The 72,089-nt window shown below is 36.9% G+C and overlaps 3 protein-coding genes and 1 long non-coding RNA gene across 4 annotated transcripts; all 4 read left to right on the top strand.

Moving 5' to 3' along the window:
• Positions 1-9,226: 9,226 nt before the first annotated feature.
• LOC145739382 (uncharacterized) lies at positions 9,227-14,623 on the top strand. The gene is made up of 3 exons (XM_081994820.1): positions 9,227-9,649; positions 9,716-9,864; positions 12,535-14,623. Exons 1-3 carry the CDS (start codon positions 9,227-9,229, stop codon positions 14,621-14,623), a joined length of 2,661 nt encoding a protein of 886 aa, XP_081850946.1.
• A 9,818-nt stretch (positions 14,624-24,441) lies between these two features.
• On the top strand, positions 24,442-25,482 carry LOC145739381 (uncharacterized). Its single transcript, XM_081994819.1, has one exon. The coding sequence runs from the start codon at positions 24,442-24,444 to the stop codon at positions 25,480-25,482; it is 1,041 nt and encodes a 346-aa protein (XP_081850945.1).
• An 11,733-nt stretch (positions 25,483-37,215) lies between these two features.
• LOC145739386 (uncharacterized) lies at positions 37,216-37,692 on the top strand. Its single transcript, XR_014181015.1, has 2 exons — positions 37,216-37,348; positions 37,409-37,692. It is a non-coding gene; the product is annotated as an uncharacterized LOC145739386 (long non-coding RNA).
• Positions 37,693-49,667: 11,975 nt separating this feature from the next.
• On the top strand, positions 49,668-68,444 carry LOC145739379 (ATP-dependent translocase ABCB1-like). Its single transcript, XM_081994817.1, has 13 exons — positions 49,668-49,794; positions 49,918-49,957; positions 61,944-62,240; positions 64,435-64,535; positions 64,589-64,760; positions 64,829-64,838; positions 65,438-65,578; positions 65,634-65,806; positions 66,256-66,477; positions 66,526-66,651; positions 66,715-66,865; positions 67,911-68,134; positions 68,193-68,444. Exons 1-13 carry the CDS (start codon positions 49,757-49,759, stop codon positions 68,391-68,393), a joined length of 1,896 nt encoding a protein of 631 aa, XP_081850943.1. The 5' UTR covers positions 49,668-49,756; the 3' UTR covers positions 68,394-68,444.
• Positions 68,445-72,089: the final 3,645 nt, after the last annotated feature.

The raw sequence follows: 72,089 nt of genomic DNA, 5'->3' as shown, positions 1-72,089 counted from the left end.
TCTTGCTGTCGAATCTCTTCTTGTTTTCCAAGCATTGCCATAATAGCTGCAAGTTGGGCCTCCATGTTTGCACTTTGACGTCTTGTTATTGGCATAAAATAAATTTAACACACCACTGTTCCGAAAATCTCTAGTCCGGTTCTGAACACAAGTCTTTAACCCGAAGTTTAGTTCCAATTCACGTCGCACTAAAGTCTGATCGCACTTCTGACACCAATTGTTACGATTTTCCCGTGGGTTCACACAAAGTCAATTTAACTCAACAATTAATAAATTTATTTACACTTCAAAACACTCCGTACAATAATTAACACAGCTACTAAAAACACTACTACAATTCCACAATTACTTCGCTATTTAAACTTTCCCGCGTTCCCAAATTCACTACTTCACTACTACTCTGTCATCGACGCCGCTTCTTTTATATTCGCAAACCACGTTCTAGAATGACCGCGAAACGCTTCGCGATTTGCTTCGAATATTCCAGGTGTGGCGCTTCCTAAGTGTGGCCTACTTTAATACGCGCCCGGCCAGATATTGCGGCGCTTCGATTCCATCCCGAATCGAGTATAGTAGGCCCAAACCGTAACAATATCAATACTAGCTTGGCTGTCTTCCACGCTGTTGGAAATTCCTGATTTTCCAGATGCTGATTCAATGCATCTAGAATTTTTTGCGGGTATTTTTCAATAGCAATCAGTAGTGCTTCGGCGGGCAGTCTATCTGGGCCCGGTGCTTTATTCCTTTTCAGCTTGCTGGCCGCGGAGTGTAATTCCTGCATTGAGATCTCGTTATACCGCACGGGGAAAGTTTTGCTTGGCGTGTTTGTTTGTCTGTTAGGAAACAAATGGTTGACAATCTGCTCTTTCTTGCTTCTTGCAAGCTCGAACGGGTTCGTTTTTTTAAGGTTTCTATGAACTATGCTATATCCTTCGCCCCATATATCGTCGTTCAGTTCATTGCAGAGATCCATCCATCTCTCTCGCTTTGCCTTAGTGATTTCGGCCTTGAACTCCTTCCTTTTGACTCGGTAAGCTTCCCACTTTTCTTCTTGTTCTGTGATGGTCTGGTTTTTCCCTTGTCTGCTCCGTGTGTATAGTCTTCTGAGTTTTATACATTCGTTCCTGGTCTCTTCGATTTTGCCGTTCCACCAGTATGGTAATTTGTGGAATTCCGTTTCGCTTAAGGCAGTAGCACTTTGGTAAGCTTTAGTAAGCGTTTTGGATATGTCGATGGTTCTTCCTGCGCCAATAGAGTTTATGGTCCTTGTCAGTTCCGCTTCAAACTTTCCTTTATCCAACGTGGAGGCTTTCCTCATTTCTATCGCTTTGATATTTTGTAAGTGCAGGACGAAGTAGATGTGCCGGTGTGGTAACAGGCTCTCTCCGTCAAGGACGGTCCATGAGCCAACTTTTTTCGCCAGTTTGTGCCTTGTAAAAGTAATGTCAATGTGGGACTCTGTCCCCCTTCGAACGAAAGTAGGCTTTCGGTTATTTAGCGTAACTAGTCCCTGAGCTGCTGCCATTTCCGAGAGTATGTCACCCCTCCGATCGTTTGTTGGTGATCCCCATTCCGCCGATTTTGAGTTGAAATCTCCAGCGATCAAGTAGTTCAGTTTAAGAAGTGGATTGCTACATCAGAGGATTCGTCTGCTATTAGTCTTGCTTCCTGGACTAGTTTCTTATTCGGTTCGCTTATGATCATAATATCTACGTCCATGTTTTTTGCTACTGCGTAAGCTGCGTCATGCGCTCTTCTAGACCGGTCTGCGTTTATTTGGAGGAATTTTAGTTGCTTTGTGGTGTTTGTTGTCGGTAGTTTGTTTTTGTATTTCGTCATGTTAGTGTTGTTGAGCATTGTAGGACTTTGGTTCGTTTGTCAATACTGCTCTTGGTTGTGTCCTTATTTCCCTTCTAATTCGTGCCAGGTTGCTCCTAAAAATTGGGCAGCTACCTGAGCCCGCTACATGTTCCTCTGTGTTACAGAGAGGGCATTTGTCATTGTTCTGGCATTCTTTTCTGTTGTGCCCTGTTTCCCCGCATTTGAAACATTGTTTGGATCTGTCAGTTTCGTGGCAGTTTCCATCATTGTGTCCGTATCCCCAGCAGCGTCTGCATCTGCGGACGACAACTCTGGGTTCCATGTAGCATCGTACGAAGCCCACCGTCAAGTATCTATTCTCCAGCAACAGTGCTTCGCTCATTTTGAAGTACTTATGCCTTATGTCTTTAATGTAGTACTCTATGGCTTTAGTCACGTCGTCCTTGTCTTCTACCGCGTCTAATCCCCTGATGAAAATGGTTTCCATGTCTCTGTCTTCCAGACTTGTGATCTTCTTGTTCATTACTTTATCACTTCTAAGGAGTTCTTGTACGTTTCTTCTTACTTCTTCATTTTTTTCCATGGTAATAAGGAGTTTGCCCTGTTTTGTACTTCTCATTCCCAGTATGCCATGATTCACGTTCCCGTCTGTTAGTGACCTTTTCACATTTTTTAGCGTGCTGTTATATTCTTTGAGGCTGTTTTCAACCACTAGAGCGTAAGTCTGTCTTTCTTTTTCCTTTCTTCCTTCCAGTTTCTCGGTTGTGTATATTACAACCTTTTGGGTGCCGCCACAGAATACTGCCTCAACTAGTTTACGAAATTTGTCAATATTCATATGTCCAGCCTTGTTTATAGCTATTCTTGGGGAGTTCTTGGATTCTTCTTTCAGCCTCCTTAAGCATTGGAAGATGTCCTGTTCTGAGTCGTCATGCGTTATTTTTATTATTTTTTTGTTTGTTGGGCTTGAGCAAGTGCTGCCCCTAATTTGTTGTGTCTGTTCGAGTACTACGAAACTGTCGGTGATTTCTGCTAGTTCAGGGTAGCGATCTGTTAACTGCCTACTCAGTCCGCTAGCTTTTTGAGTCGAATCAGAATGGCTCTGGTCTCCGCAGCTTTGTCCTCTAGTAGGTTGCCGTTCTCGACTTCTGTCCTTATGTATAACCTGTTACTCCATTTAAGTCTCAGTACTGCCTCTAGTTGTTCGTACGTCGTTGCTTCATTTAGATCGAGAAGCAGGTTTTCGTCATTTGTTTGGGTTCCAGTAGACTTCATGTTCTTTTTTTCTTTTTGTTCTGTCGTTGATTGGTTTTCTTCGTCTTGTATGGTTGTTACTTTGTGTCGTGCTATCCAGTCCTTGATCGTTGTGGTGTTTAAGCTTTTCACTTGCCGGTCTAGTCTTGTTACGATATCTTTAATTTCCCTCTTGGTGTTGTTTTCTATATATTTATTTAGGTCTTTTGTTAGCGTTGTGATAAATTTTATTGCCGTCTCTATGTTCTTTGCTTCAGGACATTCTTTTCTTTTGTTTGTTTTCTTGGGGGTAACGTCCCTTTTCCTTTTATTGTCTTCGGCGTCTGTCATTTTAGGGTTAGTTTGTGTACTGCCGGTAAAGATTTTCCTTTGCTTGCAGACTTCCATTAAGAACGTTTCACCATCGCTTTCGGTCAGGTCGACGGCTTCGGTGCAGTCTTCCATTTCCGTGCGCTTGTCTTGTGACTGAGTTCTATTGAGGTTCTGCTTAGGTTTGGTTGATGGTTGTGGTGGTGTTCTTTTCACCAAACTATCCCTTCTTTTCATTTGCATTGCTTCCAACGCTAGTGAATCGGAAGCTTCTGCGTTGTCTTCATCTCCAGTAGCAATCGGCAACCCGGCCTGGAGGTCTACCGGGGTTGCTGGGCAGTCGCTGGCTAACGGTCGGGACGAGCCTGCTCGCTCACTCGTAGCACCGACCGGTACTGGGGTATCCCTCCCCTGCACCGTAAACCTATACTAGTTTTCCTTGCTCATTTGCCATGTCGTATTGCCTTCCGCTTTAGTCACCTCGGCCTCTTCTCCACCGGGGTTGATTACCCGATCTCGAAGACACCAGAGGGTCCAGGGGCCACCACGAGGAGGTAAGCGGATAGGGCTTTGACCCCCAACCTAACCTAACCTAACCTTTTTTTTTTATAGCGAAGGAAAACCTGCAACCAGGCACCGGGAGAATCGCTGTTTGTGATTCTCATCTACACGGTAGTGTGGGGGTGGCGATGGAAGTGCCGACCCCCTAAAAACCTTCGCTGGTGGGGGCGGAGCCCTCTACCACCCTTCCCTGGAAACCGCCTTCCGGCATTACTTCAGGGGCAGTTGTTGCTTCTAGCAATGGTTACTTATCTTTATCCTTTAAATTCCCTCCCTCTGTCTTTCATGTTTTTTTCTTCATCACCGACGTCTTGATCTTTATGCACCATTTCTTCGTGTTACCAAGTATAACGCTATTTCGCCTTCGCCATAGTGGCAGGATTTTTTTTTTTTTTTTCCGCTTTATTTTGTTCTTCTTTTTTCTTCCTTGCACTTTTCTCTCATTATTTCCTCTAGCATTTCCATTACGGCATCTTGCGTGGTTTCATTTTTAACCATTAATGAGGAGATATTGTCATTACAGATATGTGTACCACACTTTATCTCGGCTGCCCGCCGTATATTGGCAAATTTAATGCACTGGAAAATAGTGTGGTGCGGTGTATCAGTTTCTGCGCAGTACCAGCACACCTCTGTCTCCAACTTTCCAATCCTGAACAAATACGTGCTGAAAACTCCGTGTCCCGTCATTGCTTGCGTAGTATGGTAGTTTACCCCCTTGTCAGATTTCCTATGTCTCCATTGCTCCAGATCCTTAATAAACACTTTAGTCCATCCTTCATATGTATTCCATATAGCTTGCCATGATTGAAATAGCTCATGATTTGCTCGGTGCTTCACATCTGCGCTTTGAGCAAACGTCGAAACGCGATTCTTGATAGTCAGTGCCACGGGTGGAACGTCAGCAAGTACTAAAATTGCCGTTGTAGGAGCCGTTCGGTACGCGGCCGTGATGAGGAGTGCCATTTTCCTGGTCACTTTTTCTAGAAGATGTTCGTATTTCTTATATTGGATTGCCTCATTCCATACGGGCGCCGCATACAACAATGTCGATAGTGCGACATTTGCCAGGAGCCGTCTCTTAGCTGAACGTGGCCCTCCTACCCTAGGCATTATTCTGGACATTGCACTTAACACCTTCAGTGCCCTTTCTGTGCAACGCTTGATGTGGGTCGTCATGCTCAGTCCTTTGTTCAACGTCACCCCCAGGTATTTTACTTCGGTTTTGCTTGGCATAATAGCATCCTCAATGTGAACGTTAATCTCATTGATGGTTCTCTTGCTTAGCATTAACATGACTTCCGTTTTTTTGATCGCTACTTTTAGTCCAATTTCCTTAAGCTTAGTTAAAACTCGATAGATTGCATATGAGCATTTGTCTTCCAGTCTATTGCGGTCTTTCTCCTTCACCATAATGGCTAGATCGTCAGCATAGGCAACTAATTTAACTCCTGTTTCAATATCCAGGTTCAGAACTGCATTGTAAAAGACATTCCACAGCACCGGGCCGAGCACCGAGCCCTGGGGAACCCCACAGGTTACGGCTCTTATTTCATTGTGCTCCGTTATTATACCAGGTGTCCAAGAGCACCCTGGACATAGGAGATTAACATGGGAAAACGGTTTTGATTTTTTTGCGCCTGTACGGTTGATTTGATTGAAAAATCGTATTAATGAAAATTGTAGTACCTATCACGGACTAGTTTTCTGTATTTTTTTCAGATCTCTAACTTGAGCCCTTTCGTCGTAAAACACGAACAAAAATGCGAAAATTTAAACTTTTTACCTGCACTGTATAAGCGGTTGTCGAGCAACCGTACCAGCAACAATGATCTGTTTACCCGTTGCCCGACAACCGCCTATACAGTGCAGGCCAAAAGTTTAAATTGTCTCATTTTTGTTCGTGTTTTACGACGAAAGGGCTCAAGTTAGAGATCCGAAAAAATACAGAAATCTAGTCCGTGATAGGTACTACAACTTTCATTATTACGATTTTTCAATCAAATCAACCGTACAGGCGCAAAAAAATCAAAACCGTTTTCCCATGTTAATCTCCTATGTCCAGGGTGCTCTTGGACACCTGGTATATCTGCTGCTTAGGTAGCTTTTTACTACACTCAGCAGATATTCGCTAATACCGACCCTTTCTAAAGGCTCTATTATTTTTTGCCAAGGGGCCGAATTGAATGCGTTTTCCACATCCACCAGGATCATCACACAGCACTCACGGTTTTTGTACGCTTTCAATTTGATTGCATTGACAAACGATTTAACGCATTTGATTGCGTCTATCGTGGATTTTCCTGTCCGGAATCCAAATTGATAATCGCTTATACCGCGGCGTGTCTCCAGTTCGCTTACTATACGATTCTTAAGAAGTCTTTCGAAAAGTTTTCCAGCCTCGTCTATGAGGCAGATTGGGCGATATGTAACCGGCATACTAGGCGTTTTTTTTGGTTTTTCTATGAGCACTAATTTCGATTTTTTCCATATGTTCGGGAATATTCCATCTATAAGGCATTGGTTCATCGTCTTTAAAAGGGTTACCATGTTTCCTTTCATGGCGGCTCGAAACAGCTCGGTGGTAATGCCGTCTGGGCCGGGAGCCTTCTTGGTTTTGGATTGGCTAAGTGCCATCTTGAGCTCGTCCATTTCGAAGATTGGGACACTCTCTTTATCGACGATGCTTGTTTTCCATTCCAACACAGGACTCACTGGGAAAAGTTGTTTTATGACTTCGCTGACTGTTTCTTTGCTGACGTGGTTGTTATTTTGAATTTTCAGCCTTCGGAGAGCTATGTTGTATGCCTGTCCCCAGACGTTCTCATTTAAGTCGTCGCATAGTTTTTTCCACTTTTCTTCTTTGCTCTTTTTTATTTCTATTTTTAGTTCGCGCTTTGAGTTCATGTGTTGGGTATGTAAATGTTCCAGATCTTCTCCTGGTTGAGCTCGACTTCGTGCTCTTGTTAAGGTTCGTCTATTGTGGATACAAATCTTTCTTTTCCTTGATATCTCTTCATTCCACCAGTAGACCGGCCTTCTATTTTGTCCTGCAGGTGTTTGTTTTAGGTAAGTATCGCATTTGACTTTGATTTGCTTTAAAAGTTCTTCTGGGTCTACTATCTTCAGTTGGTCGTACATATCGTTGCAAGCTTCGCTAAATCTGTCAAGCTGCTGGGGACTATATCGCCATCTGGCATCTCTTCTTATTGCTTCAGGTTTAGTCCGAGTTTCGCTAATTTGGAAAGAGATAGTTTGATGATCACTGAGGTTTTCGAGGTCGCTCTCTACTCTCCAGTCTCTAATTTTGTGGGCCAAAGGTACGGGTGAACACGTATTCGATAAGTCGATAGTCGACTTTTGATCTCTTCTCACAAACGTTGGAACCTCTCCCTGATTTAGCACTACAAAGTTGTTGGAGCATAGCCATTCTTCAAGGATATTTCCCCGGCCATTTGTACTTCTAGATCCAATCATAGGAGTTTTAGCATTTAGATCTCCCCCAAATAGTGTTTCCTTCTGAGAGGATCCGGCAACTGCGTTTACGTTACTTAATAGTTCTTCAAAGCTGGCCGCATTGCCGTTCGGCGAAAAATAAAAAGAACACACACAAAAAGACGCAAGCTCCACAAACACGTATCCAGAGCCTCTCCGTGTAGAAATCACGGCATCGGCCCGGTTTATGTAAATAAAGCTATCACAGTTCGTATCACATATAAATCTATTGCACAATGATTTGTTCGGTTCTTGTCCTAAAATTATATTTACATCTTTCTCCTGTACGGTTTTAAAAAGCAGGTCATGCGCTGCGCGACATCGGTTCATGTTTACCTGAAAAAACTTGAGAGTCATTGGTGGTAAGCCGGCTCTTCATCGCTCTTATTTCCATAGCTGCCTTGTTGCTCTGTTTGTGTGTCATTTGCTTTCCTTGCAATTGTCAGAGCTCGCCTGAAGGCTTCACACTTAGATGATCCAATTTTATGTCCTCGCTCGTTACAAATCAGGCATCGCTCATCGTTTTTGCATTCCTTTGCTTTGTGTCCTTCCTCCCCACATTTGAGACAAAGGCCAGTTCTGTCTGGTCCTCGGCAGTGCTTTGCTTCGTGGTCGTATGCCCAGCATCTAAAGCATTTTGGTACGTTGATATGTGGGTCTACTTGGCAGATTACTAGTCCAACTCTTATGTTTCTTTTATTAATCAGCTCGTCTGCCAATTTTCTTTCCAGCGTTAGTGTTATTGCTTGATTGTTTTTTCCATATGGTCGTAATTCTCCCATTTTGCAATTTTCTTCCTTTATCGTTCCCACTGTTTCTTCTATTGCAGCTTTAACTTCTTCCTTTTCTGTAGTGCCCTCCATACCCTTTATGTGGATTGTTTTATTTTCTGCTTCTGACCGTCTTAGGTTCACTCTGATTGATTTCGAAGTTTTTTGAATAGCGTCCTGGAGTACCTTGATCTCGTCGTCGTCCTTTTCTGTTCTTATTATTAATTTTTCTTGTCTTGTAGTAGAGATTGATTGTATAAGTTTGCTTGCGTTGTTTGAGCGAATACTTGATTTAATATTTCTTAGTAGGTCGTTATTATTAATTCCCTCCTCTTCGACAATTAGTGCGTAAGTTTTTCTTTCCCGTCTGCCTGTAGTTACGTTTTTCTCGTTTTCTATTCCCAATTGTTTTTCGGTTGTATATGTACGATTTGTCGATGTAGTGGCGCATCCCTAGTTGTGACGGGCGACGTTCGACAATGACATTTGATTTTCGGCAGTTTTTTTTTGTTTTTGACGGATGATAGAATTAAGTTTTAGCGGTAGTAAAAATGATGGTTAGAAATTTTGTTGGATTTGCATGTAAATGTGCCCGAGTGCACCCTATTTTTTTTGATAACAATAAACAAGTCCACAGAAGCTAAGAAATCGTGCCTTCATTACTTTTCATGGTCCTTCGAGCAAAATCAACAAGCAAATCCTGGTATATGAATCAACAACAAGTTCTAACCTAAAAAAATAAGGTGGGAATAAGCACCGTTTCCTGATCGTGCAATCTCAATTTTCCAAAAGAAAGCCTTCAGTTCAGAAGCCCGAGACAGCAAGTGCTCCGTGAGTACGTGTATGCAGAGTCAAGCAGAATAAGGTGGGTCGTATCCTTTTACCTTGGTTGTTCAAAATAAGCTATTTTTAACCTTATTGAAGTTATTCCTTGTCCCCATGTTTAATGCCCATATTGATTAAGCAAAGATTTGGGTTTTTGATCGTTATTAAGCTTATTTAAAAAATAGTAAACAATGCCTAATGAAACGGAGGTATACCCAGACCCCACAGAGGTGGAGGAATTAAAAAAGTTAATATGTCGAAGAGGCCAGTTAAAGGCCACTCTAACGAGATTTTCCACTTATTTGAATGGGGAAGAAGTGGACCCGATAAGTTTAAAGTTAAGGCTATCCAAACTCGAGTCTACTTGGACTGAGTTTGAGGTTGTCCAATCCAAAATAGAGTTACTGAAACCAGAACAGGCCCTTGAGAGAGATTCTTTTGAGGATGATTATTTTTATGTAGTAACCAAAGCATCTAAGATAGTGTCTTCTTATGAGCAAAGCATGAACAGCCCTGGAGCTGGTGTAACAAATTCCAGTGTTAGTGCAAATGCAATTCCTAATTTACAAAATCTAGCAGTTAGCAATACGGTTACGAGTTCAGCCAGATTACAGGCAATATCATTACCAAAATTTAGTGGTACATATGAAGGTTGGTTAAATTTTTTTGAAATTTTCCAGGCTCTTGTACATAATAATACTGAAATAAGTACGATTCAAAAGTTTTATTATTTGCAATCTTGCCTTACTGGTGAAGCAGTGCAAGTGTTGCAGTCTTTGGAGATATGTGAGGCAAACTACCAACAAGCTTTAGATTTGTTAAAAGAAAGGTATCAGAACAAAAGATTACTTATCCATAATCATGTTAGGAATTTGTTTGACATTGAACCAATCATTAAAGAGTCAGCCCAAGGTTTTCGCAAACTGATTGACAATCTTATGCGGAATATCAGGGCTCTTGCAAGTTTAAACCAGCCAGTTGAACACTGGGATACTATCTTAGTGTATATGATCTCACAAAAGATAGACCTTAACACAAGAAGAGAATGGGAACTTTTTAATAAAAAAGATGCGCCCACATTCCAAGAATTTTTAGAATTTTTAAAAAACAAATGTCAGGTATTAGAAACAATAGGCAATAAAGAAAAGATTCAGAAAGAAAATGTTTCAAACCGATATTCTCAGTCCAAGCATTCTGTCAACTTTAGTTTATCCAAGCCTGATGAAGTGACTTTAGTCAACCAGGTTAATAACAAAGCAAACACTTTAAATTACAATAATTTAAAATGCTATTTTTGCAATCAAGTTGGACACTTTACCTATAAATGTTTTAAGTTAGTTTCTCTTTCTTGTAAAGATAGGTTGGTCGAGTTAAGGAAAATAGGTTTGTGCACAAATTGTTTAAAACCTGGACATACAGCTGAAACTTGCACTGGAAAAAGGTGCAGGATTTGCAATAAAAAGCATAACTCAATGCTTCATGATTTTACTTACAATATCAATGAAAATAAACCAAATTTAAACAATTCAACTAGTAGCTGTAATTTAGTTGTTCAAAATGACACACATCAGCAATGTGTGACCCCAATAAATAAGTCAAATAACTCTAATCCCTTGCACACTGACAACACGGTTGCAGGAGAGTCCTTCGCTACTTTTAATACTTGTACTTTGAGTAATCAAGAGCCAATTAATACTTCATATTCTAAAACTCAGGTTTTGCTACCCACAGCAGTCATCAATGTTTTGGGCAACAATAATAAATGGTTTAAATGTCGAGCACTGTTGGATTCCGCTAGTCAATCTAATTTTTGCTCATCCCGAATATTACAACAGCTTAATTTAACAACAAAGTCGGTAGAAATTCCTGTGGCAGGGCTAAACAATATCACATCCAGCATTTTATCAAAATTCAGCACAACTATAAAATCAGTGAGTGAGTCGTTTGCATCTAACATAAATATTTTAGTGGTGGAAAATATAACGAGTAGACTTCCACAAATGGCGTTTGATATTTCACAGCTAAAGTTGCCTAGCAACATCAGATTAGCTGATCCAACTTTTGGAGACTCAGCAGAAATAGATTTTTTGTTAGGTGCAGAGATTTTCTTTTCATGTTTAGAGGGAGACCAAATTAAGCTAGGCAGTAGATTACCTATTTTACAAAATACGAAGTTTGGTTGGGTATTAGCTGGGCCCCTAGATTTTGAAATGGCAAGAAATAAATCTGCTTGTTTTCTGACTTTAGATTGTTTAGCCGACAATCTGTTGCAAAATACTGTGCAAAAATTTTGGCAGATTGAAAACATACCAAGTGATCGAAGTAAATTTAGTAAAGAAGAGTTAGATTGCGAGATGCATTTTCGGGAAAACGTAGAAAATGATAGTTCAGGTAGATTTATTGTCAAACTACCTTTAAGGGACAATTTTACAAGTCTAGGTGAATCATACTCTATTGCGGCAAGATGTTTCAATTCTTTAGATAAGAAATTAAGTTTGAATCCTAATTTGAAGAACAGTTATAAGGAGTTTTTGAACGAATATGAACAATTGGAACATATGTCTAAAGTAGATCCTAGCCTTGATAAACCTGAAGATTTACATGTTTATTTTAGTCATCATGCAGTCTTAAGAGAGTCGAGCAGTACTACAAAACTGCGAGTTGTATTTAATGCTAGTCTCAAAACTTCGACCGGTTTGAGCCTGAATGATGTCCTAAAAGTCGGTCCAAAAGTTCAACCAGATATTTTTAACACTGTCTTACGTATGCGTACATATTTGATTTTATTAATTGCAGACATTGAGAAGATGTATCGGATGATATTGGTACATCCATCCCAAAGAAAACTACAAAGAATATTATTTCGTGACCCGGTGTCTCAAAAATTAAATCATTATGAGCTAAATACCATAACTTATGGTACAGCTAGTGCTTCCTTTCTTGCCACACGTGTTTTACATGAAATTGGTTTGCGATGCAAGGAGTCCAATCCTGAAATCAGTGAAATAATAATTAATAATTTTTACATGGACGATTTAATTTTTGGACACCATGATGTAGAACATTTAAACAGCTTAAAGCAGCAAATTGATTCCACCTTACTTTCATATGGATTTAAATTAAGAAAATGGCTTTCAAATTGTAATCTTCTCATTGAAGGTCATGAGGGTTCAGGTCAAGACGAATTTTACATTCGAGCTGATTCTGACACTAAAACATTAGGAACCGTTTGGAAACCTGCTGACGATACGATTAGTTACGATTTTGATGTGAAATCTCCATCAAGTTCAATAACGAAGCGTACTATTTTAGCCAGTATTGGTCGGTTATTTGACGTCCTAGGTTTGGTTAGTCCAGTAATTGTCAAAGCCAAGCTTATCTTACAAAGCGTATGGCGGATTCATTTAGACTGGGATGAGGAGGTACCCAACCATTTGGCTCAAACATGGCTTAATTTCAGTTCAAAGTTGTCATATCTGAATAATGTATAAATTCCCAGGTGCGTATTAAATGCCACAAACCCGCCTGAGTTTACAGCCCTATACGGTTTTTCTGATGCCTCTGAATTGGCTTATGGTGCGTGTGTATATATTGTTTCAAGAGATACCAAAGGCGGCGGTAGCCAGTCGCATTTATTATGTGCAAAGTCTCGTTTGGCTCCGATGAGTTCCTTGAGTCTACCTCGATTAGAGCTCTGTGGCGCTCTTTTGTTAGCTCAGCTTTTTAACAAGGTAGCGTCAACCTTAAAATTTTCTTTTGAAGACGTAACTCTATTTACTGACTCGAGCATTGTGTTAAGCTGGTTAAACTCCGAGCCAAACAGATGGAAAGTATTTGTCGCCAATCGCGTGGCTGAAATCCAGCGGTTGACCGAGCATTGCGAGTGGAGGCATATTGACTCCAAAAATAATCCAGCTGACATTGTGTCCAGAGGAGTTGATCCTGAAACTTTGTTAGATTTAGACCTTTGGTGGCATGGACCAGAATTCATGACTAAACCAAAAGATGAATGGCCCTTTAATAAAATTTCTCCTGTTGAGGTTCCAGAAGTACGCAAAGTAAAGTTGCAACTGTCTTTCCCGGTTGTCCGAAAAAACGTTTCTACTGACGGTCTTTTTAAATGGTCTTGTTTTTCTAAAACTGTTAGGGTTTATAGCTACATTCGTAGGTTTATAAATAATACTAGGAAAACTATTAAAATTCAAGGTCCCTTGACAAGTATTGAGTTGGATGAAACTTTGTTTCTTCTCTGTAATTTGGTTCAATCGGACCATTTTTCTGCTGAACTGGTAGAAATTAAAAAAGGCAATTCCGTACCTCGCAGTAGTAAATTGTTGAGTTTAACACCATTTCTAGATCCTAAAGGTTTATTGCGGGTAGGCGGTCGACTTAGCAATTCTCAGCTAGAATACGAAAATAAACACCCAATTATTTTACCGGCCAATCATATATTTACTGAAATGCTTATAAAATATTATCATTATAAATTCTTACACGCGGGACCACAATTTCTTTTGACTCAAATTAGAAATAAGTTTTGGATCATAAATGGACGGCAAGTGGTTCGTAAGGTTCTGCATCGTTGCTTGACTTGTTTCCGTGTCAAGCCGTTGTCCATCAAACAAATAATGGGAGATTTACCCGAATCGCGAGTTTTTCCTTCTCGACCATTCGCTTCATGTGGCGTAGACTATGCAGGTCCTTACCTGCTGAAAGATGGCAAAACTCGTAACCGCGTTTTAATTAAATGCTATGTATGCATATACATTTGTTTTACCACCAGAGCGGTTCATGCTGAGTTAGTTTCTGATTTAACTTCTATTGCATTTATGAATTCCTTTAAAAGATTTGTCTCTCGGCGGGGATTACCTAGCGATATTTTTAGCGACAACGCTACTAATTTTGTAGGAGCCAATAATGATCTCACTAAATTATGCAAGCTTATCGAAAACACCACTAGCTGCGATAAATATAACAGGTATTTTTCGGAGCATAAAATCAATTGGCATTTCATTCCTGCCAGATCGCCACACTTTGGCGGGCTCTGGGAATCTGCCGTGCGTTCAGTAAAGTATCATTTGAAAAGAGTATTGGGAGATTGTCACTTAAACTTTGAAGAATTTTATACTTTGCTTAATCAAGTTGAAGCTATACTCAATTCCCGACCTATCCTTCCCTTGAATGACGACCCTACCGACATGGAAGTGCTTACGCCAGCACACTTTCTGATTGGTGGCAGTCTGGTAGCTGTTCCTCAGTCACGAGTTCCTGATGTAAACATTAATCGCCTGCAGCGCTTTAAACAAATTCAGCAAATGCTACAGCGATTTTGGGCTATTTGGAGTAGAGACTATCTTAACACTCTTCAGCAGAGATCCAAGTGGAAAGTAGTCCAAAACAACCTTAAAGAAGGTGTTTTAGTTCTAATCAAGGAAGATCACGAACCCCCGATGCACTGGCCATTAGGACGAGTAGAGGCAGTTCATCCAGGCAAAGACGGCTATGTACGAGTGGCGTCCGTGCGGACAAAAGGAGGAGTCTGTCGTCGAGCTGTTACTCGATTGTGTCCTTTACCCCTACTGGATTAGCCAAGTGCCGCGTTTAGTGCAGCGTGCTTGTGTATGTGACCAGTTCTGAGCGAGTGTTTTTTTTGTTAATCTTGAAATAACGGGATATTTCAAGGTGGCCGGCATGTACGATTTGTCGATGTAGTGGCGCATCCCTAGTTGTGACGGGCGACGTTCGACAATGACATTTGATTTTCGGCAGTTTTTTTTTGTTTTTGACGGATGATAGAATTAAGTTTTAGCGGTAGTAAAAATGATGGTTAGAAATTTTGTTGGATTTGCATGTAAATGTGCCCGAGTGCACCCTATTTTTTTTGATAACAATAAACAAGTCCACAGAAGCTAAGAAATCGTGCCTTCATTACTTTTCAGTATATATGGTTACTTTTGTTTCGGAGCTGTGAAATATAGTTTCAGTCATCTTCCGCATTAAATCCAATTTCATTCCAGTAATGTGGTGCATGGCTATGCCCAATTCGTTTTTGGTTACCTCCTTTAACTTAACGAGGCTTTGCCAGAGTTCTTCTTCCATGCCCGTCACCATAATTTTTATTACTTTCTGTGTTACTTGTTCAGTCCTTGTTTTGGTGATTTGTTCTATAATCTCAAAGTTTTCATGTAGCTCTGACAGTTCGGGAAACCTCTTCCGATACAGTGATTGGATGCTGTATCGCAATTCTCGGTCGTCTTCGTTTACCAGAACTACCTTTACAGTGTCGTGCTTAGAGTCCAGCGGGTTTCCAACTGTGATATTTGTATTCTGATATATCGTGTTCGGCCAGGGCCTATCCGAAATTTGTTTCCATTCTTCGTAGGAATCAACACCATCAATGATTACAACATCTTCATTGTAATTCCTCCACTCTTCCGGGGTCTGCGTGCTCTGGTCAGTTGTGATTTTTTCTACTTCGGCCATATTTACTTGCACGTCTTGATCGTAAGTCATTTTATGTGTTGGTACATATCTAAAGTTTTCAAGCCATGAACTAATTGCTAGTCCGTCCAGAATATTAGCTTGTCTTCTGAGTCTTGCAGAGAGGTCTTTAATATCCCTGCTTGTATTTTTTTCTATCTTCTCACCTAGTTCCTTGATCATATCTTTTGTGCTGCTTAGTGCATCTTGGAGCAAAAGAAATTCTTTGCTAACCTCCTTTTTGTATCGCACCGACTCTCGCGTTAGGTCAATCGATGTATCCATAACCTTTCTTTTCTTGGTATTTAAGGGATCTCCTACAGAGTTCCTACGAGCCATGTTGCTACTAAAATAGCCAGTTTTGTGTATTAATGGCTTCGCATAAACACTTTCCTTATTTTCCGCGGTTTGGACGTGTGGTTGTTGGCCCCCCCCAGAATCCGGGGGGCCGGCCCTGCTCACCGGGGCTTTCGCCTGATCGGAAACAGTGACAGGATTATTACCTGCCTGGGGTACATTGTGTTGACTTCCACACACTTCCGCGCGCGGTGGAGATGTCGTGGTGTTTCTTTTTTTGGGCATCGGTCTCCACGGGGGTAAATCCTCGTCGTTACCGATGCTTATCGAGCGATGAGTTGCTCTAGTCGTTTGGTTGTCCCCCCCAGAATCCATGGGACGGCCTGCCGTAGCAGGGCGGGATTCTCCGGAATTTCCGGTACCCGCCTGGGGTATTATTTTTTTATCAGACGACATTAGTTAGTTTTTGCATTTTTGACCTACTGCCAAATTTTTTTATTTTTAGGTGACCGCGGGAACAGGATACTCCTTCGCCCTCGGTTTCCCTAATACCGTCGGAGTTGGAACACCATGGATTGACTCGCGGCTTGAGGATGGGAAAAGGTAAGTAGGAAGAATCATACTTTTGGAGGTAAGTATAATTTCAGCTAGGGTACCTCGAGCTTGCCAGGCTCGTGCCGACAGTGTCGGCCCCTGCGAGTCCGCTAATGGATGGGCTTCCCCCCACCGTTGCATCCCCTCAGCGCGCAACACACCTTGAGAATTGGGAGGTGTTATAGTGGCCTCACCACGCGATCCTGAGGATTCAAGATCCCCGCTCATCCGGCAGCCCGCGGGTTTTAAGCCGCGGTCTTTGCATATCCCCCAGCAGGCCGGTTTTCCAAAGAAATTCCGACCATTTCCCAGGTGTATGAGCTGTCCTTGGCATTGGGACTCCGCCCCCGTTCCAGCAGGCCCGGGAGCAGAGAACCCAATGAGCCTCCCCACCAACGACAAGGTCTCACAGCTCCTCGGGGAGGAACCTAACCTAACCTAACCTAACCTAACCTAACCTAACCTAACCTAACCTAACCTAACCTAACCTAACCTAACCTTTTTTTTTTAAAGGATTAGAGAATGCTTATCTATGCAGACCTAGGGCATTGATGTTCGGATGTTCTAGCGCCCTAGGTACTATTGGACTCCGGCTACTAGGCCGACCAACTAAACTCCTTCCCTTTCTTCACCCTTGTTCCCCCCTGGAACCATCGAGCGATATTACTTCAAGGGGGGGATGGAAGCCTTGATCTCATCAAAGGCTTTTTATTTCCTTTTCCTTCTGTTCTTTGATTTTCATTATCTTCCTCATTGTTCCTGTTATGGCTTCCCAATTTTTCATGGATTTTAGCAATAATTCAGCGATGTTCTGCTTTGTAACGCCGACGCCACATACCATATTCATGCTGTCTCGCTCATTTATAAACCTTATACAATTAAACATCGTATGCTCCGCAGTGTCTGTATGTGGACAGAACCAGCAAGTGTCGTCGTCCAGGTTCTTGATTTTTTTAAGGTAAGAGCAGAATATGCCATGACCAGTCATTATTTGAGTTGTGAAATAATCTACTTCACCCCACTCTCTATTACTCCATCTTCCGACATCGTTTATGAATATTTTGGTCCACCCGCTATATTGGTCCCATATTTGCTGCCATTTCCTTATTTTAACCTTGTGGGCTTCTTTTCTATATTCTTTTCCGTTTTTATATTTCTCGCATCTTTCTTCCATGAGCAGATCCGCCGGCGGTATTCCAGCCAACACTCCCAGTGCAGTGCCCGGGGCTGTTCTGTATGAACAGAGTCTACGTAACACGGAATTCATTTTTTCATTGTAGACCCTGTATTTTATTATCTGATCTGATACAGTAGCGATGAAATTACTGTGCTTGCTATTACTTTCTTTCTGCTTGATCTGGTTTTTTCCGGTTTTTGGCATGATTTTATTTAGTGCATTTATCATCTGTGTTGCCTTTTCCGTCGTTTTCTTTATATGCTCAGTCATGCTAAGGTCTTTGTTTATACAGGGTGGACCATAAGTAATGGGACATAGAGCTACAGCATATTCCTGACATCAAAATAATACGATTTAGCTGAATTGTCCTATACCGAAAGTTAATATTAAGAAAGATACAGGGTGTGAAAGTTGAAATTTTTTTTTAGCTTTTTTGTCATATCTTCACGGTCTTTTGATATAAATTACTGAAAGTTGGTATAAAGGTGTTTTGGCAGGCGTAAAATACGATGCTTTCATTTGTTTTGTAGTAGCTGATAGGGGGCGCTAGCAGTAACCATCTCCGTCCCTTCAAAAGGCTCAAACTTTTTTTTACGGAACTGAAACGGCCATATGACTTCAAAATATGATTCTAAGATGTTTTCTACGTAAAAAAGGTATACTTGTTGTAAGTCTTAAAAGTCGACTGTTTTCGAGTTATTTAATCTTTTATTATTGCATGCATTTACATGTACAGCAGATATTAATTACAATTTTTTTTTAAATTCTAAGTAGGATTTGATACAAAAACAAAAAGGGCGTTCATAACAACTAGCTTTATTTTAAAGTTTACAAACATTTTTTAAACGGTCAAATTTACATACAGAAACTGTTATGTGTGTAACTTAAGGGTATACAGCACATATCGTATTAACATACGACAATGCATGCAATAATAAAAGATTAAATAACTTGAAAACAGTCAACTTTTAAGACTTACAACAAGTATACCTTTTTTACATAGAAAACATCTTAGAATCATGTTTTGAGAGCATATGGGCGTTTCAGTTCCGTAAAAAAAAGTTAGAGTCTCTTGAAGGAACGGATATGGTTGCAGCTAGCGCCCCCTATCAGCTACTACAAAACAAATGAAAGCATCGTATTTAACGCCTGCCAAAACCCCTTTATACCAACTTTCAGTAATTTATATCAAACGACCGTGAAGATATGATAAAAAAACAAAAATAAAATTTCAACTTTCACACCCTGTATCTTTCTTAATATTAATTTTCGGTATAGAACAATTTCGCTAAATCGTATTATTTTGATGTCAGGAATATGCTGTAGCTCTATGTCCCATTACTTATGGTCCACCCTGTATAAATTCCCAGGTACTTCACTAGGTTCCTGCTTTGAATTATGCAACTTTCGATGTTTATTTGCATGTTTAAAATTTTTCTTCTTCCAGCCAGGAGCACGAGTTCGGTTTTGGATTGTGCCACACACAGACCCATGTGGCCCAACTTCTCCACCACCTCACTGACAGCAAACTCCGACTTATACTCCAGCTCGGCCGCCGAGTCCGACCTCACCACCACCGCCAGATCATCAGCGTAGGCCACGAGAGTGACTCCGCCCGCCGTTTCCATATGCAGTATCTCGTCGTAGAACAAGTTCCACAGCCTCGGGCCCAGCACTGAGCCCTGAGGGACGCCCGAGGATATATTTACGCTCCTTCCGTTGGATGTGAGTATACTCCTTTCTGACAGGTAAGATTCAATAATCCTTATAATATATGCACTAATATTTCCCTTTTTTACAGCTCTTATAATTTTGTTCCAGGGTGCAGTATTAAAAGCGTTCTTTATGTCGATTAGTATCATAGCACAGAATTCGCGGTTTTTTATTGCTTTCAGCTTGATCATTTCTCCGATGTCTAAGACTTTTTTAAGCGCATCTATTGTGGACCGCCCTTTCCTAAAACCGAACTGGTTTTCATAAATGAGTCTTTTATCCTCTATCTCAACTTGCAGACGCTGAACAACCAGTTTCTCAAGAAGCTTCCCTATTACACTGATTAAGCATATTGGGCGATACGACGTTTCCGTTTCATTTTCTTTTTTTGGTTTTTCTAAAAGCACTAATTTGGCCTCTTTCCATATAGGTGGGAATATTCCTCTCTTTAGACAGTTATTGAAGGCATGCAGCATTTCTTCACTATTAGTTTTGTAGTATAATTGGGCTATTTTTGGTGTTATCATGTCCGGTCCTGGTGCTTTTTTAGGCTTCAATGTTTCAATTGCCAGCTTTAGTTCGTCCTGCCTAAACAGTGGGATACTATCTGAAGAAATTTCCTTTATCTCTCGTTTGATAAATTCTTGCTCTGGGAAGAGTTTATCAATCTGTCGGTTTGTTTCGTCTCGGGTTATCGCTGTACCAGTGCTTTGTTTTACTTTCCTTGATACTATCTGATACGCTTTACCCCATACATTTTCATCCAGTTCGTCCTGAAGGTTCTTCCAGCATTGGTTTTTACTTTCAATTATTAGTTTGTTCAGTTCGGTTCTTGCTGACTTGTAGTTTCTAGTTGCATCTGAAACTGCGGCCACTACTTTCTTCTTGCAGGCTCTCGTAAGTATTCTGCGAAACTGTATACATTGCTCTGTTTTGGAGGCTATATTTTCATTCCACCAGTAGACTGGCTTCCTTTTATTGTCTTCACTTTGTGTTTTGAAATGTTTATTGCATTTTATTGTTATGCACTCAATTAGTTTATCTGGTGTCATGTCCTCGATGTTTGTTTGGTTTTGTGTATCCTCTAGAAAGTTTCTATCTCTTGTTTCAGTCACGCACCAGCCACTGCGCTTGTTAGAATATAACTGAGTATCTGTTGTGTGAAGGTCTAGATTAAAGTATATTGTGCTGTGATCACTCAGGTTTTCTTCATCGGTAAGTACCGTCCAGTTACTAATCTTTGTACTTATTTTTTCAGATGCTGCAGAGAAGTCGATGCGAGAAGTCCCACCAGCCCCCACAAACGTTGGATCATTTCCCTCGTTTAAGACGATCAGCCGGTTGGACAGCAGCCATTCCTCAAGAACGCGGCCGCGGGCATCTGTCGTTTCCGAGCCAATTACCGAAGCCTTCGCGTTTAAGTCCCCACGAAGAATAATGCCGGTACGTATATGTCTAATTTCCGTCTCTATACTTTCTAGCAGTTCTATGAAGCCATCGATTGGCTTGTTGGGGGAATAATAACAAGATATCACAGTGCAGAATTCCAGTTTCGCGAGAACAAATCCCTCGCCCTTTCGTATGTCTATCACAGGTAGTTTCTTATTTACATATAGAAAAGTATCACAGTATAAAACTTTAGATTTGGCTTTGTTTGGCTCTTGGCCTATCACGATCTCCACATCACTTTCCTTAATCTTATTTATTAGCAGGTCGAAAGCTCTGCGACTTCTGTTTAAATTAAGTTGCAGAATATTTATTGTTGTTGTTTTCTGAGACTTAGGCATTTTGACTTGTGATTCTCCTCACTCTATTTTCCTTTCCTTTCCTAAAAAAAAAGCTTAGGTTAGGCAGCGAACACTGAACGTGAAGTTGAGCATGAGGACTCTGATGCAACCGACATACATGACATAACCATGAAAAAACAATCAGAATCTACTGCTAGCAAACGAGTTCGCAAAAGCTCACAGGCGGATCTCTGGAATGCAGCAATGATAAATATTGAGAAGCAGAAGCTAGAGTGCTTAAAAGAAAAGTATCAGAAGCCAAAAGAAGAAGACGAAGATTTGCTTTTTTTTAAAAGTTTGCTTCCACATGTTCGAAAAATAGCTCCTTGGAGAAAATTGGCGTTCAGAGCGCGGGTACAGAACGTTGTTGAAGAATTTGCATATAATAACCCGGTGGACTCATCACCCAGCTCCAGCTTACATTATTCTTCGTCTTCTTCAAGACAACCTTCAGATTCAAATCCTATTCTACACTATTCCGCCTTTTTGAACAATGATTTTACTAATCTTTAAATAATTGCTTACTAGTTTAGCTATAGGTACAAAGTTAGCTTACATATGTACTTAACTTACGTGTGTAAGCTAACTTTGTACTTATAGTATCTCTGTATACTCTGTATACTTACGTATATTTTCAGTTTTCAAATAATTAAAATATATTTTTGTCACTTACCTTAAAGTAATAACAAGTCTTTCCTCTCCCAAAATCGGTTGTTGATGCCAGTTGTTCCACGCTTTTACCAATATGTGTTGAATTTTATTCAGAATATAGGTAAATGTTTCAAGCCCCATACGCATATATGCGAACAAACGGTCCTCATGTTCCTTCAACTGAGGAAATAGATGGTGATATTCACCATACGCCGATCGTTCTTTATTTATAGGATGCACGCCGAACTTTCTTTTATTTTTTATCAATTTCAAGAACGGATTGTTCATTAACGCTTCATCATCTGATGAATCGGAAGACATATTGCATAAATAGAGAGTGACAGTGATGCTATGGTGCACTTCAACGCACCAGCCAGCACGCAGGTACCGGCGTTCGCTGTACGTACCCTAGCAGGTTTTCCAGCAGCTGGTTGCCGGCGCCGGAAATCGGAAACCGGCAACCTGCTTTCGTTATGTTTTGGGCCTGGGTACTTTTGCCCTAAACGGTTACTTAAGGGAGATATTCCCTCAAAACTTTATCAACAATTGAAATGAGTGAATAACTCGGTTATTTGAAAAAATATCAAAAAAGTATAATAAGGTAAAGTTGTAGGGAATTTTGTTCTCTACCAGACTGCATTAGGGTACTTTTGCCCTAAAAGGTCATTTAAGGGAGATATTCCCTCAAAACTTTTTCAAAAATTGAATAGAGTGAATAACTCGGTTATTTGAAAGAATATCAAAAAAGTATAATAAGGTAAAGTTGTAGGGAATTTCATTCCCTACCAGACTGCATTAGAGTACTTTGGCCCTAAAAGGTCATTTAAGGAAGATATTTCCTCAAAACTTTTTCAAAAATTGAATAGAGTGAATAACTCGGTTATTTGAAAAAATATGAAAAATATGTATAAAGGTAAAGTTGTAGGGAATTTTATTTTATTCCTTACCAGACTGCATTAGGGTACTTTTGCCCTAAAAGGTCATTTAAGGGAAATATTCCATCAAAAGTTTTTCAAAACTTGAAATGAGTGAATAACTCGGTTATTTGAAAGAATATCAAAAAAGTATAATAAGGTAAAGTTGTAGGGAATTTTATTCCCTACCAGATTGCATTAGGGTACTTTTGCCCTAAAAGGTCATTTAAGGGAAATATTCCCTCAAAACTTTTTCAAAAATTGAAATGAGTGAATAACTCGGTTATTTGAAAAAATATCAAAAATATGTATAAAGGTAAAGTTGTAGGGAATTTTATTCTCTACCAGACTGTATTAGGGTACTTTTGCCCTAAAAGGTTACTTAAGGGAGATATACCCTCAAAACTTTTTCAAAAATTGAATAGAGTGAATAACTCGGTTATTTAAAAGAATATCAAAATAGTATAATAAGGTAAAGTTGTAGGGAATTTTATTCTCTACCAGACTGTATTAGGGTACTTTTGCCCTAAAAGGTTACTTAAGGGAGATATTCCCTCAAAACTTTATCAACAATTGAAATGAGTGAATAACTCGGTTATTTGAAAAAATATCAAAAAAGTATAATAAGGTAAAGTTGTAGGGAATTTTGTTCTCTACCAGACTGCATTAGGGTACTTTTGCCCTAAAAGGTCATTTAAGGGAGATATTCCCTCAAAACTTTTTCAAAAATTGAATAGAGTGAATAACTCGGTTATTTGAAAGAATATCAAAAAAGTGTAATAAGGTGATGTTGTAGGGAATTTTATTCCCTACCAGACTGCATTAGGGTAACAGATGTCAAGGACCTCACTCAACGACAAGCTGCAAATCGCCTCTACCTATAAAATGCACGGCCTGTAACTCCGAGGACCATGCAGCCTGGAGCATGAAATGCCCAAGACGACCCACAGCCCTGATTGAGGGAATTCCCAACGTCAGGGTCAAATGCGTCAACAAGCGTACTTCTGATATAGCAGCCACGGTAACAGTACAAAGTAGAATACACACACCCATCACAACACACGACTACATCATAAACAAATATAAACACCAACTTAACAAAACAACCAACACAAATAGAGAAGAGTTACTAAAAAAAATGCGAAAACAATTTGTGGATGACTTTGACGTTGATACTTCCGTGGTCTTCTTCGGAAATCACATGTATATATTAATGTTCGATTTGCAGATCCCTACCCGAAACTCCCCCACTGAACCTCACGACCAACTAAAACAGACAGTAACAAATATAGAACATTCACTTTAAAATTCCTTTACGCCAACATCAATGGACTAAATCATAAAAAACCGCTTGTATATAATTACTTAGAACAAAACAATACGGACTGCTGCATGTTTGTGGAGACTAAGACTAAACTGGGACAGACACCGACATACAGAAACTGGCAGTACATATGCAAACATGGTAACACTATCAATAACGCCAGAGGAGGAGCAGCAGTGCTTCTCAACCCAAAAATTAGACTAGGCAAAGCTAACCCTCCTCATCTGAACCATCCACTAAACGACTGTCTCACTTCACTATTCCCTACTTAGACGATCTAATACACGTATTTTTAGTATATATTCACCCTCAGTCCAAAATAGAACAAAATATACTAACCAAAGCTTGCCTGTACAAATATTCTATAATCGTAGGAGACTTTAACCCTAACCGAGACAAAACCAAGCAACTGAACGGATTTCTTGACAACTCGGACTTTACAAAACAACATACACCACCAACATTCTTAATGCCCGAGAACCAGGACTCTACACCGGACATTTTAATGCATACAAAAAACCTTACAAATACCATTAAAGATATAAACCTAACCAACGAACTTGGATCAGACCACTTAGCTATAACCTTTAACATAGACTTACAGCATACGCAACTCCCGCCACCTACTCAACATAACACTAAAAAATTAAACTTAAATAAAACCGACATAGAAAAAGTAAACCAACACTTATATGATTACATTCAATCAAACTCAGAATTCACTTCCTTAGAGACCATACAACAACAACTAACATTGGCAATTGAAAAGTTTACACCGGAAATAAAAAACTCATACTATCAACATAATTTACCTAAATTTATTTTAAGACTGATCAAACATAAGAGAGAACTGTACAGACTATACATACAAACGCAAAACAACGAACTAAAACGAACACTTAACAATCTTAACCGAAACATTAAAACTTTAATCGCACAATACCGACAAGACAAATGGCTTGAAGCGTGCCAAGAAATAGAAAAAGACAAAGGCAAGTCATATTGGCAAAAAATAAAAAAACTAGCACAGTACAAAAGAACTAACACCATGGGTACTATTGACGAAAACGGAACAGAACGTCACACAGACAAGGACAGGGCCGACGCGTTTGCTAGACACTATCAGAAAGCCTTCAGCATATCAACTAACCCTAACTTTGACAATGACAACTGGAACTTTGTAGACAATTGGTACACTAACTATTTCAATACCTCATCAAACCGCAACTGCAAACTAATTACGGACATAGAATACGATGAGGCAATATCTCACATTAAGAACACAGCACCAGGAAAAGACAAAATAAAAGCCAAAATACTGAAAAACCTATCCCAAGAAACCCACAAACTCATCCTTACCCAACTTAATGACTGCATCACAACAAACAAAATACCAAAGACATGGAAAAAACGGGATCATAATTCCCATACCAAAAAACGGACTGGACAACACAAAAACACAAAACTACAGACCAATAACATTACTCCCGGTGCTGAGCAAGGTTTATGAACACATAATAAAAAACAGACTGGAAGGACTAATCGGACAACATATCCCAGCATACCAATTCGGTTTTAAACCCAAACATTCGACTGTCCATCCTCTCTTTGTCCTAACGAACAACATTCAAACAACGCACCTTAATGACGAAAAATCCGCATGTTTATTTATGGACATCAACAAAGCGTTTGATAGTGTCTGGCATAAAGGCTTACTGTACAAACTATACAAACTCCAAACCCCTAAATACTTACTTTACACTATCAAAGACTTGTTAGGAAACAGACAATTAGAAGTACGAATTGACAACACTCTCTCCTTTCCCTTCTCTCCAGAACAAGGACTACCTCAAGGTTCACCACTCTCCCCATTCCTCTATAATATATACTGCCACGACATATACAATCACAACCTACAGGACAAAATGCAAATAGACAAAACAGCCTACATATTGCAATACGCTGACGACACCGCACTTATCGTCCATGACAAAACCACTGAAAAAGCGGTAAACAAACTTCAATCTCTAACAGACATGACAATGACTTGGTTTTATACTTGGAGACTCACACCCAACGCGACGAAAAATCAACTCCTGCTTTCCAACCATAGAATTAACAGAAAATCCCCTGCAATAACAACAGACGGTCACATAACTGAACCAAAAAATTACGTAAAATATCTAGGACTCACAATAGACCAAAAACTTAAATATACAAAACACGTACAAAACATCCGGACAGAAATAACTAAAAGAGCAAAACATTTTCGCTCACTAACATACAAAGATAAAGGAATAAGCATAAGAACCGCCACAAAAATATACCAAGCCATCTGCAGACCTTTGTTAGACTACGGACATATAACTATGACAAACACAACTGAACGAAATAAACGGCACTTACAAACAACAGAACAAATCGCACTAAGAATAATAACACGAATAAGACATCCCCAAAACCCACTTCATAACCCCTCAAATGAGTTACTATACCAACGCACAAACTTACCAAAAATAACAGAAAGACTACAACAAATTCAAACAAAATGGAAAAACAACCCACATAACTGGACCATACTAAATCCTCTGTGTCTCACAAGACAGACAAGACAATCTCGCTTCCTATTTCCTACAACTACCCTACTAGAACACTTACACATAGCATAATCCTCAAAACTACGTTAGACTAACTTTTTTTTTTTTAAATATGTTATTTTGTAAATACTTTACCTAGTTAAGTTATACTTTATTTTGTAATCATATTACAGTATGCATTTCTTATCACATAGGCAGAAAGACCAAACTGGTCGATAGCCTGTTTCGTTGTAAACGAAATAAAGATTGTATATATATATATATATATATATATATATATGTATAAAGGTAAAGTTGTAGGGCATTTTATTCCTTACCAGATTGCATTAGGGTACTTTTGCCCTAAAAGGTCATTTAAGGAAGATATTCCCTCAAAACTTTTTTAAAAATTGAAATGAGTGAATAACTCGGTTATTTGAAAGAATATCAAAAAAGTGTAATAAGGTGATGTTGTAGGGAATTTTATTCCCTACCAGACTGCATTAGGGTACTTTTGCCCTAAAAGGTCATTTAAGGGAGAAATTCCTTCAAAACTTTTTCAAAAATTGAATAGAGTGAGTAACTCGGTAATTTGAAAAAATAACAAAAATATGTATAAAGGTAAAGTTGTAGGGCATTTTATTCGTTACCAGACTGCATTAGGGTACTTTTGCCCTAAATGGTCATTTAAGGGAAATATTTCCTCAAAACTATTTCAAAAATTGAAATGCGTGAATAACTCGGGTATTTGAAAAATATCAAAAAAGTATAATAAAGTAAAGTTGTAGGGAATTTTATTCCTTACCAGATTGCATTAGGGTACTTTTGCTCTAAAAGGTCATTTAAGGGAGATATTCGCTCAAAACTTTTTCAAAAATTGAAATGAGTGAATAACTTGGTTATTTGAAAAAATATCAAAAAAGAGTTATAAGGTAAAATTGTAGGGAGTTTATTCTCGACCAGACTGCATTAGGGTACTTTTGCAATAAAAGGTCATTAAGGGAGATATTCCCTCAAAACTTTTTCAAAAATTGAAATGAGTGAATAACTCGGTTATTTGAAAGAATATCAAAAAAGGGTAATAAGGTGATGTAGGGAATTTTATTCCCTACCAGACTGCATTAGGGTACTTTTGCCCTAAAAGGTCATTTAAGGGAGAAATTCCTTCAAAACTTTTTCAAAAATTGAATAGAGTAACTCGGTAATTTGAAAAAAATAACAAAAATATGTATAAAGGTAAAGTTGTAGGGCATTTTATTCCTTACCAGATTGCATTAGAGTACTTTTGCCCTAAAAGGTCATTTATGGGAAATATTTCCTCAAAACTATTTCAAAAATTGAAATGCGTGAATAACTCGGGTATTTGAAAAATATCAAAAAAGTAAAATAAAGTAAAGTTGTAGGGAATTTTATTCTCTACCAGACTGCAGTAGGGTACTATTGCCCTAAAAGGTTACTTAAGGCAGATATTCCCTCAAAACTTTTTCAAAAATTGAAATGAGTGAATAACTCGGTTATTTGAAAAAATATCAAAAATATGTAAAAAGGTAAAGTTGTCCAGTTGTTTCTGATTATTTTTCCATTTGTTTTGTAGTTGTATAAGTCTGTCTGTTATTTTGGTCATGTTTGTACGTTCGTAAAAAAGAATAAATAAATTGATTCGGTCGCCTTCATTAAATATTTCCAAGCAAAACCCATGTATTCTTAAAGAACTTAGCTACAAAGTAAGTAAGTTAGGTAGAGACATTGAACGAGGTTATAAATGCAACGTACCAGATTTTTGGTCGGTGGCTACTGATAAAGTATCTTTATCACGTTCTCGATTTATTTTCTTTGCATTATGTGGGTAGTAACTCAAAATTATTACTAAATAAACTCCTTTTAAATGTTTTGATTAGAGAATGACGGACCGCGATTTGTTATTATTTTAAAAGGTAGGTCGCACTGCGGCAGGTGAATTTTTCTTAACGACCAATTGGTGCGTGATTTTAAATTTCACAATTTTAGTGCCGTTGTGCATCTTAATGGTCAAACCTACGGGAGGCAGAGTGTAAAACTTTAAAACAGATTGTAATACCATAGAGTTTAAATAGGGATTTAAAACCAAGCGAGCAAGGCCCTAAGTAAGGTATGGAGAAGGTATCTTGTCTCAGTGTTATGTTCTTTCACTATGAGATTCCTGTTGACAAACTTTTTAAAGTGGTTATAGTACATTTTGTTGACCAAACCTACAGGGAAGCCATTGTTGGTAGCTACAGTTCTGATCCAGGAGAGTTCTTTATTAAAGTTAGGCCCTGACAGGGGTATGTTAAATAGTCTGTAGAAAAAAGCAATTCAGGGATGCAGTTTTTTGGGAAAAGGGGTGATTTGAGAAGAAGAGAATAATACTATCCGTGCTAGTAGGTTTGTGGTATATTGAGAAATCGATCTTGTTGTTAAATCTAGAAATCAACATGTCAAGAAACGGTAATGATTGCGAATACTCCATTTCCATGGTGAACGTAATACAGTCATGTAAGGTATTAAGATGGTCAAAAAATTTGTTAAGTTCATCCAAAGTGCCATCAAAAATATTATATAGAATATAGAATTAGAAATAGTGTAATTGGACAAGTTGAGGGTGCGGCGATGGAAAGGGCGAACGGATGCTTGGGAAGAAAGGATGGTTAGCCTAACTTTAATAAAGAACTCTCCTGGATCAGAACTGTAGCTACCAACACTGACTTCCCTGTAGGTTTGAACAACAAAAATCTCAAAAGAGAGAGTTTTAAAAATTTTATCAACAACCAGAAATTGAACATCAGTTACATGAAATCACTCTTTTCTTGCCACCTGCGCCTAACAACCACGACTTCAATGTTGAGGAAGGCTTCAAAGCCTTCCATTTCTGCGATAAAGGCAACTTATTGGACCTTTTGGAGGCTCTTGAAATCAATAGAGCCTCTTCTAACGACAATGTAGTTTGCCTCAATGACCAACTTAGGACACAGCTCTACCCCGTTCTTCCGATCCCTCAATTTCTAGATTCCACAGACACTCCTCCCATTTTACTGTGCAGGACTTTTGACTTGACCCTTTTGACCTGTTCGTAGTTAATTTCCATTGTATGACATATTATCTAACATTAGAACTATAAAAAAAAATTACCTTTATTTCGATGAAATCTGTTGGCATTTATACTATTGCGCCTCTGGTTCATAAGTTTTTATTTATTTAACTAACCATGTCATAATTTATGTAACCTTTCTAATTTATTTTTAGTTGATTTGTTTATATCGTAGTAGTTTAATAAAGTGGACCAACTACACCTGTATTGTCACATGTCACTCGTCAACTGTCTGTCATTCCCTGTTTTTCGGTTTTTCTGGGAAATTTTAAGGTTTTAATTTTTCTAATTTGGCAATATAGTGCTGCCCCCTGGACCTCCGGTTCCTGTAATCTGCCCTTGATAGCCTATACGGAACCATTATCCGCACTTCACGTCCTGCTGCACCTAAAACATGACGCCCTGACCTGCCCTGTCTGACCACGCCGCCATCATGAAATTATTTTTTTAAATGTTAATGTTTAACGTTTTAACTTTGTGTTTTCTGTAAACGTCCACCGCGGTTCTTGTTATGTGACGTCCCTTACGTGGTCTACTTGGTCTCCAATTTTGGTAAGGATACAATTTCACCCTTTCATTACCGATTTGACACCCCCTATTTACAAGTTTTCAGTGCGTTCTTTACTTCTACTCATGCCATTCATTACAGATAGACATGCCGTTTTAACATCATTCAACTACCTTGAGTTTTGATTAAGTTTTTTCCCCCTTCCAGAATAAAAAACCAAGCAACCTGCCATCTTTGAAATCTGAACTGGGTTTTTTGATCAATGTATTTTTTTCCCTGTGTAGAATAAACAAAACAGCCAAGACTGTGACTCTAGTTAAGGTAGGCTTCCATGTTCTTAGTTTACTAAGTAATTAACATACTGTATATTTTATAGCCTCTGAAGATGGGTATCTAAATACACTCGAAACATGTCAGGCCATAACAACTTAACAAATACTTTGTGGAGATCGACTTTGACCTTTGAGCTTTCACTTAATTTATGAGATCTACTTACGCCATTTGAAAGCGATTTGATTGAGACAAAACACCTATAGCGAGAAAACCATATATTTTTTAGCGATAATTATTGTTGTGTCAATAAAAATCAGCGCTATTTTGAATATGATAAATTTTTAAATGCTTTTAAAAAATCTGATCAAGTAATTTTAAGTATTTTTTACATTCTCTGCCCAAATTTGTTTTTGAATGAACAACTTAAAATACTACTTACTCATATTGTCGCAGATTCCAACATTTACATACCTATCGTACTATACACCGAATAATCGTGTATGTCAGCAAGTCTGGTAGGAATCTGGGTCAATCGACGAGTATTTATTCAGCAAGGCTGGCCATCTAAAATCACTGGTCTCCGGGTTGGTCGGCGAGCAACATTCCTTAACTTCAAGTGGTGGGTCGGCTCGCTACCCTCTTAGGATCCCAGGCTGATAAGAGAAGGGTTCTCTCGCAACTTGAAGTGACCGTTAGAACCCTTAACCCTGTCAGTTGTTCACTTGGTCTTTTGGTCACATCGCACAAGAACACCTTTTGCGTGCCCCTTTACGGTGTAGCTGAAGGACTAAAACCCAACTCACCCTCCCCGAACTCTCATGCGCTCTACGACGTTTACGGCCGTGTTGGCCCTTCTTTTCTGGGGGTAAGAATAACCCCTCTTAAGTGTTTGTTTTACATCGTTTATAATAAATAAGGCTTACCTGTAACCAGAGTTGTTTCTCTACCATCCCTCACTACGCACCCCTAAACGTGACAATATAACAAAGGTTGTAAATAAATAATTAACTTTCATAAACATGACTCTATCTTATAATGAAAAAATAAACACCATATAAATGGTATATAATTAGCTCGTTTATTACAACCCCCACAAACCACACTTATTTCATGTAACATGTAACAGAGCTGCATGATTACAATGCCTACAGAAATATAAATCGAAAGAGAAGAGAAAGAGAGAGAAAATTGAGAAAATTCTTTTCCTCCTCCTCTTTTCGTGTAGTGTGACTAGCAGCTCCTCAAACGGAAAAAGTGGTATTGGGAAAAATAACTCTTGAGTACAATGACAGCTGTTTACTTCACATAGTTCGGACTGGACAACACAAAAACACAAAACTACAGACCAATAACATTACTCCCGGTGCTGAGCAAGGTTTATGAACACATAATAAAAAACAGACTGGAAGGACTAATCGGACAACATATCCCAGCATACCAATTCGGTTTTAAAACCCAAACATTCGACTGTCCATCCTCTCTTTGTCCTAACGAACAACATTCAAACAACGCACCTTAATGACGAAAAATCCGCATGTTTATTTATGGACATCAACAAAGCGTTTGATAGTGTCTGGCATAAAGGCTTACTGTACAAACTATACAAACTCCAAACCCCTAAATACTTACTTTACACTATCAAAGACTTGTTAGGAAACAGACAATTAGAAGTACGAATTGACAACACTCTCTCCTTTCCCTTCTCTCCAGAACAAGGACTACCTCAAGGTTCACCACTCTCCCCATTCCTCTATAATATATACTGCCACGACATATACAATCACAACCTACAGGACAAAATGCAAATAGACAAAACAGCCTACATATTGCAATACGCTGACGACACCGCACTTATCGTCCATGACAAAACCACTGAAAAAGCGGTAAACAAACTTCAATCTCTAACAGACATGACAATGACTTGGTTTTATACTTGGAGACTCACACCCAACGCGACGAAAAATCAACTCCTGCTTTCCAACCATAGAATTAACAGAAAATCCCCTGCAATAACAACAGACGGTCACATAACTGAACCAAAAAATTACGTAAAATATCTAGGACTCACAATAGACCAAAAACTTAAATATACAAAACACGTACAAAACATCCGGACAGAAATAACTAAAAGAGCAAAACATTTTCGCTCACTAACATACAAAGATAAAGGAATAAGCATAAGAACCGCCACAAAAATATACCAAGCCATCTGCAGACCTTTGTTAGACTACGGACATATAACTATGACAAACACAACTGAACGAAATAAACGGCACTTACAAACAACAGAACAAATCGCACTAAGAATAATAACACGAATAAGACATCCCCAAAACCCACTTCATAACCCCTCAAATGAGTTACTATACCAACGCACAAACTTACCAAAAATAACAGAAAGACTACAACAAATTCAAACAAAATGGAAAAACAACCCACATAACTGGACCATACTAAATCCTCTGTGTCTCACAAGACAGACAAGACAATCTCGCTTCCTATTTCCTACAACTACCCTACTAGAACACTTACACATAGCATAATCCTCAAAACTACGTTAGACTAACTTTTTTTTTTTTTAAATATGTTATTTTGTAAATACTTTACCTAGTTAAGTTATACTTTATTTTGTAATCATATTACAGTATGCATTTCTTATCACATAGGCAGAAAGACCAAACTGGTCGATAGCCTGTTTCGTTGTAAACGAAATAAAGATTGTATATATATATATATATATATATATATGTATAAAGGTAAAGTTGTAGGGCATTTTATTCCTTACCAGATTGCATTAGGGTACTTTTGCCCTAAAAGGTCATTTAAGGAAGATATTCCCTCAAAACTTTTTTAAAAATTGAAATGAGTGAATAACTCGGTTATTTGAAAGAATATCAAAAAAGTGTAATAAGGTGATGTTGTAGGGAATTTTATTCCCTACCAGACTGCATTAGGGTACTTTTGCCCTAAAAGGTCATTTAAGGGAGAAATTCCTTCAAAACTTTTTCAAAAATTGAATAGAGTGAGTAACTCGGTAATTTGAAAAAATAACAAAAATATGTATAAAGGTAAAGTTGTAGGGCATTTTATTCGTTACCAGACTGCATTAGGGTACTTTTGCCCTAAATGGTCATTTAAGGGAAATATTTCCTCAAAACTATTTCAAAAATTGAAATGCGTGAATAACTCGGGTATTTGAAAAATATCAAAAAAGTATAATAAAGTAAAGTTGTAGGGAATTTTATTCCTTACCAGATTGCATTAGGGTACTTTTGCTCTAAAAGGTCATTTAAGGGAGATATTCGCTCAAAACTTTTTCAAAAATTGAAATGAGTGAATAACTTGGTTATTTGAAAAAATATCAAAAAAGAGTTATAAGGTAAAATTGTAGGGAGTTTTATTCTCGACCAGACTGCATTAGGGTACTTTTGCAATAAAAGGTCATTAAGGGAGATATTCCCTCAAAACTTTTTCAAAATTGAAATGAGTGAATAACTCGGTTATTTGAAAGAATATCAAAAAAGGGTAATAAGGTGATGTAGGGAATTTTATTCCCTACCAGACTGCATTAGGGTACTTTTGCCCTAAAGGTCATTTAAGGGAGAAATTCCTTCAAAACTTTTTCAAAAATTGAATAGAGTAACTCGGTAATTTGAAAAAATAACAAAAATATGTATAAAGGTAAAGTTGTAGGGCATTTTATTCCTTACCAGATTGCATTAGAGTACTTTTGCCCTAAAAGGTCATTTATGGGAAATATTTCCTCAAAACTATTTCAAAAATTGAAATGCGTGAATAACTCGGGTATTTGAAAAATATCAAAAAAGTAAAATAAAGTAAAGTTGTAGGGAATTTTATTCTCTACCAGACTGCAGTAGGGTACTATTGCCCTAAAAGGTTACTTAAGGCAGATATTCCCTCAAAACTTTTTCAAAAATTGAAATGAGTGAATAACTCGGTTATTTGAAAAAATATCAAAAATATGTAAAAAGGTAAAGTTGTCCAGTTGTTTCTGATTATTTTTCCATTTGTTTTGTAGTTGTATAAGTCTGTCTGTTATTTTGGTCATGTTTGTACGTTCGTAAAAAAGAATAAATAAATTGATTCGGTCGCCTTCATTAAATATTTCCAAGCAAAACCCATGTATTCTTAAAGAACTTAGCTACAAAGTAAGTAAGTTAGGTAGAGACATTGAACGAGGTTATAAATGCAACGTACCAGATTTTTGGTCGGTGGCTACTGATAAAGTATCTTTATCACGTTCTCGATTTATTTTCTTTGCATTATGTGGGTAGTAACTCAAAATTATTACTAAATAAACTCCTTTTAAATGTTTTGATTAGAGAATGACGGACCGCGATTTGTTATTATTTTAAAAGGTAGGTCGCACTGCGGCAGGTGAATTTTTCTTAACGACCAATTGGTGCGTGATTTTAAATTTCACAATTTTAGTGCCGTTGTGCATCTTAATGGTCAAACCTACGGGAGGCAGAGTGTAAAACTTTAAAACAGATTGTAATACCATAGAGTTTAAATAGGGATTTAAAACCAAGCGAGCAAGGCCCTAAGTAAGGTATGGAGAAGGTATCTTGTCTCAGTGTTATGTTCTTTCACTATGAGATTCCTGTTGACAAACTTTTTAAAGTGGTTATAGTACATTTTGTTGACCAAACCTACAGGGAAGCCATTGTTGGTAGCTACAGTTCTGATCCAGGAGAGTTCTTTATTAAAGTTAGGCCCTGACAGGGGTATGTTAAATAGTCTGTAGAAAAAGCAATTCAGGGATGCAGTTTTTTGGGAAAAGGGGTGATTTGAGAAGAAGAGAATAATACTATCCGTGCTAGTAGGTTTGTGGTATATTGAGAAATCGATCTTGTTGTTAAATCTAGAAATCAACATGTCAAGAAACGGTAATGATTGCGAATACTCCATTTCCATGGTGAACGTAATACAGTCATGTAAGGTATTAAGATGGTCAAAAAATTTGTTAAGTTCATCCAAAGTGCCATCAAAAATATTATATAGAATATAGAATTAGAAATAGTGTAATTGGACAAGTTGAGGGTGCGGCGATGGAAAGGGCGAACGGATGCTTGGGAAGAAAGGATGGTTAGCCTAACTTTAATAAAGAACTCTCCTGGATCAGAACTGTAGCTACCAACACTGACTTCCCTGTAGGTTTGAACAACAAAAATCTCAAAAGAGAGAGTTTTAAAAATTTTATCAACAACCAGAAATTGAACATCAGTTACATGAAATCACTCTTTTCTTGCCACCTGCGCCTAACAACCACGACTTCAATGTTGAGGAAGGCTTCAAAGCCTTCCATTTCTGCGATAAAGGCAACTTATTGGACCTTTTGGAGGCTCTTGAAATCAATAGAGCCTCTTCTAACGACAATGTAGTTTGCCTCAATGACCAACTTAGACACAGCTCTACCCCGTTCTTCCGATCCCTCAATTTCTAGATTCCACAGACACTCCTCCCATTTTACTGTGCAGGACTTTTGACTTGACCCTTTTGACCTGTTCGTAGTTAATTTCCATTGTATGACATATTATCTAACATTAGAACTATAAAAAAAATTACCTTTATTTCGATGAAATCTGTTGGCATTTATACTATTGCGCCTCTGGTTCATAAGTTTTTATTTATTTAACTAACCATGTCATAATTTATGTAACCTTTCTAATTTATTTTTAGTTGATTTGTTTATATCGTAGTAGTTTAATAAAGTGGACCAACTACACCTGTATTGTCACATGTCACTCGTCAACTGTCTGTCATTCCCTGTTTTTCGGTTTTTCTGGGAAATTTTAAGGTTTTAATTTTTCTAATTTGGCAATATAGTGCTGCCCCCTGGACCTCCGGTTCCTGTAATCTGCCCTTGATAGCCTATACGGAACCATTATCCGCACTTCACGTCCTGCTGCACCTAAAACATGACGCCCTGACCTGCCCTGTCTGACCACGCCGCCATCATGAAATTATTTTTTTAAATGTTAATGTTTAACGTTTTAACTTTGTGTTTTCTGTAAACGTCCACCGCGGTTCTTGTTATGTGACGTCCCTTACGTGGTCTACTTGGTCTCCAATTTTGGTAAGGATACAATTTCACCCTTTCATTACCGATTTGACACCCCCTATTTACAAGTTTTCAGTGCGTTCTTTACTTCTACTCATGCCATTCATTACAGATAGACATGCCGTTTTAACATCATTCAACTACCTTGAGTTTTGATTAAGTTTTTTTCCCCCTTCCAGAATAAAAAACCAAGCAACCTGCCATCTTTGAAATCTGAACTGGGTTTTTTGATCAATGTATTTTTTCCCTGTGTAGAATAAACAAAACAGCCAAGACTGTGACTCTAGTTAAGGTAGGCTTCCATGTTCTTAGTTTACTAAGTAATTAACATACTGTATATTTTATAGCCTCTGAAGATGGGTATCTAAATACACTCGAAACATGTCAGGCCATAACAACTTAACAAATACTTTGTGGAGATCGACTTTGACCTTTGAGCTTTCACTTAATTTATGAGATCTACTTACGCCATTTGAAAGCGATTTGATTGAGACAAAACACCTATAGCGAGAAAACCATATATTTTTTAGCGATAATTATTGTTGTGTCAATAAAAATCAGCGCTATTTTGAATATGATAAATTTTTAAATGCTTTTAAAAAATCTGATCAAGTAATTTTAAGTATTTTTTACATTCTCTGCCCAAATTTGTTTTTGAATGAACAACTTAAAATACTACTTACTCATATTGTCGCAGATTCCAACATTTACATACCTATCGTACTATACACCGAATAATCGTGTATGTCAGCAAGTCTGGTAGGAATCTGGGTCAATCGACGAGTATTTATTCAGCAAGGCTGGCCATCTAAAATCACTGGTCTCCGGGTTGGTCGGCGAGCAACATTCCTTAACTTCAAGTGGTGGGTCGGCTCGCTACCCTCTTAGGATCCCAGGCTGATAAGAGAAGGGTTCTCTCGCAACTTGAAGTGACCGTTAGAACCCTTAACCCTGTCAGTTGTTCACTTGGTCTTTTGGTCACATCGCACAAGAACACCTTTGCGTGCCCCTTTACGGTGTAGCTGAAGGACTAAAACCCAACTCACCCTCCCCGAACTCTCATGCGCTCTACGACGTTTACGGCCGTGTTGGCCCTTCTTTTCTGGGGGTAAGAATAACCCCTCTTAAGTGTTTGTTTTACATCGTTTATAATAAATAAGGCTTACCTGTAACCAGAGTTGTTTCTCTACCATCCCTCACTACGCACCCCTAAACGTGACAATATAACAAAGGTTGTAAATAAATAATTAACTTTCATAAACATGACTCTATCTTATAATGAAAAAATAAACACCATATAAATGGTATATAATTAGCTCGTTTATTACAACCCCCACAAACCACACTTATTTCATGTAACATGTAACAGAGCTGCATGATTACAATGCCTACAGAAATATAAATCGAAAGAGAAGAGAAAGAGAGAGAAAATTGAGAAAATTCTTTTCCTCCTCCTCTTTTTCGTGTAGTGTGACTAGCAGCTCCTCAAACGGAAAAAGTGGTATTGGGAAAAATAACTCTTGAGTACAATGACAGCTGTTTACTTCACATAGTTCCACACAAACTTGTGAACATTTGGTTGTGTGCAACGCAAACATTGAGCAAGCGTCACAGCGATTTTCCTTTTCCAAAATTTTATTCGATGCCTGCACCGTTTTAAACACCGACACTTGGAGCAAATTAGGGACTCTATCTAATACAAAACCTTCTTTCTTGTTTTTGTTGATTGTCCGTCCGTCCGTATCCTAAGCGATACGTCTTTAATCTCTAACATCAGAAACAAAGTGGCCATAGGCGAGTAATTAAGGTTAGACTGGAATAAAACTAAGGCTAGAATAAAACTAAATCCCACATATTTATGATTCCAGAAAACTGCTCGAACGTCACAGAAGAGGACTGTGCTGTACTGATGGTCATGAAACAGTATCTTTGTCACCCCTAAAGCTAAACTGGGATTCACTAAATAGACCATTTTCTTCACAGTGCTGAACTATCTGTATAGCCATACATTTTTCTAAAACCTTCGACACTACAGGAAGTATAGAAATGGGTCGGTAATTACCACAACATTATTTCAGTGAATCCCTTCTTAAACACTTCGCAAACTACTAGTGAACTTTTCAGAACCTCAGGGAAAACCCAGTTTCTTATACACATATTTACAAGTTTTGTCAAGGGCATCAGAATTAGATTTTTTACAGATTTGATAATCCTGACATTCAGCCCGAACGTCCCGACAGTTTTTATTATTGAGGTTGTTGATGACCTCTCGAACTTCATTGCAAGAAACCTCAGAAAAGGAAAATACAGCAGACTCCGCACCGCTGCATATGTAAGACAGAGGGTCGATATTCGTACTGGGGATACCCCAAATCGTCGTGGGGCACTCTAGACAAGTAAAAGTCCTCAGCTGTTAGATCTTCACCCGCTTGGTCACTACACAATATGGTTGGTCTATGTTCATTGATTATCCGCCACATACATTTACCTGGATTGCTAGAAGAACGAATGAGATTATCATTTGACGATATTTTTGCCAATCGAATAGCATTTGCGTAAACAACTTTTGCACTCCGACTTGAAGAATGGGTCGCCAAACTGACGAGCTATAGCGCTCAACAATTTAAGATGCTCCCTCATTTCTCTCAACTCATTATTAGACCAATTTATGTTTCTGTTGTGATCACTTCGAACGTAATACCTTTTCTCTGGAAAACACTGCTGATAAGCATGCTCAAGGACACTCACAAACTGGCTGAACCTGGCATCGGCTCAAAGAGACTCGTCGTTCACAAACAGCCAGGCCTCCTACTGAGCAAATTGTGGAACGCAAAAAGACCACGCTGAGTAATCGGTCTACATACCCTGACATCACAGACAAGCGCGATTCTTAATAATTCATTTTTTAATAAATAAATTAGTTTTTACGATAATTCAGATCAGTTGTCATAAGGAAGAGGACATAATTTGGTGATATACCTTACAAAAATTCCATTCTTTGTTCTTATTTTAGCGACTCTAATCCTACCATCAGAACCTGGACATACTTCAATTACTTTAGCCATTACCCACTTAAGTGGTGGTAAGTTATCATCCTTTACCAAAACAAACCACTTGATTGACCTTTAAATCTTGGGATGCAGACAACCATTTAGGTCTTTGTTGTAGTCGGGTTAAGTATTCTATCGACCACCTCTTCCAAAACTGTTGCTTAATTTTTTCAGTTTTCTGATTCTTTGACAAACTGTTCAGCTAATATATCTGTTATCAGATTCTGTGGTCGGAAATTTAATATGCTTTCAATTGTAGGTAAAACAGTGTAAAACTCTTCAAAATTTAAAACTAAGTTACCAACGGCTCGAACTATATGATGTTTCGCGCTTTTAATCGCAATAATGCCCTTGGTATCTTAATTACTATTAGGCCCAGAGCGACCTGTTTTACAAAACACTCAGTTGGGTTGGGTGCTTGGAGGCACACATATGTGCCTGATTTCAATATCATCTGTTGACAGTAAGGATGTTAATGGCGTCAATAAAGACCATTCATCACTCTTTATAAGTACTAGCAAGGTTGATGAAATTCTTAAGAAGTTTTGGGATATAGAGGATATTTCAAAAGAAATAGTTGTAAACAATGAAGATGAACTAGCTGAACAAATCTTTCAAGACACAACTGTTTTGTTATCAAGTGGTAGATTTCAAGTGAATATGCCCTTTAAAATTTTGTTGGAACATCAAAAACTTGGCAAATCATTTTCTTGTGACAAAAGGCAATTTTTATAACTGTTCATGTTGCGTGATGAGCTAACCGCGTTGTTGCAAATAGGTCGTTTCAATCTCCAGAAATGGTTGTCGAATTCGGATAAACTTCTGAAGGGTCAAAGTGCTCTGAGTGACTCTATAAGTTATGCCATTTTGTCTGAGGATCAATCCAGTAAGGTTTTGGGTATAATCTGGGATCCTAAAATTGACTGCTTTTCTGTGTCTTTACCCAAACAGCTCAATTGTCAACCATTAACCAAAAGAACCGTGTTCTCCATCATAGCACAAATTTTTGACCCCAATGGGTTTGTAGGTCCGCTTGTTGTGATCGCAAAGATTTTTATCCATTGAGAGCTGATTTGTCGGAAGAATGGAGATTGTTTTCGGAGAATATTCTTGAGCTAAAATTGTTAAAAATTCCTAGGTGTTGGTTTTCAAATCTGAATCCTGTAAGAGTTGAAACTCATGGCTATTCTGACGCCAGTACTAAAGAATACAGTTGTTGCGTTTACCTGCATGTCATTTATAGTGATAACACCTCAGAATGTAACTTAGTATGTTCTAAGTCGCGAGTTGCTCCACTGAGAACTGTCAGTCTTCCTAGATTAGAATTACGTGGTTGTCTTTTATTGGCCTAAATGATGAACAAAGTCATGGACATCTATAGTAAGTCCTCTATTAAAATTAAGAGTGTTAATTTATGGACAGACTCTCAAATTGCTTTGTTTTGGATTATGGATCATCCTAGTAAGTGGAATGTTTTCGTAGCAAATCGTGCAGCAACCATTCAATAATTGAGTTCAGAGGTTATTTGGAGGTATGTTAAAACTAAAGATAATTCGGATGACTGTGTTTCTAGAGGGGTTACTGCAAAAAAGCTTATGTCTTCATAAATCTGGTGACATGGTCCGAAATACCTGGGAGATGGTACATTTGATCCCGATTCTCTTAATTTTAAACCCAATGTGGAGAACCCTCCTGAACTAGAAAAGGTAGTTATGCCTTCGATCATAACAGAAAATTCAACAGATTTGTTTATTGAAATGTTTGATAAATAGTCTGATTATACAAAGCTTCAAAAAGTTATTGCTTATTTCCTACGTTTTGTTTGTGTGTTGTGTGTTGACGAGTTGCAAAATTCAGCTCCTTTTATAGTAAAAATAATCCATCTAAGATTTTTTTATTCAGAGATTGTTTGTTAGAAAAACAATCAAACCCTCGCAAGTAAACAGCTACGGACGTTGAACCCATTTATTGATAAAAATGATATTCTTAGGGTTGGCGGTAGACATTTCAATGCCGAGATTCCTTTCGCCCAGAAATTTCCAATTCTTCTTCCTTCAAAATGTCATATGGTCGACATTTTTCTTCGAAAAGAACATATCCGTCTCTATCACGCTGAACCTCAAACGGTGTTAAGCAATTTTCGATTAACTCTTTGGCCATGGATGGTCTTAGGACAGTCAAAGTATTATTTCCAAGTGTGCGACTTGCTTCCGTTTTCGAGCCAAAGGTTCGCACCAAATTATGGGAAATTTGCCCTTTGATCAAGTTAGTCTTGTGCGACCTTTTTTAAAGGTGGGTGTCGACTTTGGAGGTCCCTTTTTCATACAGGCCTGGCTTTTAAAGCGTGCCTCTAAAGTTAAAATGTATATCGCAATATTTGTTTGTATGGCTTCCAAATGTGTTCATATTTAATTAGTGTCTGGTTTGTCTACTGATTAATTTCTCTTATCATTGAAAGGGTTCATAGCAAGACGGGATAATCCTTCGTTTATATATTCGGGCAATTCGACAAATATTTCTCTGGATCCAGTAATTATCTGAAAGAGCTGTATGATTTTTTAAATGAAAAACATAATTTGGATAACTGTTTCCGGTTTTCTGAGCCAGAATCAAACACAGTGGAGGTTTATTCCACCAAGGTCTCCACACTGGGGTGGTCTGTGGGAGGCTGCGATTCAAAGCGCGAAACATCACATAGTACGAGCCGTTGGTAACTTAGTTTTGAATTTTGAAGAGTTTTACAGTGTTTTAACTACAATTGAAAGCATATTAAATAACCGACCACTGACTACTTTTTCTGATGATCCAATTGACCTTTCACCATTAACGCCGGGTCATTTCTTAATTGGTGAAATGTCAGCCTTTCCAGAAAAAGACATTACTAATATATCTGATAACCGTTTGTCAAATTATCAGAAAAACTAAAAAAATTAAAGCAATATTAAGCAACAGTTTTGGAAGAGGTGGTCGAAAGAATACTTAACCCGACTACAACAAAGACCTAAATGGTTCTCTGCATCCCAAGGTCAATCAAGTGGTTTTGGTAAAGGATGATAACTTACCACCACTTAAGTGGGTAATGGCTAAAGTAATTGGAGTATGTCCAGTTTCTGATGGTAGGATTAGCTCAATTGAGGCCATTATGAAAAATAACACCCTAGGGCATTATTTCTTAGATAATTGACCTTAATAGGTGTCATTATTGATGAAATAATAGCCCTGTCGGACATTAAGAAATTAAATGAGGTGTAATCAGATTGTAATAAACATCACTTCCAAACAGTAAATCTACATCTTGAGAATAATTAAATGTAGGATCTGCTAAAATAATGTCACCAGGTATATCAAGTTTATTCAAATTAATGGGAAATTGCGGCAATTTTCCAGTTATATACTCTACCACTGGACAACTAGCAGAAAACTCGCGACCAGAATCAACACGTGAAGTAAACTTAATATCTGCAGCTTGTTTACAAGACAAATTTCCACCAATACCATGAACAGCTACATTTAAGTGATGAGTTCAGAGTCCTAATTTTTTAATCAATTTATTAGTAATCAGAGATAATTGAGAGCCACTATCTAAGATTGCTCTGGCAGTAGTAATGTTTCCATGTTTATTTACAAGATTCACAACAGCAGTTGCCAGTAAAACATAATTTTCAATTTTAGCCAACAAACTTGTTTTCGTTTCTGCACAAGTGGAATAAATACCACCATTATTTTGTCTATTTTCTCCAGCTTGATTAAACTGATGTTTTACTGAGTTACCAGTTAAATTTTCAGATAAAAAAACTAAATTTTTATTTTTCCTCTCAGAATTCTGGTAATTTGATTTATCACCTGCAGCCTCTCCAGAAGAGCATTTTTCATAGTGCAATAAATGATGAGGCTGTTTACAAATTAAACAATTATTAAGTTTACACTGAGAAGCATTATGAGGTGAAAAACATTTAAAACATAATCTGTTATCATAAACAAATCTCCGCCTATGAGCAACAGTTAAGGATTTAAATTTAAAATATTTTGCAATTGCATGATTTGACGTTTTACAATATACACAACTTACCCGAGAACTTACGTGCTCTTGGGCCAAATGAGAATAATACTTATTTCCTGGAACTTTCTGCACAGACTCTGAACCTGAGAAGTTTTCAGATGCCTGGCACCGTTTTTCACAAAATTCAAAAAGTCAATCAAGATTGACATATTTGTAGGTCCACGTTCCCACTCATAACTTCTCCTTGTATTAACGTCTAACTTGTGAGATAAAATAAACACTAAAATAAAGACCCAATCCTGAATAGAAACATTTAAATTTTTAAGACACTCTATATGTTATTTAACCTTAACTACAAAGTCTCGTAAAGAACTTGAAGTTCACGTAGACAATGAACTAACATCCATTAAACCTTGTATATGATTGAATATTGTTGCTAATATGTTTTCATACCTTTTCTTTAAAATATTAATAGCAACAAGTAAATTAGTCCCTATTAAAGATAAGCTAACAAAAAGGCTCTACAAGTTTTAATGGTTCACCTACCAAATATGACTTTAAATATATTAATTTTTGGACAGCTAAATCTTTATTGCATAAAACAACTGCATTAAATATTTCGAAAAAACTGTCCCAATTTTGTTGTTCACCAGAAAATTTATCAATGCTAATTTCAGGCATTTTTGTAACTTGTGTATGTGTGGAACCTTTTGCTTTACTAGATTGGCTAGGTGATTGTAAGCGTATTTGATTATTAATATTACTAATACTACTATCACATGACCCTAGACTTTCTAATATAACATTTAAATTAGACATTACAGTAAAATACTTATTTTCAGTATCAATGATGTCACTTTTTTTGCTGGATCAGTTTCCAGATCATCGATAGTGTACACAGTTTTTCATAAGCAGCATTGAGAGTAATTTTCCGATTTATATACTCATACTTATTCAAAATGAGTCTTTATTGGCTAATAAAAAAGTTTTCACTATAGTAATAATCCCTTTTGCAGATGTTCTGCTTTTATAGGCTGTCCTGAGGGCTATTTCCACAGATTCAACCTGTGCCATTTTTCACAGAGTTGTTGTGTACATTAACTTTTCAAAAAAAGACCATTCAACAAGTCAAATATGAAACAGAATGTTCTGACCTGCACTTCTGCTTTAAATGTGGACTCCAATAACAGAACAGCACCTGGATTTCACTCCAGCAGGAATATCTTTAGCTTCAGCTACCAAGCTGCAGCTTTTCCACGTTCCACAGTACCAACAGGCAACATCAAATCATCCAAATACCAACATCCGGTTAGAAGGATCAAAAAATATGTAGTAGCACTGCCGTTCAGAACTCCTACAATTTTGCTTCGATAGATCAGTTTCTTGCCTTCAAGAAAAAATACTAAGAAAAATGTAATGGACTGTATTTTACTTTGCCAACATAGGCACATTTAAAACAAAAGAAATACATTTGCAACAAAGCAAGACAGTTTTATATAAAAGCAGGCCATTAACAATTGCAACAAAACTTAACCTTAAAAGAGTGTATGTGTGTGTTGTGGTTACGATGGCCACTCGTCAGTGGGACGTTCAGCCAGATTAAATAACGCGATTACGCGATACACGATTACTAAAGATCCGCGGAAGAGGCACTTGCGTACGTCTGAGAAACTCTCATCTCTCCCGCTTGCATAAATAAGACTAAAAATCGCCTTAAGGGCACGATCCGAGTGAAAGATATAGTCATTCCTCGTGGAAACTATAACCGTCACTGTCACATCCACGTGGTCTTGACCTAGGTTTTCACCCTTTCCGCCTCTTGGAAGTGCACCGCACAAGACAATTCCCCGTAGACCTTCAGGAATCGACGTTTCCACTTAGAGGCCCCACATTTCCACCCGACCGGCTGCGGAATTCGGTCGTCAACTTCAAATTTCTCTGAACACCGTTTCAAGAAACGTGGTTTCTTAGCGACAAAAAATGGCACCCACGAAACAGACGTGCGATACGTTTCAAGTTGAAAGTCGAAGTCCATCAACCTTAAAAGAATACCGAAAAAGCGTGAGGCGTAACAAATTTAATGACAGTCGACACCGAACGGTCGTCTTTTCTTCTTAACCGCACAACACCATGCAATTTCTTCCGCGGCACTTACACACTTTTCGAACAGTCATTAAAATCACCGAGCACAGCCACGAACTTACCAGGGTCAAGGTCAAATGCTTCAATCATGGAGTCCACAGCATCCAGAAAGGTGTCAAAGGAACCCGACGGTGACCTATAGACTACCAGGACATATAGATTTAAGACCTTAATAAATATACATGAACACTCAAAACACTTTTCCACATTATGTTGTTCAAGGTTCATTACTTTAAAACTAAAATTAAAATCATTTCTAACAAATATTGCAGTATCACCCCCCACTTGTTTGATAGTTACCAAGTACCGGAATCTCAAACAAGTTACATTTTTGTAAATGGAACATCCTTTATATTTTTACGTCATTTAATTCTGTTGATTTTTACCTTTTCAACGGTGTATTACAACATATAAGTTTGTAGAGATTAATCCTGTTATTTAAAAAAAAAACCTTTGCTAAGCTAAAAAACGGCCAATACCTAAAATACCAAACAAAATCGGAAATCATATAAACTAACACATCAGAAAATTTAATATTTTTAATACATCTTATCTTATCTTATCTTATTAAAGTATCTCCCCCTATTAAAGTATCTACCCCGTATCTTTGAAACAAAAGAAGTTTGCGCAGCCCACTCTTCGCCAGTCATCTCAGCTCGGAAAAAGAGATCGGAACACGTAAGCTACTTCTTCTATCTATTACCGTTTTCTCTGTGCCCCGTAAAACCATCGAAAATGCAGCACCCTGTACTGTTACACACAGTATGTCTATGCCCCTATGAACAATGAAAGCTTCCAGCCGAGACACCTTGTTACGCAGCGACCTGACATTAGGTGCATAAAAGTCAGTCTCTTTATTGGAGACTTTAGTCCCGTTGTGGCAGTAACTGGGACTGGGGTGGCATCCCCATCGCTCTCTCCCGGCGCTGCAGATTCAGAAAATGGATTACTACTACTCCTCTTGGCCATAAGTGTGTGTTAAGATAGTTGTCCCTGTCTCTTCTGGGCACAATCAGTTTAAATGAGGTACGATATTTTTCCTTTCTGGTGTGCATCTTCTCGCAAGTTGCTCCTTCAAGGCCATTCTGAGTTAGGTACTCACAAACCTGCTCGGTTGTCGTATCAGGAGCCAGTCCGGAAAGAAATAGAAATGCCACCGATGGGAGCTGCCGCTGCTTGTTCCCCTTAATGGTTCGTTGCGAGTATTACCCAGGGATTTTCTTTTGTTTTTTCCATAAGTAACTTTTTTCCAGTTGTACCAAACATCCAATATCAATCCAAATTTCTAACTTAAAGTTTAATGTACTTTTAATCATTAAATTTAGATGTCGTAAGTTATTTCATTAAAATGCACAAATTGTTTGACAATTCTCCCTATCAAGAAAAATTTTCATTTAAGCATAGCGTAATTTTCTGGTAAATTTTTAAAAATGGAAATTTTCCGACTCGAAAATCACCGCTTTTACATCTCTGCATAACACTTACTCTATCTACCGAGTTTTGCAACGTTGCCACGTCTCCGTATAAGCGCTTTCAGGAACACTACCCCTATTAATAATATTCAATAGTGACAAAACGCCCTTTGGTACGTTTATAGGGACAATCTCTTACACCTCGTAGGGACGGAGCAAACCGCACAAAATTCGAAATTTTTTATTTTTAAAAATTAGTTTTTGTCAATTTTTTCAAAAACCAAGCTGAGTGTCAGACTGCCCTTTTGGCTTTATCTAGCCTTCATGGGTGTCCTGGAAGCCCATATAGTCGTTACGCCTTCCACCCCTTCAGAGGGTGGCAATTTTGAATTTAGTAGTCTTAGCAAGCCGGAACATGCCGTCATTTAGACCGAGATTTTTCAAAAACTGTCCACCGGCCCGAAACGCCCTTTGGAACGTTTCTAAGGCACATAATGACGTATGTCCGTTCGAGGGTAGTGAGAATCCCTTACACCCCGTAGGGACGGAGCAAGCTGCACAAAAGTCCAAATTTTTAATGTTCAATAATTTCATTAACCTAGCACAATTTTAATAATTTTTTATTTTGGCAACACTGTACATCGAAAAGACTTTCCTTGATAATTGAATTATTTTAACATTGTAAACTTTATTGTTGCCAAACTTATCAAAGATAAGGCTCATTGTTTTGTTTTATTTTTGTGATAACCGTGCAAACAGTAGTGTTACTATACAGGGTGGTCCAATTATTGCTACTATCTTCTAAATTAGAAAACATGACGTCAGGACAGTCTGGAGACATTGTCGTCAAGTTTGATGTTTTCTTGAAAAATGGTTCTTTGTTAATAACCTTAACAGTGATGCCAAACTGTGCCCAGTGAATTTAAATTTAAGAAATTAGTGATTTTAGTTTTATAGAGAAACTGTTATTTAGCGTCCTCTAGTGGCCAAACTATTTTTCCTATAAAACGTCACTAAATAACACATTTTTTTCTATAGATTTTTGTTACTTTTTTAAAAATGTTTGCTGTTTTTTGATTTCTTGCAGCTCTTGTAATTGTTTGTGTCGTAAAAAGAAGGTTTTCTTATGATATTTCGACAGTTTTGACTTATGTAACAGTTGACTAGAGACACTTTAAAACATGTTCTGTATAAATACCGACAAAACTATCAAAACCACGTGAGAACTGTCACTAACGTCAAAAGCTATTTAACTGTCAAACTATACTCAAAAGTTGCAAAAATCGGAGTTTATAAAAGTTTTTGATGTAAAACGTGTTTTTTGAGATTATGACATTAATTTTGACAGTTGTCACGTGACGGTAAATCTAAATTATTCTCTGAAACCACGTGATACTGTCACTAATGTCAATACCGTCAAAATTTGCCTAGAATCTTCAAGAAACAGTTTTCGAAACGGGACGTGCTTCTGAAATTTAGGACGGTTATTTTGACAATTGTTACGTAACCTTTTAGTCAAATAATGCTCTAGAACGACGTAACAATTGTCACTAACGTAACGTCAAAACTCTGAAACTATACTCAAAAGTTGTAAAAGTCAGTGTTAAGAAAAATTTTCTTGCAGTATTCGTTATAAAACGTTTTTCTGACAGTTCTGACTTTGACAGCTGTCACGTGTTTTAGCACCACGTGACAACTGTCACTAACTTCAAAACTGTCAAACTGTACCCAAAAGTTAATTGATTTTGCGTAAGTAGCCATTGCCTCCACTAAACATTCCTAAGCAAATATCTCCCTTCTGAGATCCTTAAGGACAAAATGTCCTTCCTAAGTTTTAGTGGAAAATTAAATTCCCTACAACATTTGTTCCTTAACATTTCTTTGAATTTTGCCAAGTATCCGAGTTACGGAGGATTGCATTTCCGTAAGTAGACATTCCGATACTTTGCCCCCACTAAATATTCCAAAACAATTGTATTTGTTCTGAGACCCTTTCGGGCAAAGTGTCTGTCGAAAGTTTTGGTAGGTAATTAAATTATCTATAACTTTTGTTCCGTAACTTTTCCTCGAGTTTGGCACTGTAACCGAGTTACGGGGCATTGAATTTTCGTAAAGTATACATTGAGACACTGTGTCCCCAGTAAACATTCCGAAGTAAATATCTCCATTCTGAGTCCTTTGAGGGCAAAACATTCCTCATAGACTGGCAAAAAAATGTTATACATCTCTTCTCTCTTAATTTTGTCAAATAGCCGAGTTACGGGGGACAGACTTGGTTACAGGTTTTTAGTGTAGATTTAGACAACTTTTGCCTAACTTTTAACATAACCTTAAATTGCGTAACTTTTACACTTAATACTTCCAGTAATTCTTGAGCCACCCGGTATAATAATACGTGTAAAACAAACAGTCAAAACTTTGCCTTAATAAACTTTTAACTAAATCCTTGACCGTACTTTGCGCAGCTGTTTCATTTATTAATAAAGCAAATAAAATCACAGTAAGAAATGACAGATAACAATTATTATTAATTAGTTTAAATTACTTATAGTCTTATACACGCAAAACGCTTTATTAGTTTATAAAAGTGCTGACAATACTCATTAGGTATTGTTTTGATTGCTTGTGTATAATGGACCGAAAAAGCAACGAAAGTGATAGTAAAAATTTGTAAGAATTTGGCCACTAACTGTCAAAAGACTCAAAAAAGAAACTGTCAAATATTTGAGTTTTTTGACAGTTTTTGAAAACTCTCTGAAGAATTATAATTATACGTATTTGTGGGGTTTTTAGGTCTGGAGAAAAGGGCCAAAATGTGTCTTATTACAAGTTGGTAAGTTATTTTAATTTTTATATGTAAATTAGTGTTTTAGAAAAAGACGAGCAATCTTTGTTAATTTCAATTTAAATATCGAAATTTTGAAAAAAGTATTGACTACTGTCATTTTATAGTTTTTCGGAACTTGACATCCTAGACAGACCTGTCAAAAGCACTACATTTGGCTAGTTGTTGACCATTTACTATAATTTAACGTATACAGTGTGTCCAGGATAAGGAGGGCCACTATGGGGATCTTGGAAATGGTTGGAGATACAGATTTGGTTAAATGGGAGAAAAGTTGCGTAATCATGGCCTTAATAAAATGACATTCAGAAAACATCGAAATATTTTTTGGTCTTGGAGATATTTTGGAAAAAGTGAATTTTTTGATATTGCATTTAATTTTTTTGTGACCTAGATCAAAACTAATGACATTTCTCCACAGCAACTTGTAAAGTTCTTTAAAGTGGCATTATCAGTTTTTGTTCCAACGTTTCGTCTTTGTGGAACCATCTCATTTTTTTAAATGCGGTCATTGGTTTTTAGTTTCAGGTTCTGAAAGACATTTTTACTCCAAATTCAGTGATGTATGACACTTTATGGTTTAAATGCGTTTTACTGTTTTTTTGAGCTTAATAAAGAAATGCCCTATTACGGATCTAAAAAATTATTTTGGTGTTATTTTTTTAATTTAAAAATTGCGTATGCCAATAAATTGTTTAGGTTATTTAAATGGTTATTAATAATTTATAATTAAAAATAGGAAAAAAAAAAGGTTTTTAAAGTTTAGAGCAAAAAAGTAAAAATCAAAAAAGTTATGTTTCATACATTATTGAATTCGGAATACAAAAGACATTCAGATTCTAAGATAAAAACATCAAGACCGTTTTTAAAAACATTAAGTTGAAGGTTTCGCAAAAGCAAAACGTCAGAATGATAAACTGATAATGCTACTTTAAAGAACTTTACAAGTTGCGGTAGAGAAGTGTTATTAGTTTTGGTCTAGGCCGAATATTAACGTCACAAAAAATTAAAATGCAAAATCAAAAAATTCATTTTTTTTTAATATCTCAAAAACCAAATAATATTAAGATGTTTTCTAAACGTCATTTTATTAAGTCCATAATTATGCAACTTTTCTCCCATTTAACCAAATCTGTATCTCTAACCGTTTTCAAGAAAAGCTACTAAATTTGACGCTACTATTACCTTATTTTACCTTGGTGGCTGATCGTTTAGCGTTTTGTTACACGTACCCCTCGACGTACCCTCGTCCGAGCCGAACTTAAGTCTGACAGTTTATTTAAGATAAAAATAATTTAGTTATACTAAAAAGTTGATCAAATCTATTCATTCATTGAAATGTGAGTGTAATGTGCTTTGAGGAAACGTAAAAATACAAGAAATAATCGATTTAAAGTGAATAATAAATACAACCAATAAGAAAACTTCCAAAGTAACGCATAACCGATTGCTGTAAGTATTAGGAATCTTCGATACATGAAAGTTTAGACAAATGTAGTTGTTTTTCAATTTTCATCTGATTAAAAGAGACAAGAAACGAGCTTTTTGTAAACATGTTTGTATTAGTCTTTCTTTTTCTTGTTTTCAACTTTAACATTGGGTTTGTTCTTATAAAATTCTTTTACGGCCCTTATTTACACATACGGCAAACAGAATTGCTATGTGCCATTTAAAATAAATGTACTTCTACCAATACGGACATTTCTGTATTATTTAAACACGCTGCGACATCATCAAAATAATTATACATCATCCCGTTGCACGGGGTAAATTCATCCCAATCTAGGGGTACTTTCATCCCATTTTAGGGGTAATGTGCACTCAACACTCATAAGTACACAACGTAATAGCTGAAGTCGCTATAAGAACACAAATCATTGTTGTGCCTGTTTACATCACCGCAACATAATAAGAAACCTTTATTTCGTTTTAACAGGTCGCTTGTAAGAACAAACCCTATGTGTCACTTTTATTATACTAAACTAAGCTACGTTATCAGCTGTTTATACCAGTTCGATTATTTCTTTTGTTTCATATTCGCTAGTTTTCTTAACAAACAAACAAAAAATTGAACGCATTTTTGGTTTTAATTTTTACTTTAAACTAGAACTTTTAAAGTTCGATTCTTCTTATTTCCAAGATCTTATTTGAGTCATTAGCCCTTTTAACAAAAAAATTTTTTTGTTTTTGACAAACGTTGTTATTAATGTCGTCTAACCTGTCTTAGCTTGTTTGATGCAATTTACTAACTCTGTATATTCTTTCATAGTTCAAACTTTCTTCTTTAAAGTTGTACATACTAATTATGATTTACCCGGCATGTAGGTAATGAAGACCTACATTTAGAATACCCGGCGCCTCCACCAAGTTGTCACGATCTAATTTTTAGTCGTAACGCGGGGACGTGTAGGCTGGGGTCGTAGTCAAGTTAAACTCAAAGATTGGATAACAAAAACAACAACGTTTATTCATAGAGAAAGATTAAACGAATACTGAATTTATAAGAAGATAATAAAATAAATAAAAAGCATTGTCAGACATAAGTTGGTTTAATTCAAATTATCTTGTACTTACATGACAATTAATTCACAAACCATTTTGGACGAGGGTAAGTGTCAGGGTAGAGTTCCCTCAACTTTCGCGACCGAACCGTTTAGTTTTCGCGGATAATTTCTGACTACTCCTTCCTTCCAAATTTCTCGGCTATTTATTGTAAGGTATTGCGATCCCTTAGTCAGTTCAATTTCTTAATTGTTTGTCTAAGCACTTGGATCATTGTCCGAACAATTGATGACTTATTGCTGACTGGCGATTGCAACACCTTAGCTAGCTTCCGTTCTAAAAAGGTTCGATTGCTTATTTTGCAACTCAAGTGGTCGACGACTTGTTTCGGTCAGTGGCCGATTATTTGCTGAATAAGTAATTAACGAAAATCTACTTGTGACAATATCATAAAACGTCTCATTAACTCAAAGCCAACTAAAGTAAAGTTAGTTCTTATTGAATTATTTTGTCATTTATGAAGCAAACCATAAGGTATTATACATCACTAAAATCAGAAGAAAATATACTATTTGGTGGGCTAAAAATCCAATATGACACCCATAAGAAAAAAAGTAAAAAAAAAGAAAAAGCAAGTTGATAATGACTGCCAAAAAACGAAACATCGTGTGGCAAATTTGAATCCATCATCGAATAGCTGGGAAAAATGGCAATGAAAGATGCTTTTAATTTTGGGATATCTCTTCAAATAAGGTTAGAAATAAATAAAAACCAAAAATAAAATTTTCAGTTTTTTTCGGATATCGTCGGAAGCACTCGGAAAATCGAAATTTTTGGCGAACGGCATTTGGTTGAGCTTTAAACTGCGCAACTTTGCCCCAATTTAAACTTTCTCGTAATTCTTATTCTCGTATCTCTTATAGTTTCCGAGATTCCAATGGTGAGGATCGAATTTGAATTACCCTGTTTTTATTTTATTTATTTAGCATAATAGCTACATACAAAAAACAGTAATCTTAAAAAATATACACAATAATGTACATAAAAGCATAAAGTCATAAAATTAAATGTATTTAGTCATAAATTATAGATATCATGAATAACCTCACATTCCTTAATACTACTCGGTAACATATTAAAATCAGAGTGAAGTAGTAGTCCATGTTACTCGCAGTGGAGGTGAAATCGTAAAAGTGGTAAAAAAACACGCAACCTTCTCCACAATATACCAGGTGTCCAAGAGCACCCTGGACATAGGAGATTAACATGGGAAACCGGTTTTGATTTTTTTGCGCCTGTACGGTTGATTTGATTGAAAAATCGTAATAATGAAAGTTGTAGTACCTATCACGGACTAGATTTCTGTATTTTTTTCGGATCTCTAACTTGAGCCCTTTCGTCGTAAAACACGAACAAAAATGCGAAAATTTGAACTTTTTACCTGCACTGTAATAAACCGTACGAGCAACAATGAAATGTTTACCCGTTGCCCGACAACCGCCTATACAGTGCAGGCCAAAAGTTTAAATTTTCTCATTTTTGTTAGTGTTTTACGACGAAAGGGCTCAAGTTAGAGATCCGAAAAAAATACAGAAAACTAGTCCGTGATAGGTACTACAACTTTCATTATTACGATTTTTCAATCAAATCAACCGTACAGGCGCAAAAAAATCAAAACCGTTTTCCCATGTTAATCTCCTATGTCCAGGGTGCTCTTGGACACCTGGTATTTATTAAACCCTCAAAATGAGGTGAAGGTCAAAATGCCTGACATGTTTCGAGCATATAGATGCTCATCTTCAGAGGCTTAGGTTTGGTAAACACCGCCAACTGTCTTTCTAGGCGGGGAGAGACAGTAAGGTCCAGGTTGAATTTATATTAAGAATTTATGTGAAACATTTTAGAGTTAACAAACCCATTATAGGGAGAAAAAATAACACCCACCCCGGTGTGAACCGGTGAGAGTTGTCAAGGGCTGTAGTGCAAAATTAGGGGTCATCCTGACCCAGGGCGAATGTAGCCCGGTCAATATTAATTTTTTTAAGTAATGTAATTTAATGTAGTGTCAACTTGTTTTTTCCCCCATAATGGGTTTGTAACTCTAAAATGTTTCACATAAAATCTTAATGTAAATTCAACCTGGGTCTTACTGTCTCTCCCCGTCTAGAAAGACAGTCGGCGGTGTTTACCAAACCTAAGCCTCTGAAGATGAGCATCTATATGCTCGAAACATGTCAGGGATTTTGACCTTCACCTCATTTTGAGGGTTTAATAAATATATTGTGGAGACGGTTGCGTGTTTTTTCACCACTTTTAATATGAATATTGGAAACTGAGTTAACACATTCGATAAAATTTTCTGTAAGTATCTCAAGGTTGTTGTTGCATTTTCTATATAATTTGTCTTTAATATGTCGCCAAAAAAAGAAATCAAGCGGGGTCAAATCAGGTGACCGTGGTGGCCATTTTACGGGTCCCTTATTTCCAATCCAATTACATCCAAAATTTAAATTTAATCCATCCATAACAGCTCTGGTATTATGGGCTGGAGCACCATCTTGTTGAAAGAACAAATTACTCGCCTGGATTATTGGTAAGTGGTCAACATATTCAAAAATATGTTGTTGTAGAATGTCTAAATATCTTTGGCCGTTGAGATTTTCTTGAAATATGTGATATGCTAAAACGCGGTTATCATGGATAGCATACCAAACATGAAATCCAAATCGCCCTTGATTTCGGACATAGACTGCCTGATGTGGATTTCATCGGACCAATAATGAGCATTATGCCTATTAAAAATTCCGGCACTGGTGATAAAACTTTCATCTGTCCAAATTATATTTCGCTAAAAGTTTGGATTTTGACGAACTTTCTGAGAAAACCACTGGCAGAACTCCAATCTTCTTTGAGAATCTGTTGGCTAAAGATGGTGTCGCTTTCTAATAACATAAGGCTTGAATTTATGCGTTTTAAGAATATTTAAGGCGCGCCTTCTTGAAGTCCCGCATTCCTCCTCAATTTTTCTGCTGGACGTGGACGGATTTGCCGCCACCATTCCTAATACATTTATTGTTTCTTCTTTGTGTTCAATAGTGTATGTTTTCGAACGTGGCTTTTTGAATGATCCATAATTTATAAGGTTTTTCTTTAATCGGTTGAAAATAGACTTGTGCGGCTGTCTTCTTTCCGGGTACCGAAGTAAATAGTTTTCAGAAGCAATTTCGGGATTATTATTGCTTTGATTAAAGCATTCCACCATATCGTACTTCTCATAATTTTAAAAATTCATTTCACTCAAAACGTAACTGATAAATTAGTGACTTGATCAACAATTACAATGTGAGAATTTGACTGACATAAAACAAAATAGTTGAATAACGTTGCTAAGTGTGCTACGTGTGCTGCGTTGCAATCATTTGCCTAGCCGCCTAGACAAAATTTTGTTTTTCTAAAATTAAGCCCTGTTTTATTATTTATAGTGTATTTTGTAGCTTTATAGCTTAATAGAAAGAATTTTAAAATTTTTCACATTCATGACATACGAGTCCGACTTGCAAAACGTCAAAATTGTTTACATAATAGTCATATACAGTATTAAAAAAGCCCAATTATTGAATTTATTGTCAATTAAAAATTTTTAAGTAAGTTTGACGTTTTGTAGCGTTATAGAACTAATTTTGACATGTCACATTCATGGCATCCGAGTCAGACTTACCAAAGGTCAGAACGGTCAAAATCATACTGGTATGAAGCAATAAAAAGCTATTTATATAATTGGTTGTCGGTTACACGTTTTTAAGTAAGTTTGTTCCTTTACAGCTTTATTAAAATAATTTTGACATTTGTCACATTTATGACATCCGAGTCAGACATGAATTATCTCACCGCTCAGTACGCTAACCCTAACTAAGATTCACCGAGTGAGCACTGCCAGCAGATCCCCTCCACAGTCAGGGCGGACATTGGTCATTTCAATAATTTTATATTCTTTAACTGTATCCTTTATTGGTATTGTCACGACTAGCGTGACGTGTTGAATTTAATTCAACTTATTTGCCTCGGATCTCGTTTCAGCGTGAAATAAAACACACAGTTAACTCTACCATCAAGTTCTATTAAATAAGTTCCTTAACATAAAAAAAGTCACTGCTTACTAACTAATAAAATAACCGGTTTCCTAATCCAACAAAAACGTTGCTAACTTCCAATAAGATCATCATCAAACAGGCGTAAATCAATACACAACATAAAAGTACAATAATCATACTTACACCTTTAATGAAGACAGGATCTTGGAGAGAGGCTTGTCACTTGGAGCGCGTTCACCAATATCTTTACTTGAGAGTTACAAACATGCATAGCATTCCAAACACTGGTTTCGCCAATCAAAAAACTCTCAGACCTGGTCTCCTCTAGCCGACAACTCGTGACGACTATTCGACCCTCGGTACTTGGAAATATTTTGCAACCCAGCGTCCGGTCACACTCCGGTGCATAGTTCAGCTATTGCATCATAAGTGCAGTTGCACTTTAACCGCATTCCACAATTTTAATGTTTCCACTCAAGTAATATAGATTCCACATTTTTTTTCAAGTGAAATAAATTTGATTTATTTCCTTCGTGACAGTATTATTAAAGTTTTTTAAAAATAAGTCTTCTGGTGCGTGACAGTTATTTGGCGCATATCATAAACTAAAAAATTCCCAAAATTTAATAACTGTATCACCTCGAACTGAACAAGTTATTCAAATTGGGACTTTAATATCGGGGACTTTAAAAAAAGACGAAATAATTATACCTTACCAAAATTTTGATAACAATTGTAAAATTCCAGAAAGTCTTTCTTTTTCTTCTGCTGAAAATGGTACCGCGCTAACTACTATACTAAATAAAACGACAGATCACATTACCTTTGACCTTTCCCAACCTATTGCAGTCGAACAATTCAACAAACAAGAAATCGAACAAATAAATCTCAATAACTTCGATGACTATAACAAAACCAATAAACTGGCCTTTTCAAAATTTAGAATGGATCATTTAAATCCTGAACAAAAGTCAAAATTTTTTAAAATTACCGAATAATCTGACATTTTCTATCGCGAAAATACTCCATTAACATTTTTTCGAGCAAAATTAAACATAAAATTCGCACTACTGATGAAATACTAATATACACAAAGTCCTATCGATATCCCTTCATACATAGAGCTGAAGTTGAGAGACAGATAAAACAAATGCTTGATCAAAATATCATCAGACCGAGTAATTCTCTGTGGACCTCACTTATTTGGGTAGTACCGAAAAAGTTGGAGAGTTGTTGTTGATTACCGCGGTTTAAATCAGAAAACCATTGATGATAAGTATCCTCTACCTAACATCAATGATCTTCTCAATAAGCTCGGAAAATATAAATATAATTAAATAAATTGGATCAAGACGAACAGCAACAAAATAATTCTGAAATAGATCAAATCATTCAAGAGGCTTTAAAAACACATTTCCCAGACCAGACTGACAACGTATCACTTATCGTACATACGGACAACGACACTATAGAATCACGAGTTAATGAACGCACCATACCATCAGTTACTCAAGAAAATGAACAACCAGCTGAGGACGATGACGTCACGGTACATTCAAACCTTGAAAATCCTGTAGTAGGTATACCCATGAGTAACACTGCAGTTAACTTTGTTCAAAATCAAATTATTTTCAGTTTAGTAGGACATGCTCCAGCAAATCCCAAAATTACAATTTTGTTTGAAAAGAAAAAGAGGATATATGTTCAATTATCGGAAAACAACTTTGAAATTGATGTTGTAAATTTTGTGAAGGAATATGTATTACCAGGTGTTCAATATTACATTTTTTTTGAAAACCCTAATACGTACGAGAAATTTTCAGCCACAATTCAAAAATAGTTTAAATAGCCGTCCATTATACTTTTAAGATGTCTTAAAAAACTAATGGATGTAACCGATAAAACGAGTATTAATAAGGAACTAAATTAAAAATTACCAGGAAGGAAAAACGAACCACCGAGGTATTGATGAAACATACCAACGTGTTAAAACAAAATATTATTGGCCCAATACCAAAGACGCTATACAAAGTTTCATTAATGATTGCGATATTTGCCAACAAAGCAAATATGAACGAAATCCAATAAAAATAAAAATAAATTTAACACCAACAGCCAGTAAACACTTGGAAATTGTATATCTTGACACTTTTACTTTGGAACAATAAAAATTTTTGACAATCATTGATAGTTTTTCCAAATATGTGCAAGCTTATTTCCTAAATTCGCTTTCAACTACAGAAATAACGGACAACTTGATTAAATTTTTCTCTCATTATGGCATTCCAAAACAAATCATCATAGATAATGGAAACGAGTTTAAAAATTCAGTTGTGACCGAACTGTTCGAGTTACACAAAATCAAAATCCATTTTATTTCACCATACCACCCTCAGTCAAATGGACAAATAAAAAGGTTTCATAGTACTATTATCAAACATATCCGTTTACTTAACACTAAAGGTTTTGCTAAAACACCAGTTAAAATGAAAATGCTTTACGCTATTTTAGCATATAATCATTCAATACATTCTTCAACGCAACTACAACCTATCGCCATTGTAACTGGTCATATGTTGTAATGACGACCCATTTAATCATGAATTAGATAAAATTCTAAAAATCAATTGCATTAATGACCATAAGGAGAAAACAAAATTATTGTATTCAAAATTGAATTCAGATCTCATGAATAATAAACAAAAACTCATTGAGAAAAGGAATGAAAAACGGGACGAGACTAATATTTTTCAACCTGATCAAAAAGTTTTCATTATGCAACACATAAGACAACATAATTCTATATAAATATAAGTGCTAATAAATATTCTAAGCCTGTTAAATTAACGGGAACCAACCCTGCAAGAAAGGTAATTTCTACCGAACGACAACCAAAGGTTCACATGGATACCTGTGTGACCTCTGCAAAAAACATACTCATTCGACTAATTCTTGGATTTCAATTTCAGAACTGGAATTCTCGGATTTGAAGAAAAAATTGCCATCAATAACTTGATAACAATCCTGGAATAATTCCACTAAAACTAGGATCAGCAAGATTAGAAAAATATTCTTACAAACTCATACATTTTTACGATTTAAATCCAATCATTAATTAAAGAAATTAATAAACTTAAAAATTAATCACTAATACTTCAACAACTTGTAAAAACAAAATAAAGATTTTCAATTTGAGATTTCTATTTATTTAAAAATTCTTAAATTTGCCGAAAATAGAGTCGACACAAAACTTTCTGAAATTTTGCCTCAACCTCAAAACAAAACGAGGACTAATCAATGCACTGGGATCGATTTTTAAATCAACTGCAGGTAACTTAGATTATACAGATGGTGAACGATATGATTAGATTAATGGTAAACGACCACGAGGAAGGTCTCCGACGCGCTGGGTGGATCCAACCAAAGAAAATTAACGAAACGGTTCAGCAGATAAGGCATAACTAAGAAATTATTGGAAATACGACTTCAACGTCCTCAACGAGAATATGATAACCGACGTTGCTAACCAACTGATAAACATGTTTGAAACATCCACATCAATTTTGCAAGACAGAAAACTGGATACAACAACAAATGCATCATCCGTCTATAATTAACACAGCTGATTTATATGACCAATTGTTCAAAAGAAAGCAGTTCGTGGAGAAGGATGAATTTCCTTTGAAATTAAATAAGAATACTATGCATTTATTTATTAAATACTAACCTATTGAGAATCAGTTTCAAGTTATAGTACCGGGTAATAAGTACTTAATAAAAAACCAATGGTACTTTGCATATTCAAACAATCCCTGTGAAATCCGGCGGCTGGAAATGAAAGATACTTCAAATTGCCAAAAAATGCCAATCAATCTATCTGGCACAATAATCACACGATTAGAAAACTCTAACCAATGGATTATAAGGATACCTAATGAAAAAACGTTCAAATTGAAATGCAATTCACAAAATGAAGTTCAACGACTTATCATGGGAACTTACTTGTTAGAAGTACCATCAGTTCATCAAAAGTCACATTAACCAACATCAAGTTTTTTATTAACCAAACTCAATCTATTTTGTTTCCTGACCTGGTCAACAAACCATCTAATCAACACAAAGTGCCCAAAAACTTCATGAAATTTCAACTCACCGAAAACATGAATCTTGATGACCTAAAATCAATAAAAACTCAAATATCATATGTACCCAGTGCATGGACCATCGCCTGTACCTGCCTTATGATCTTAGTAGCAGCCTACCTCATTTATAAGAAGATGGAACGATCTCGTTGTTTGCCAAAAAGCAGAAGTAAACCAGCGGACAAAGAAGCTAAGGATCGTTTTAAAATAGAGCTAGCTGATGTCCAACTACCTCGCTAACCCTCGTCGTTGGATCTCAGGGGGGAAGAATTACCGCTCAGTACGCTAGCCTTAACGAAGATCCCCTCCCCTAGCCTGTCAGAAGATCCCCTCCACAGTCAGTGCGGACATTGGTCATTTCAATAATTTTTCTAGTTAGTCGATAAAATTTATTAATCTAGTTAAGACATATTCTTTAACTGTATTTTTTGGTATTATTAAAGTCTTTTCTTCTGGTGCGTGACAGTTATTTCATATACCACAACCATACTCATATGAAGTAATAAAATGTCGTTTATCGAATTTACCGTCAATTACATATTTTTAAGTAAGTTTTTTTGACACTTATTACGTTTATGACATCCGAGTCAGGTATGTCAAACTTCAAAACTGTCAAAATCATATGAAGTAAGAAATGCCGCATTGGTTTTCACGCTCCATGGAGCGAGCTGAGCGGTTTTGACGACACAACAATGTAATTTGAAAATTGGTCAAATTATGGTTTTGCCAAAATACATCATCGTGACGTCAAAAACGCTCTGCACGCTCCATGGAGCTTGAAATTATTGAATTTACCGTCAGTTACATATTTTCAGTAAGTTTGTTATTTTATAGCATTTTGACTTAATTACTTAATTCTGACAGTTAAAAGTTTATGACAGACCATTAAATGTCATAAGTCAAACGTCAAAATGTCAAAAAACTTACTCATAGAGCTACAAAAACACGTTTTTACAACTTTTTATTTATGTTTTTCGCCAAACAATGCCTTTCATGCATGTTTTTTATATGTTGTATTTTTGAGTAGTCATATGGTCCCATTTAACTAAATTAGGCATTTCACTGCAAGCTAATTAGAAGAAAATCAAAAAGTTTTGTTTTGTTTGTATGTTAAATTCATTGAAAATTGTTCTGCTCTAAGACAAAATCTAACCATTGTATTTTCATTGTTTTTTTTTCAGGGGAAAACCCTGATTTTTATTTTTTTCTGTTGATTTATTCTCTTGTTTTTTTTTTCAGTACAAATTCGCCTCTTCACTAGACAAGTTACTGATTATCGTTGGAGTAATTGGATCAGCCATATGCGGCCTATCCCAGCCCTACTTAATGATCCTTTTTGGAGACGCTTCTGGGGTTTTCCTGGCTTATTCCACATCCCTAAATCAGAATCTCACTTCAGAAGAACATCAGGAAGAAGTGAGAAGACTATACGAAGGAACGCGATACTTTGCTCTAATGACTGGAGTGACAACGATCGTCATCATTGTATGCAGCTACGTTTCCTGTTTCTGTCTCACTCAAAGCTCCTTAAGACAGGTTTGTTGTGTTTTTTTAGGCTATCAGGCAGCTATTTGATACCGTTTTTCTCCCTTATTGTATCTAATTTTGTAGAGTTTTTATAGGTTGTTGAATAGGATATTTAATGAGGATTTCAAAAAATGTGCTTAAAACTGTAATTTTCTCACTTCAAATCGATTTTACATTACAGGCTATTTTGTACCTGACCGTCTTTTACAGACACCGCATTTCTTCCTGACTCTACCATACTTTGTAGTGTTTTTTCCGGTTATTGTATAGCAAACTTAACGACAATTTCAAAAATGTTCTTAAAACAATAATTTTTTAAAGTTCTTAAAACCAATCTTTTTACCAGGTGGGTTTGAGAAGCAATTTTGTCTCTGACTATCTTTTCAAATCGTTTCTGGTAGTTTAAATTTTGACACCGCTTTTCTTTCTGACTGTACTAATTTTTTGTAGTGTTTTTTCAAGTTATTGAATAGGAAATTTAATGGGAATTTAAAAAATGATTTTAAAACTGTAATTTTCTTACTTCTAGGACATTTTACACGCGATTTTATTTTTTTATCCCTGACTGTTCTTTCAAACTCTGTTTCTAGTAGTTCAAATATTGACCCCGCCTTTCTCTCTGACTGTACCCAGTTTTGTAGTGTTTTCTTAGGTTATTTGATAGGAAATTTAATGAGGATTTCATTCTCTTTCCGAGTGGGTTTGACAAGCGATTTTGTCTCTGACTGTCCTTTCAAACTGTTGTTTAATATTTCAGTTTTTTATTTTTTACGGCCAAATGGTGTATCTTGCGAAAAAAGTCTAAATATGATCAGGTTGCGGTTTATTGAAATATATTTTTGATAAAAATTTCAAGTCGCCAGGTGAAGTAGTTTTCGAGATACACTGAAATGTACAACCAATATTAATCAACTTTGACGCTCTCTACCGGCCAATCGGTAATACTTAGCGATGCAAAATTAGGTCTAAAACAAACAGTCAAACGTCATTTGTCAACATTTGGTTCATAGAGCTACCAAATGCCATTTTCACTGAATTACAATCATTTATATGTTTTGAAGTTTGATAGCTTTTTTACATTTTGACAATTACCACCTTTGTGACATACCAAATTACGCCTGAAATAAACAGTCCCACATTATAATTGTAAAAATATTACTCATAACTCAATTACATAATTTTTTTAGTAATAATGTATTTTTATAACTTTATGGATCGTATTTTGCCAATTGCCAAGTTCATAACAGACCAAACTCTGTCTCGAATAATCAGTCAAATGACAGAATTGTTAAAACTTGACTCATAAAGCTGCAAAATGCCATTTTTACTGAATTTTTTTGTAGTTTTGGAACTTTATGGATCATATGTTGACAGTTTAGGACAGGCTAAATTACGTTTGAAACAAAAGGCTAATTTTCTCGATCAAACTTTTTGGAGTGGTTAAGTTTAAGTCGTGACACACATTTACAGTAGTTAACTTTTCTGACGTCATAGTTAACTCTGTCATCTGTCAACGTAAAGCATCAATAAAAAGTAGTTTGCATTATTTGAAATTTGGTTTGCTTACTAACAGAACAGCAACAGCTACTAACAGAAAAGTTTTTATATTTTGTAGCTAATTACAATTTTAGAAAATAAATCAGCAAGTCACAAAATAACAAAAAATAAAACTCTTGGCTAGGGTACTTCTCAAAAATTAAACTCATCATCTACAAAAAAAAAGATCACACAAATAGGTAATTATTGAAATCTTAATTTTAATTAGGAAGGGTTTATACATGTTTTTAACTGTTAAGCTATTTCAGCTGCTTCATATGTATTGTAAAGATTTCGCCATTTACGAAAACTGAACACTGCATTACGAATTTAAATTATTAATAATACTAACCCTCCTCCAAGCCAGTTCGGTCGTCTGGTTAAGTTTGACATTATGGTTTAGACCATAAGTCAAGGAAAATTCAGTAGTTAAGTTTAATCTCAACCTGGTTTGAATGGTTTAGTCGAGGAAATTTGCCTAAAAACACCCAAATTTGACGTCTACTGGTTTTTCACCCTATTGTCTGGCGTCAGACGGTTTTTAGGTTGACTTTTAATTTTTTTTTATAAAAAATTATAAATTTATAGCAAATTCTTTACGGTTAAATTTAACTGTAATTAATCTATGAGACTGTGATTACAACAAAATTTTGATTTATTTTTACAGGCCTTCAAAATGAGGAAACTCTTCTTGGAAAAAGTTCTCAACCAGGACATCGAATGGTACAACACGAACCAAACAGGTGACTTTGCCAGCATTATAACCGAGTAAGTACTTTCCACCACTCCAAAAACCACTTCTCCACCTCCAAAAATTCTAGTAACATCCCCAAAGTGGAGGACGGATTGGGGGAGAAGGTTGGTATGGTGGTTTTCTTAGGCAGCACTTTCATTTCCGGCATTATTTTGGCTCTGATCAAAGGCTGGAAGCTGGCTTTAGTCTGTCTGGCGTCTCTCCCTTTGCAAACCTTAGTCATGGGAGTGATAGCTTGGGTAAGACCCCATTTACTCGATTTCTAGGTTCGACACCGCTTTTTTTCTGACTGTACCAAATTTTGTAGTGTTTTTCAGGTTATTGGATAGGAAATTTTAGTGAGGATTGCAAAAATGTGCTTAAAACTGTAATTTTTTACTCCAACTGGGTTTACAAGCGATTTTGTCCTTTTTTTCAATTTTTGCGACGGAGAAGTTACATGGAACATAATACGTCAGTTACATTGTGACGTCATATGTTTATTAATCACAAAAGCAGATTGATACTTTTTCGTCAACGTCAATAATTACATGATTATTTTTCACTATAACAATAAACAAAATAACAACCATAATTGTATACTGTCCTAGCCCCACTAGCTAGTTGCCCTATAAACTAAAAGCTATGCAAAATAAATCTGAAATGACTGTCTTTTGATGGAACAAACACAAAGTCCTGTCTGTCACACAGCTTTTGAGTTGTGTTTCGCTTTCGTTAAACCGGGTTAAAAAATGTGACAACATGACGTCAGCGTACATCGCAAAAGTAAGTTCGTGAAACCCGATACGTCGCAAAAATTTGGCTCTTGACTGTTCTTTCATACTGTGTTTCTGGCAGTTCAAATTTTGACACAAAACTGAACTTTTACCCGTCCTACAACTCTAATTTCTACTATTTTATGAATAAAAATGTTCAGCAAAGTATTGCAAACAAGAAATGGCAGCCTACAACACCGCTGGGGCTGTGGCAGAAGAGGTGTTAAGCTCTATAAGAACTGTGGTGGCGTTTGACGGTCAGGAGAAAGAAGCCAACAGATATGAGAAGTTTGTTGCTAAAGGTTTGTTGCTTCTGCTATTCCATTGCTCATATCTGGCTCAAAACAAACATTTCAGCAAAGAGTAACAACATTAAAAGATGCCTGTTCAATGCTTTGAATCAAGGGTTTTTGTGGTTTTTGGCCTACGCCTGCTACGCCCTAGCCTTTTGGTATGGAGTAGGTTTGATCATCGAAGAACGAGCTTTCCAAGAAAACCAACGAGTTTATACTCCAGGCAACATGATGGGTGTAAGCAGTTTGTTGAAACTTCCAGAGCTACTTAGAAACTCTTATAGATATTGCTAGAACGTTCCAGATTATCCTATAATATTCCAGAACTTTCTAGAGGACTTAAAAACTTTCTAGAATTTTTAGGAAGCTCCTAGAAACTTCCAGGACATTCTTGAACAATATAGAACCTAAGAAAAGGGTTATAAAACCTTTCGGAAGACTTAAGAATCTTCTAGAACCGTCCAGAACAATCTGGAACTTTTTCGAACTTTTTGAAACATTTTGGAAAATATTCAAATGTTCAAGAACTTTCCAAAAATTCCTGGGATTTTCTAGATTCTTGTTTGTTCCATGCATCAATTTAAATTTGTGCGGGATATAAACGTTTAAATTGGGTTCTCTGATGATTGAACTGGTTTAAAAATCAATGCGCACGAAACTAAAACAACGTTGACATACCGAATTAGGTATTTTTCTCCACCCTGATTGCCATATGGAACTTTGGCAACATCGGACCCTACCTAGAGATCTTCGGTATGTCCACCGGAGCAGCTTTCAAGGTATTCCAGGTTCTGGACAGCAAGTGCGTAATGTGCCAGCGCAAAACCCAAGGAAGACATCCAGATTTTATGTCCGACATTATCTTCAAAGCGGTTAGCTTCAAATACCCGTCCAGACCAGACGTCCAGGTAAGTTTTGACAGCTTCACACGGTCCACCAAATTAAAGTAAGGTTAGGTTTTGAAGAGCGTTAACCTGCGCATCAATTTCGGAGAAACAGTGGCTTTGGTGGGTCATTCTGGTTCTGGCAAGTCAACAATGGTTCAGTTGTTGCAACGGTTTTACGATCCCACCTTTGGTTCTGTAAGTTTTATTTTACTACCACTTTTGTCCAGAATGGTTGTTTTAACTGGGTTTATGGGTTAGGTCACAGTGGATGGAGTAAATTTGAAAGACATCGACTTGAGTTACCTGCGCAAAAACGTAGGAGTGGTCAGCCAGGAACCGTCACTGTTTGCCACCACCATCGCTGAGAATATTCGTTACGGAAAATTGGATGCTAGCATGGAAGAGATTGGTAAGACGGTGATTTTCTTGGGTTTTTGGGGCTTGGAACCGAATAGTGCTCTTTCCTGCATCTGTCACTCTCATTTGTCCTCCCACTGTCCTGGACAAAGAGAGAGAAGTCGTTCTCTTCTTTGTCATTCCCACATTTATTTTACACTGTTCATTTTCTTCTAGAAGCCATCTCATGTTGCCATCTTCCGTAGTACTTACGTTAAAGTACTTTTGGGGCACTTTTTCAACCAGATTATCGCGTACACAGGCTTTTTTTACTTGCGAACAAAATTGTACCGGGTGTTCATATTGCTCAGCAACGTAAATTAGTTGGATTTCTTGATAGAATAAAGAAAATAATCGATTTCTTACGTTGAAGTAGTTTGCGGAACAGTTATAACCCTGATTTTCACGTAGCTCAAGGTATCAACGATATTCCCGGTACTTTACCCTTAAACAAGCCACAGTAACTGTACCGAGGGTTTGCATTCAAATACTGAAAACAATTGATTACTAGCGTTAAAGTACTTTTATGTACGACAAAACACGGGCTAATACATCGGCAACTTCGGCAATTAAATAACTACTGTACTTACCGTTCAGCTGAACGGGAAGTAACATACAGGATTAAAGGAAATTTGTTAGAATATTTTCATTTTATTTATTTATTAGGATGATTTTGTTGAAGTCGTACAAAAATAGTGTAAGCATCACGAACAGTACTAGCTTTACTGATCTCAGACAAATTACAGCTCCAAACTTTGTCATCGATCAGTAAAGCTTACTTACTGTTCTTGATACTTAATATACTATTTGGTACACTTTTTACCGTGATTTTCGCGTAACACAACCCTCCAAGTTACTTCGCGTGTGTGTATAATAGATTATTAGCGTGATCGTAGTTTGCGGGACAGTTATTACCTTTATTTTCACGTAACACAACCGTTTAAGCTACTTTGCGTGGAAACAAGCGAACGTGACAGTTATGACCCTGAATTTTACATAATCAAGGTTTCGTGAAAGCTTTCACAGGCAGCTTCACTGATATTCATGAAATGTTACAGTTTTGGCGGCCAAAAGAGCAAATGCCCACCGATTCATTTGCAGTCTGCCCCACGCCTACCAAACTATGATTGGCAAACGAGGGACCCAGCTGTCCGGGGGTCAAAAACAACGAATAGCGATCGCTCGGGCTTTGATCAAAACGCCAAACTTACTAATCCTGGACGAGGCCACTTCCGCTTTGGACACCGCCAGTGAAGTTGAGGTGCAGCAAGCTCTAGATGCGGTAGAACTCACAAGCAAGTGACATCGTCACCCTGTAGTGTATATGTGTCTTTTTGCAGATTAGTGGTGAATGCACTAAAGTGGTCGTGGCTCATCGATTATCCACAATCAGAAACGCCAACAGAATTGTCGTGTTCGATAAGGGCGAAATAGTGGAGGAAGGATCGCATCACAGCCTTTTGGAGGCTAAAGGAGTGTATTATGGCATGATTAACTCCCAAGGGTATACAGAGCTCGACAATGAGAGTAAGTGTATGTAGATTATCCAGTGTACAGGATGTTCCAATAAACCGTGCAAACGGCTGTTTCTCGGAAACTATACATACAGTAGCGCTTTGGGAAAAAAACTCATATCTCATCTCATATGGAGATTTAGAATAAAAAGTTAAATAGCAAAATTTGTTTGTCGAGAACAGGTAAAATAACGATCATGGTATTTTTGCTATATCATTCCATTTAAATATTTTTTTCTACTCCTACATGGTTATTGGTTCATTCCGTTTATAAAACGGACAAGTAGGCAATTGCCACCGGACGAACTGATATTGATTCACAAACAAATAGACCAATCACAGACACTTTTCAGCGTGCGTTATAAAATTGACCAATTTCAGCTCATATTTAATCAGCGAAGGTGGCCGCGCTATTTATTAATTGTCAAACTTGATTAAGTATTTAGTTTTGAGTTTTTTATGTTTGGCCATATAATCTTTTGAAACAATACCTTATCTAATACTTCTTAATATTCATTATATTAAAAATAATGACTGAAACTTTCATTGCAAGTGATTCTAGTGAGTTATTTATTGGTACACCGCCTAACAATCGGGCAACGGCTGAAGAGACCTATAACTCCCTGTTTCCAGAAAAGTCCAAAGCAAAATATGAGGTAGCTTATCAAAAATGTATGTATTGGCCCCAGCAAAACACTATCACAACCATAGCTGAAAACGTAATGACTGCCTATATGAAAAAAATTATCCAAAGAAATGAAACCTTCTATATTATTGACAACATATTCAATGTTGAAAACAATGATAAAAATTAGAAACAACATTGATATTTCAACATATTCCAAGTGTTTATCTTTTTTAAAAATACAGTCAAATGGTTTCAAGGCTAAAAAATCCAAAATTTTTACTCCGGACCAAATCTAGAAGTTCCTGCAAGAAGTTCCAGACCTGGAGTATTTGTTTACAAAGGCAAGTTTTCTGTTCAGATTTCCCTACAAGAACTGTCATATGACCAATTAATCTAAAGTAATTCTTACATTTTGGAACTTTGCAGATGTTTTAGATGATACTAATCTTAGGAATTTCTGGGTGATGTCGGCGTCAAGAATTGAGAAATTTGAAATTAAGCCATGTAAGAGAGGACATCGGAAATTAATTTCAAGTCAAGCTAGTGGACACTAAACCTAAAATGGACAGATCTTTTGTACCTGGTAAATTCTATCAATTATCAAAAAAAATATTTTCTAATAAGACCACCAAATATGAAATCATTTTACAATACCAATAGGTGTGTTGTAATTAAGCTGTTGCAGGATGAAACTTGCATGCTGACATCATTGATATTCTTAAAGTAATTGTTTTGAAACCACTGGAGATTGAAAATTAGGTGTTTCCACACACTTTCGGTAAAACAAAATGTACCGTTTGCCACTGGAATCCTTATAGTTGGTTGAAAATCCTTTGACATATTAAGTCCAATACAAATGTCAAATCCGCTACTGGGACATGCAAAAGTGGTGTTCAGCAGATAATACTCTTGTTCTGGTTGACTGTTCCGATTAAATGCAGTGTTTTATGCGTAGCGTTCTCATGTGTGAACATGTTTAAAAGCTCGATAATGTCTTGGTCTAATACTTCACTACACATGTTGCTTTAATGAAAATTGAAGCACTACTAATTTTAAAGTGATAAGCTGTGTGTGTGTGTGTGTGTAATTTTTTATTAGTTTAACGCATGCGCATTATAATCTATTATTAATATCTATCCAACTATTGTGAGATTTGTCGAAACCAAGCCACTTTAGAAACACTTTTTTACCCTTCTTTCGCAATATTTTTTCAACCAAGAAAACCTCCGGTTTTTGTTTTTTTTGTAATTCTTGACGGTAAAAAGCTCCTTTTATGGGTCTACCCTGTTGATCTTCCAACAAATAATTTACAGTATTTCTAAGTTTAATCTGACTATGATAGTTGTGTGCAACATCTGGTGACATCTGTACTCAACTCTATGAGTTAGAAAGTACAGATGGCGTTCCAAAATCTAGGAACAGCACCATTAATGCCGCATCATTCGGTAAACACCGATCTGATTGGTTGAAAATGGTGAGGTTTTGTTTTTTGTTTATCAATGAATGATGCGGCATTAATGGTGCTGTTCCTAGATTTTGGAACGCCATCTGTACTTTCTAACTCATAGAGTTGAGTACAGATGTCACCAGATGTTGCACACAACTATCATTTCTGGCATCCAGTTGACTATACTGGAACGAAGGTTTTGTTCTTTGGTTATCAAGCCCTATAGCCTCTCTGATGAGCCGTAATACGGCGAAACCGGTCAGAGGATTGGGATTGATAAACAAAAAACAAAACCTCACCATTTTTAATCTGACTAATTTTAAAGAGTTCAGTAGTCCAATTGGGTAAAAATCCTTTCTCAAAAACATGTTTTGCTTTGCTAATACGTACTAAGTCACCCACTTTAAATTTGTTTGTTATATTGTCACAAGTAGATTCTCGTTAATTAATGTAATACTAACTACTACCAATACGTTAATTCCTTAGTCAGCAAATAATCGGCCACTGACCGAAACAAGTCGTTGACCACTCAAATCGAAGAGTAGGCAATTGAACCTTTTAGAACGGAAGCTAGCTAAGGTGTTGCAATAGCCAGTCAGCAATAAGTCATCAATTGTTCGGACAATGATCCAAGTGCTTAGACAAGCAATTAAGAAATTGAACTGACTAAGGGATCACAATACCTTACAATAAATAGCCGACAAATTTGGAAAGAAGGGTTAGTTAGAAATTATCCGCGAAATTAAACGGTTCGGTCGCGAAAGTGAAGGGAACTCTATCCTGACACTTACCCTCGGTCCAAAATGGTTTGTGCATTTATTATCATGTAAGTACGAACCTATAATTTGAAATAAGCCAACTTATGTCTGACAATGCTTTTTATAAATTCAGTTTTCATTTAATCTTTCTTTATTAGTTTCTCTATGAATAAACGTTGTTGTTGTTGTTATCCAATCTTTGAGTTTAACTTGACCACGACCCCAGCCTACACGTCCCCGCGTTACGACTAAAAATTAGATCGTGACAATATCAACCACTTTAATATTATTATATGCTGTAGTCAACAATTTTTCATTTTTCTTATTAACATCAACTGGCTTCATTTTTGTAGTTGAGTTTATGGTTTCATTGTAGTTTTTAACAATGTCTGCTAATATACCAATCCATTTGTGACTTCCGTTTAAACTAAAAAAATTATAAAGAGTTTCCTTAAGCGTTCTGATACAGCGTTCCGCTATAGCGGCCTTGGTGTGACTGAAGGTGCTATAATGATTAATATTCCATTTTTGCATGAGATTTTGAAACCTGTGGTTATAGAAATCTTTTCCATGATCCGTATGAAGATTTTTTGGTCCAGTCTTAGCCCGTTGTAGTATCTTAACAAATGCAGCAGTTACTTCTTCACCCGATTTAGTTACATCATTTCTTATATGTTCTATACTAGTTGACAATAAATTATTTACATATTCCTTAGTAGTTGCATCATTTTCGTCTATAGGTGGTTTTAAATTACAAATTCCAAAATTTTCTGCATCAATATATATATATATATTCAGGTGTATGGGGTAACACTGATTTGGTGTAACTCGTTGCAGCTTGTTTTCTGGAGTGATGTCCGAACTTCAAGACTCATTTTCATAATGAGACC

Source organism: Ips typographus, unplaced genomic scaffold (assembly GCF_016097725.1).
Source record: "Ips typographus isolate SLU unplaced genomic scaffold, UJ_Ityp_2.0 IpsContig112, whole genome shotgun sequence".
Lineage (NCBI taxonomy): Eukaryota > Metazoa > Arthropoda > Insecta > Coleoptera > Curculionidae > Ips > Ips typographus.
This window is presented reverse-complemented; position numbering and strand designations above follow the sequence as displayed.

Coding starts and splice junctions, on each gene's coding strand:
- LOC145739379 (XM_081994817.1), top strand. CDS start 49,757: ATGGACCGAAAAAGCAACGAAAGTGATAGTAAAAATTT. Junction 65,807..66,255: donor CTCCAGGCAACATGATGGGT/GTAAGCAGTTTG, acceptor ATACCGAATTAG/GTATTTTTCTCCACCCTGAT. Junction 68,135..68,192: donor TGCAGCAAGCTCTAGATGCG/GTAGAACTCACA, acceptor GTCTTTTTGCAG/ATTAGTGGTGAATGCACTAA.
- LOC145739381 (XM_081994819.1), top strand. CDS start 24,442: ATGCCCGAGAACCAGGACTCTACACCGGACATTTTAATGCATACAAAA.
- LOC145739382 (XM_081994820.1), top strand. CDS start 9,227: ATGCCTAATGAAACGGAGGTATACCCAGACCCCACAGAGGTGGAGGAA. Junction 9,650..9,715: donor CGAGTTCAGCCAGATTACAG/GCAATATCATTA, acceptor GAAATTTTCCAG/GCTCTTGTACATAATAATAC. Junction 9,865..12,534: donor TTAGATTTGTTAAAAGAAAG/GTATCAGAACAA, acceptor ATAAATTCCCAG/GTGCGTATTAAATGCCACAA.